The sequence below is a fragment of the Aulostomus chinensis genome, chromosome 15 (genome assembly GCF_037954235.1).
Source record: "Aulostomus chinensis isolate RoL2024-O1b breed Wild chromosome 15, RoL_Achi_v1.0, whole genome shotgun sequence".
In the NCBI taxonomy this organism is placed as follows: Eukaryota; Metazoa; Chordata; class Actinopteri; order Syngnathiformes; family Aulostomidae; genus Aulostomus; species Aulostomus chinensis.
The window spans coordinates 6,136,772-6,208,860 of NC_141334.1; the positions used below are offsets into that span (position 1 = coordinate 6,136,772).

Sequence of the window (72,089 nt, forward strand, 5' to 3'; positions counted from 1 at the left end):
ATTTAAATGATAATGTACATTGTTCTGTAAGAATGTACTAATATATTGTTATGGAGAGACTTTTATTGCCAGGCTTTCTACTCGTCTACTACAGTACCTCGTCTCCTTCTACTGCCCAGATTTTGCTATGCAGAAATCCTGTGGCCGGCCCTTTTTGTTTTATGACTTCGGTGAAGTTTCTATCCCATCACTTAAAGTTTTCAATGTGGCGAAATTTCGCAACTGTGTTCCCTCATGCTCACTGCAAATATATTTTTTGGGGTTTCCTCTTGACAGACTTATCAGTTGGCTGTTGTCTCTCGTTCTTCAGAAATGTTCTGGGATAAATTCCCGTGACACTGTTGCAGCCACAAATTGTTTTCTTTCTTTTGTCTCATGCCTTCAGTTGCTATAACTGGCACGTTTTTATTTACCAGTCTCCTTGGTCGCCTTCTGCCAATTGTCTTTGACCACATGTAGAAGGTATTTGGTGGGTAGATGGCTTATGCTATTTGCACTGTGCCATTCAGTTCTAGACCATGATTGGAGGTGTCCTGCTTCGAGGTGATGGATCAATACTGCTCTTGCAATCAACCGTAGAAACTGTACAATCTATTTCTTTTGTCAATAAAGCACAAATTGTGTAAGACGTCGTCCTCAAGTCTTTAATTTGTGGGATCAATGCGTTTGTATTTTACCAGGCGATAAATCAGAAATCCAGATCTGCGTCTTAAACCGGCGCCTTCTGGCACGAGGCTCTTCGTGATGTAGTTTTCCAGGTTAACTGCTGCTCACCGGACGAATCACTTTGCCGGCGGCACGTTCACTTCGATTTCATTTGCTCATATTTGACTCAGAGGTTGTTTCTTTTTATGTTGACAGTGATAAAAGCTCATTCATATCGTCATAACAACCTGGAGAAGTCATGGCAAAGAAAGTAGAAAGGAAATTTTCAGGCCTGGGAACAATTTTTTTTTTTTTTTAATTAACTGAATTGAGGAAAAGTCAAGACTTGCTTCAAATACACATTTATTTCCTCTAACACATTTGTGCTGTATTAAATCGTGTGCTGCTGCCTTTGATTTTGGGTAAATGTAACATCACTTTTGACAGAGGTTTCTCAGTTCATTTGTCATGGCTCAACAGATTGTGATCATGAGCTTTTTTCATCAAGTGGCACCAAATCGTGGAGAAACGCATGAGATGAGTGGTGAAAATGCGAGTGATCCGTGTTTATGCTTGAAGCAGTCGAGAGGGTGTTGAGATTTTTTGAGCAGGCAATGTAGTAGTATATTGGTTTTCTGCAAAGATCACGTATTCAACACTACATCGAGATTTTAATACTAAATAAATAAGTGCATTAAGTTTAGCTGCTGCAGACAACCTTCACTCCAGTGTCAGTACCGGGCCTTCTTAAAGGAAATGTCATATACTTCACCACAAGGAGGCAGTATGCACACATAAATAAGTGGACCAGAGTGTACTTTGTCCTCTAACAAATTGAACGATGTCTGAGTGGCACCACATACTGTGAGAGACACGGAAGCAGACGTGTTCTGGTGTGTGCAACTGACTCCACATCAACATGTTTCCTGGGGGAAATAAAAATCTACAATTGGTTTTCCTCTGCCTTTGCTCTCTGTGTGACACAAATACTATCAGCATAGAACGAGAAAATTCAGCACTTTCAACACATTTATACTTATTCTAGGTATATGTGGTGACAACCTCGTGTGCCGCAGTGCCACCGAGACCACTTGGATGGATTGCTAAAACAACAAAACGCATGCAAACATAGTGACATACGTGTTTCAAACGGTGGAGGTGGGAAAAGGCATTTCGGACTGTCTAGTTCTGATAAATATCCGCCACCGTCGTGACACCGCTGCCGAAGCTTGTTAGAAACCATCAAGCAACACAAAAGCGAGATCCTTCCATACAGTTACATTTACCGCTGCAAAACCATTAACTACTTTTAGTCAAAAGTGAAAATTAAATTCCGCATTGGCAATTTTGACAGCCAGCGAGCGATGGCTGGATTAAAAAGGGGAAATCATTATTTTGAAATTTAACATTTCAGCAATACTAAAGCAGCCTTGAGGTTCAAAACCCCCCACAAATATTCATGATTTATTCTTCATAATATGACGGAAAAAAAAGACCTAATTTTAAAACCCTCTGGAGAAGAAACTCAAGACTGAGCAGCAGACACAGTTTTTGGGGTTGAATGCAACAGATAATTATCTTTTCCTGTCCTGGTTTTACAGGCAATTGCATACGACAATTCAAGTCATTGCTCATTTTCATACTTTTTTTTTCACTTTAAAGATATAAATAAATTAAATAAACTATATACCAAATGAGAAATGGTGACAGAGAGAGAGAGAGAATGGGATGAGGAAGCTGTTTCCTACGGATCATAATCTAGTCTCAGATAACCCGATGATATCGTCTCTATTTGATAAGCGGACGTCAGTTGTATGAGCATGTTTAAATCTCAGTCTCTGTAAGATTTAGAAAGCTTTTGTCATTCAAATGTGAAAGGTCACAGTTCTTTTTTGTTTTGTTTTTTTCCCTTTTGCAACCCATCAAAGTTTGATTTTTCCAGACTGCCTGTTTATTCATCATAAGTCACGCAGGATAAAAGCGTCTGGCTGCTGAGCGTTATGTGCTGACAGGCTTTATGGATATAAAGTTATACCGGCTGAATCAGTCAGAAATACAGGAGCAAATTAAAATCTACCAGCCAGAAAATTGCACCGCTACTTTTCTTTTTTTTTTTTAGAAATGTGGAAATCTCAACAGTAAAAAAAACAAAAAACAAAAAAACAACCCCCCCGATTGACTTCAAAGTCAGTGCGACAGTATAACATATAACTGATGAGGTGTCCAACCATTAGAGGCCACTTCTTATATATCTCACTTGCATCATGAATTATATATCATCTTGTTTTTCCCGTTGAGAGGATGATGACGTCATACCTCGTCACACACCTCACATGAACAGATGCCACCAGAAGCCCAGCCTCTGCTTAGGGTGAGGAGCAGAAAAAAAAATGAACACACACACACACACACACACGCGCGCACACACACACATACACACACACACACAAAAACACACACAAAACCCTTGTCAAGGCAAGCTAAAGTACATCTCTTTCTTCTTAGCTTCATGTGAATAATCCACACAGCTGATCTACGTCTTTGACCAGACTTCTTGTGTGAAACCCTCCATCCTGACAGATATTGACTGGATTGGCGTCTTTCAATAATTTCTGTACTTTCAGCATCTCTGGGATTAGGATGGCCTGCTTTTTATAACCCAGGAGGTATCTGTTTTTCTTCTTCTTCTTTTTTTTCCCCTTTACAGATGCATCAATATATTGAGCCTCAGGACACCAGGAAGTTAATGGCTAAAACAGTGGGGTTGAAGGCAGAGCTTATTACAGAACCAAACTAATCAGATCATAAGGGCTGGGCTGTTAGCTGCATTTCTCAACAGGAGAGGTCAAGGTCAACGGGAGAGGTAAAGCTGATACAGTAAAGGTGGCGCTCTGCAGTCTAAGAGGAAACAACCTTTTGTTTCCTTGTGACACTGGATTGATCAACTCATTGTTCGAGAAATCAGCCTTTTGTTTTCTCAAGATCTCACAACAAATGAACACGTTCTTAGGAGAAATTAATTTACTAGAGATAATGCAATAATTGTTGTTCTGAATCATTAAAATAAATAATCACTCACAAGGCCGTTCTTGGCTTCCATACAATTTCGTGGCCATGACAGTATTTATTTTTTAATCTCTGAAAGAACTCTTAAAATCAGAACAGGAGAAAGATTCTATTTATTAGGAAGATATTTTTACGTGAGAAAAACTATCTTCCCTCACCAGTTCCCATTAAAATGCCCTTGACCCCTGACTGATCCCATTTAGCTTGTCAACAGCCTCAAGTCATTCCTCGCATGCACTGCCGCAAGCAGCAAAAGTGTGTGAGTGTGTGTGTGTGTGTGTGTGTGTGTGCGTGCGCGTACATGACGGAAATTTTCATAAGAATCCGAAGCCAAAATTCAAATTCTTCTTCTTTATTATAAACCTGTTGCTGTGGGACATTTGATTTCCTATCTGTGTGCTTCCAGTCCTTCAACAACAGCACACACAGTCCAGGCTTTATGTTTGCTTTACTGGGTTTTATCTCTCAGAGGTTTGTGTCTCTGTGTTGACAAAGCTTAACTGCCCGTATTCTTTATCTTCTGGTTGGCTGGCATTAACAGCAGAGCCTCTTGACTTTTCTCTCTGCTCAGACAAAAAATACAGGGACCATCATCTTTATGGTTTAGTAGAAGGGGGGGGGGGGGGGGATCGACAAGATGCCAGAGAGGCAGAGAAATGACCAGGGAGGACGGTGAGAAACCGCCGTTCACATCTAGCAGGGATCCCTGAGTAGAAAACATGTTTTTCTGCACAAAACACACGATATTCAGAGTGGAAAATTTTAAAAATGTAACATGTACAATATGTGGCAATGTCACTACGATTGCTTCAATATTGGAAATATGGCAGTATGGTGGCCTTGAGGGGCGTCTGGACAAAACTGATCCGCTTATTTATTTATTTATTTTTTCCCCTGTGTTGCTCCAGGGTAGACCTGTCTGATGGAGCTAGCAGGAATGTTAGCATGCTAGCCTGGTGCAGCTATTGTCAACACTGACAGTGAGGAGGGAGAAATCATTCATTTTGTGCCTGAACTGATGTGCATCATGTCAGTCCCCCCCCCCGGGATAAGATATGAAATGAGTTATGATGCTGAGAAAAGAACCAAAACTTTTTATGTTTGCTATACTTCCTGTTTGTAGGGGGCTCTTGTGTGTCTGTGGAGGTGGAAGAGTGCACAGCAGCCTGTTTCAGTGGGTGCCTGACAGGAAATAGTTTGGGAACCACTGCTTTATCTCAGACCATGGCAATGTCTTATATGCAATGGCATGACCGTACATACAAGATCATGCTAACGGTTGGTACAGGGCTTCCTTTATTACTCTTAAATTAGGCTTCCTTGCGTAGTCTGCAGTCTGCCCCACATTTTATGGGTAATTGAAGGTGTTGGGATCCATTCATAATCCACAGGTACTGAAGATGTGTGTGTGTGTGCGTGTGTGTGTGTGTGCGCGCGCGCATGTGTGTGTGTGTGTGTGTGTTGGGGGGGGGGGTATTAGCTCAGTAAGGGTCTGGAGTTCATTTCACACAACAACATTCTGAATTCTGTGTTCCAAGAACAAGAACACCCTTCTTGGAAACAGAGGGTTGAAGTGCACCTGTTACTTCCAGCGACAAGCTCAGTTTGACGTATTGATGTTGATCTATTCTGTCTGTATCAAGGTTGGATTTATGATCTGAGCTTTACTGGGGATCTCTAAAATAACCAACAGTAGGGACTGGAGATCGATAAATGGATGAATAAATTTAAACAAAGCGGCCTGATGGATACGCAAACAAGACACTCACACTCTGTTTTACTGCAGACTTCTATGTTGTGATATAGGGAGCATTGATCATCGGTGATGTGACTCCTGAGGAACTGATTTCTTCATCCAGACTTTGAGTTTGTCAGAGTTGCATCTTAAATCAGACTTTATCTAATGAATATATAACTGAACTCGCTATGCAGTCGGATCAATGTGCTGCCTCTGGCCTCTCCCTCCTAAACAGAGCCGGGAAATCTGTTTTATGCTGATGACCTTGTTCTACCGTCTCCTATTGAGCTGTGACTGCAGCAACTGCTGGGTATGGTAGAAAAGTACTGTCAGAGCTGGATACAAATGTGAAGGAAATAACTGTCGTGATTTCGTTCACCTTAATCAATCAAATTATAATCTTTCTGCTTCCTGGTTCGTGGTTTGATTTGATCAGTGCAGTCAGTTCCTGTTTTATTTTGGCTTCACTTCCCGTCTGTGTCTTCATGTGATTCAAACTTCCTGTCTTTGCCTGTCTGCCACCCTTTTTTCAGTGAAGCGCCTGTTGCTGCGTCCAAATCGCCAACTAGGTCTGATCGTAGGTCGCAGGCTGTCCGAAACCACAACTGGCACGAGTAGCGACCTCATTCGCAACCTAAATTCCAGCCTGAACACGTCCACATTGTAGGTCAGTTCAGATGCATCCTACGGAGCTACCTATGGCCCACAATGCACCGCGGACGTCTTCTTCGTCCCCTAAAAACTTGTGGACGCGCAAGCCAAGTTTGCGCCGCCAACAGTTGTCCACTGTTTGTTTTTGCATTTTAAATCCATTTCACGTACCATTTCTCCGTGCTAGAGCTTTTTTTTTCTTTCTCCTGCATCTGGTCCGCCGGCCTCCACATCCTACCGCCAAGTTGTGATGCCAGAACAGTCGGGGAAATAAAAAGGGGTGAGCATTTTATCGGATTCCTAACGATCCTGAAGGGCAATAGAACTGGATTACTGCCATGAAACATGTCAGGAGCCAGCGGAAGAAAATGAAGCGCTGGGAACCCACAGGCACCTCATATCAGGTACAGCATTGAAGGCCTCCTCCCCTCAGTATCTTACAGCACACCGTCTGTTCTGCGAACAAAACAGAGGGTTCACTTACACTTTCAGTGGCCTCCAAAGTGGAATATTAGAAACCAGAGTGCTGTCTGTACCCCCCAAGCTGTTGTGGGCCTTGAGAGATTCTCCAGAGTAGGATGAAGGGAAATTGATCAGGCAATTGTGGATGTGTGGATGCTTTAATTCTGGAATATTGTGATTTCATGTTTCCATTGTCAGGAAAGCACCCAGTGGACATAACAAGGGTCAGTAATGGTTGACTTATCGAGTTCTGCAATATATTGGTTGATATCTGTGGGTTTGAAGGGTGCAGTGAAGTCTTGATGGCCAGAGTTCGACTTCACTTTCAGCTCAGGCTTTTCTTGCCAACATCGCATGTAAATAAGCAGAGTCATGTGATGTCCAGAGCTCTATTGATTCCATACAATGGAATGACATCAAGGGTTCCATTTGTTCCCCTGCCTGGTCACCTCTATATCAAATAATGTGAGTCACGTGACCTGTCTCCTGTTGCTGGTTGCTTATAATTATTAGTCAGATCACATATGTGTGTGTGTGTGTGTGTGTGTGTGTTTTTAATTCAGGAAATAGAAAAATGACAAATGCATTAAGACAAGAATCAGGTTCTCTCTTATTTATTAAATGCAACCCTCTAGTCATCCTCCATTCAAGCGCTGAACCCAGGTTATGGTCATCTGTTTTAGGTCATCTTGAGACCACCTGCCCCCCCCCTCAGACACACTGGAAGTAAACTAAAGCAGTGCATTTATTTTTTTATTAAAACATAGTTATGGGGAATTATTGGGGACTCCCACAAAACACGTTATTCCACTGCTTTCAGGGGGGTCAAAACTCTGAGACGGGCTCCTTCATTAGGCCTCCTGTTGGAAGTCCTCCTCAAATGTCCTATCAGTCTACCTCGCTCTGCTCTTTCCCTCAGACGATCCTCCCTCTGCACTCACATCTGATCAGTCCTTTGCCTTTTTTAAAATTTGAATCCCTTCCTTACTCCAGGGGGTTATTCCATCCATCAAACCAAGACCCCCCCCCCCCCCCCCCCAAAAAAAACCCCTTCGTGCTTTTAACTTTTACCGTGTCTGCCTTCCTTTCAGACAGTTTGGATCTGAGCGTTTCATTTTTGGCTCATTTTGCAACTCTGTATCTTTTTCTTCCTCTTCTCTTCCCCGCTCATCTTTCTCTTCATGTCATGCATTTTGTCTCAATCTCACACTCTTCCTCTCCTCACTTTGCGGCTGCTACTTTGATCTTCCTCTCCTGGCCTCTGATAAGCAGCCTGTTTGGTGGCTGTTGGTGTGTGTGTGTGTGTGTGTGTGTATAATATATATATATATATATATATAATATATTCGTATTTTCTATGTATTTATTGGCTCTTGTGTATTTTAACTTTGCTCTGCATGATATTTCTCAACTTTGATGGAAACTCATCAAGAGTTTTCTGCCGGGGGGTGGGGGGGGGGGGTGTATAACACTAGTCCTATTTTTTTTGACAAAGGGGAGACAACAGCTGAGTGATTATTTAATGTTTTTTTTTAAGGGGGAGGAAATCTGACAAATTCTTCCTGAAGATTTATTTTTATATTACCAGGAAGTCACACTGAGATCAAATCTCTCTTTTACAAGAGGAACCTGTCCAAGGCAGATGTACATAAATCACAACAAGCTGACAACATAAAAGACACAATATCCCAAAATAAAACAGCTCACTACACAACTACATGGCCCCCACATCATATCTTTATGCTGTCCTTACATTCATCAGTGACATAAATGTGTGTAATATATTTTGGCAAGCCAGCTCCACCAATCATTTTGTGTTGAGGGGTTTCGAGAACTGACAGCAGATTTTAAGAGTAAATTATTTAGGGATGCTCACCTTTTTACTCAGGTGTTAAATCTCCACTGTGTGTGCGTGTGCGTGTGTGTGTTTGTGTGTGTGTGTGTGTGTGTGTGTGCGCGTGTGTGTGTTCTCACCTCCACTGAACCCTGACAAGGATGTACATCCAAGGGGAATTAATTAGGGAAGAAACAAACAAACGAAAACAACAGCAAAATTAAATCATGTATAAAAATGTAAAAGCAAAACCACCTGAGCATTCTCCTGACTTCCTGCTGCATCGGCAATCAGCACAGCTTTCAAATCAGTGTTCATCAAAATGAAGCTCGCCAAACAACCTGCTATTGCCTGAGATTCGCCTGGAACGGGAAGGCGTTAAACCAACGTTCACTCCTGGGTCAGCTGACCCCTCAGTAGATAGACGGCTCCAATCTGCCTCAGATTAAACACTTAAATTGTGACATCTGCATTCTAACATGATTGACACACTCATGAGTTTGTAATACTAATAACCACAGACATCACGGGCCTCCGTGCTGTTTTCTACGGGCCATTTGTTTACAATGTCTTCCCGCAGTCTGGATGTGATGAACCAGATAAAGGAACAAAAACAGAAAGGTAACTTGTCTGTCCATCAGCTCATCCTCATATTTAAGTTTTTAATGTCAAGAAAAAAACTGACACGCGCCTGTCACGTTTGAGACAAGTGTAATCATTGGCAAACGCACCACGCTCACTGGATTTCTTTTTTCAATTTTGCGCCAGTGTTTTACTGCTTCTGTCGATGGGCTTTAGATTCTACACTGTGCTGCGCGTCTATCTTCCCTGTGCACCCTTCTATTACTTTTGTGAGAGGCCTTCTGTATTTACAGTGTGTTACGTTTACAGGAAAGTCTGATTGCATGATGAAAAACAAAGCGAGCCTCAATCAAGCATTCGGTGACGCAGGCACACACATACTAACACACACATGCAGACAATGTTGCAGTGTCTGTTCTTTGTATCGCACGCTGAACCCTCCTCTTGCCCTTTTGCTTCACTTTGATGGGGGCACCGTCAGTGCACAATAGAACAGAAGGTACAGAGGATAAAGCTTTTCTGAGCCAGGAAAACACATTGAAAAGAGTCCGGGAGGCAGAGGAGAGAGGTGGGAAAGAGGCATTGATGTTCACTGTGCAAACTTGGGAAAGTTAAATTGTCACTCTTAAAAGTGGAAACAAAACCAACAGCTCTACAGTTGTATTCCTTATTGAAGCCCCCCCCCCAACAAACTATGAGATGAATTCAATCTGACGTTCAAAGCTTTCTTGTCAGTGGCGGTGAAGTGAGTTTGAGAAGTGGCCACAGTGTGGTGTAACATTTGTAGGTCTCGTGAAAAGTTGCGTACATCGTAATAATCCTGCAGATATCCAGCGACCTGAGCGATCGGGGCTCCTTCACTGCCATACGAAGCTAAATGCAGAATAGTTCATTATTCTAAGTGGAAAATGCAATGTTCCATCATAGCTGCAACAATGACGTGTTCAAGGGTTGGTTGATTGGTTGTGTGGGAACAATCACAGTTTGGATTAAAAATATGGCAGCATTCTACAACAAGGGTACATTTAAGATGGTGAATACTTGATGTTAGAATGCTGAATAAGCACTACTGTACTATAATTAACCATCCATTAGTGCTCTGTGAGCCTTATTATAAAGCGGGGAACACGTATCTTCACCCACTGGAACACAACCCCTAAAACTCCCTTATACTCCCTCTTTGTCCATCTGTCTTTGCTGTCACCTGTATTAGTAAATGATCACTAAACATTGACTGTCAACTAATGGTTAAGGAAGCATTAACTACCTGATAACGTACCCATATTGCGAAGTGTAACTAAATAAATAAATGAGGTAATGTGTTGTTTTTTGTTTTGTTTTTTAAATGCAGTTTTTCACCAACTTATCTGCCCCTAAATTGACCCATGCTACACCCCTGCACCAAGTTTTGGGGATTAGTAGCAGGAGAGGTAGGTTTTCCTTAATCCTGCTTACAGACACCTACAACACATAAAACCTTCCCGCCTTCTTACCTCCTCTCTTTTTAGTTTTCTGAGAAAATTTGGCACGATCAGCCACGCTCAAAGAAAGTGAGGATATAAAGGGCTGTTGGTTATGAAATATGCTTTTATTAAGTGTGTTGTCTGTACCAAATGTTATACAGCAGGATCTGGATGATGCTGAGACCTTTTCAGCTGATGGTGCTGAATGAAAAGTCATGGTAACAACCAGAGTCATTAGGATTCATCAAATGTCCGTACAGTATTTCAGGGCAATCCATCCGCCATTTGACAAGATATTGGACTCAAAACCGAAAATGTCAAGCTCATAGTGACGCTAAATGAAATGTCAGGGATCACGAAAAAGTCGCTAGGATAACACGGATGGCAGTATTTGGTGAGCGATTTCACAGAGTGATGGATGGAGTGGCTGACTTTGACAACCTTGGAGCCCTGCAACCTGCCTGAATAAAAAGAATCCAATGGCAACAAGTTATTTAATTAGGAGCTGCATTCATTACCTTTTTGCTACAGCTGTGCGCGTTCTTAAGGTCTCTTTTTGATGCGTTCTCCTCCGAAGCGTCTTTAATTGAAATGCAGCGAGTGATTTGGCACAAGAGGGACAAGTCTATTAGATAAGTCTCTGTCAGCCAGGCTGAGCCGTCCATGCTTTATCGCTCTACTTAAACCTAAACACTAAAACAACTGGCGGGCCCCACTCTGGTCAAGGAATCATTTCATCACCTGACGGCAGCCATATAGCAGCAGGAATTATGAGAGATGTGTCATGGCAGCCAGCAGCGAGGAGAGAAAAGTGGAGGAGACGGCTATAAGTGAGGGGTGGAAGAGATGGCGTAATTGTCATAATGGAAATGATGGCAATGGCGGAGTGGAGGGAGGGATGAGATTTCTGCTGCAGTAGATTTACAGAAATGCAGTTGGAATTCTAAAGTGAGGTTTCATTACGAGGCAGACCTGAAAGCTGCGCTAACTAAGTCACGGTTTTGGAGTGAAAGTGATAGAAAGGCGTCTTTTCAGTAACAACTGACACGTCAGTAGAAAATGGCGTGTTAACAGGTTAAGAAGATGTTGGTAATTAATCTGTCTCAGCATTTTTGCTTGTTTTCACTGATATTCATTCTCCTTTCAGCTGTGGTTTGGCCTCCATAGTTCATCTTGTTGTTTGGTGGTCGATGGGTAGGAAACAAAACTGAGCTGAGAAGAAGCTGTAAGCAAGAGCGATAGTGTCTGACCATGGGAGACACCGTCTACATTACACCCAGTCACCTGATCCATTGTTGGTACAGAGATGTTGATCCTTTCAACGCTCACACTGGGAATTGCACCCATTCAGTGGCTGTTAATGTGCCGTTCACGTCCGTCTTGGCTCATCATTTACGTTTTTGGCCTCACTTTTTACGTTTGCGGTCAACTCCGCTTCTCTTTGCCACCCCTGAGATTAACAGGATTTTTAATCTCTATAAAAGTACTTTTTACTTTACAAGAATCCTCATAAAAGAATGTATAGATAATAAATAGCAATATTGACACAAACATAACGGAGGGGAAGCTGCTGGGGATGTCCCATTGAGTGACTTTAAGTGGCTCTGTTCAGAGATCAGTTAAAAGCCTGAGCACGATTCATCAGGCTCCCTCCATTCCTCCCCACAGGGAAACATTTAGCCAAAGTCTGTGAGGTGTGAAGAGCTGAGGAGGAAGCAGAGATAAATAAATCCATAATCACCCAAAGCAGTTGTTAGCCGACTCGATTGAAGAAACGATAGTGTGGCTGATCGGTTCCCTCTACTGTAATGAACCTGCTTTGTTTTGTCTGTCCTTGGTTTCATTGAGGTTAGAAACAATAGTGAGGGATAAAATCCTCCATATAGCCAGGACCCGGTCTTTCAACCTTTTTTATTCATCCAAGTATATCACCTTTTTTTTTTTTCTCCCTATCGATCTGTAAATTTTTCAAACAAGCTGAGGTCGGGTCTCCGATTGCGCAGGTTAAATTTTGCGAGTTAAATCCATGACATAAACGTGTTCTAATTAGGAAACTGACGGCAGTCCTTTAATCGAGATGATATATTTGAAAAAATGAATACGATGGAGACGTCACTGAGTACGCTGATTGCGTTCGTCTGATTTAAACTGGATTTTTAAAAACACATGTAAGCACATTAATCTGACTGAAATTGTCTGAAGTCGATTGGCTGTGTTAACTGCAGATTTAACCATAATTTGTTCTTAACTTGGAGCTGAAGATTAATTGCCTCTGGAAAGATGTTTCTGTAATCTGCTACCAGTCTCAGACAGCCGGTGCGGGCTTTAAATCCAGTGTAATTTAGAATTATTATGGTCATTATATCAAAGTCACTAATCTCATATTTGGATCTTTTTCCCCTTTTAACCTTTGACAGTTTTTAACAAGTAATTATATGTTTTTTTTTTTGAGGACCTGGCAGAGGTTTTGCAATAACTAGGATTTATTTATTTATTTATTTTTTAAATATTGAGATTATTCCTTCTCTGAGTAATTACTTACTCCCTGACCCTGAAAGCAGCACGGCTCCAACATCACCATTATTAACCTGCCAGACTTTCTCATGTAATCCACCATTCCACAGTTCCCCAGGATGAATACTTTTAAGAACCATATACTTGCATTTCACATCATTAGGAATCTTCCCAAGACTTTGACATATGTAAATGGTGGAACAATTTCAACTTTTTTATTTTTACCAGACTCATTTTTTCGAATGCTTCCGTAATGTCGTCACCATTAGCCGCAGCAGTGGTCTAATCCGACTGATTATTAACTCAACACCCCTGTGGAGGAGCGTAAACGGCATTTCCTAAACGCAGCGGAATAATTTTGCCGTGTTTGTAGCTGTCACTTTGTTACAGGGACAATTTATAGAGGCGTACAACCCCAAGGCAGTATTTCTAAGCGTCATCCTGGGTTACGGATGTTATCTATCCGGTGAGTGACGATTAAAAAACATCTTCAGAGGGTTTGAATGAGACATGCTGCAAGGCTTGGGGTTGTGATGTCACACCGTGTTGATCCGCCATGTTGGAAGCTGTTGTATTTTGCTGCAGCCAGAATTTCATCCACGCTAGCAGTTAGGTGTGTTTTCTCGTACCTCTTATGCAGTCAGCAACCACTGCTGATGATGGGGGTTACTGGGATTCTGACCACATGACCAATCATCCATCCACTTGTCCAAAGTCAGTACTGCTGGTCCTGGAACAGAGAGGCTGATCTGAGATCTGCTATATTTCCCCTTCGATTTGTTTCTCCATTTTTAGTGTAGTACTAGCTCCCCGCACGGTCGTCGGTCATTGGTGAGAAGGGGTAGATAAACATGTCTTCTCTCATGCAATGGCGTGTGTTGGAGATATTTTATATTTTTAAGCGTTTGTCAACTCCCGGTGACCTCCATCAGGGTGCCAGCTGTTCCTGTGAGAAACTGGTGTCAGCTCAAGCGCTCACCATTCCTCCTGAGAGTTTTACCACCGCTGGTTTCCACTTAAAAACGGCAGCTGCTGCGGTGGTGTCACATGTGTCGACGGCATCGCTTTCGATTGGCGACCAACTGATGCTAATAAGATTTAACAGCAAGGTGGGGGGGTGGGGGGGTGGTGATGGATATTTTTAGAGTAGTGTGAAGGACACTTGTGTCACTCATATATTATTACCCCCACGGTCAACAGTGAACATTTTAAAGGTTCCCACCATTGTAAACGCCTAAAGAGGCAGGTCTTTTCCGGACAGATCACCCATAAGATTTGTTATCTTAGTCACTTAGTCTCTACATGTATTGTGCATAGAGGGAAGTGCCCTCTAGTGGCCATGCAAAGTCTGCCAAGATAGAAGGTGTAAATGGGGTGTGAGGGTGGGAAGGTGACACCAGATTGCAGCGGGAAGCTGTTGTTTGAGTCTCACAGGGCGTTGCCTCACCGTGGTCACGTAACTGAATCGACTCATTGTAAAACGGGTGATTTTCAAGAGCAGATTTCTTTTTAAAGGCTGTGTTGCCGGGAGAATGTTGGTTCCAAAATAACCTGCAACATGCTCACAATGGAAGTCTGCAGGAATTAAACGGCGTTGATACAAAAAGCACAAGATGACACACAAAATTTAAGACTGGCTTGCTATTCCCACCCAGTCCCATAAGCATGATGAGTATCAGAGGCAGCACGTCGAGTCTTGTGGTGTTGAACGGAGGCATTAATGTGTTGCTGCTTATTAGAGCAGCCACGTGTTCCAGCCTGAGGGATCAGGGCTCGCGTGCAGCGTGAGGTTTGTTTACACCATCAGCTATTTTTGTCAACGTTAAACAATTTAAATGCCAAGGGGAAATACATTTTACCTCCCTCGGTAGTTGAGGATAACTATGTAATGGATTGTAGCAAAGCCAAAGGTAAAAATCAGTTGCTGTTACTCTGAGTCTTGTTTACTGATTTCATCAGTCTTGACCTTTCAAGAAGTACTGAGATAGGAGTAGAAGGGATACATATATATCCTATCCCAATTATTTCTTCTCTTTCTATCCATCCATCCATTCATTTTTTCTACAGTTCAGGGGGTCGTGGGGGGGGGGGGTGCGCTGGAGCCTATCCCAGCTGATGTCGGGTGAGGGGCGGGGTTCACCCTGGATGGGTCACCAGTCTGTCTCAGGGCCATCAGGAGCAATTAGGGTTCAGGAGCAATTAGGGTTCAGTACCTTGCTTGTACAAGTAAAGTGAGGATTGAACCAGCGACCCTTCAGCTGCTAGACGGCCACTCTACCTCTGAGCCACGCCGCCCCCTGCTTCTATGTAGATGCTTGTTAAAAGGTCAAGAATGAGCAAACCAGTATACAAGCTAACATTTGGGCTGCCATACAAAAATACATCCTATCTGCAGCCCTTCATTACCTATCTAAATCTATGCGGTTTATTTTGTGCCACAGAGCAAAAATGTTAAATATCTTACACTTGTTTTCCAACCACCGAAATATGAAATATCACACAATCCAAAAATGGCATTAAGAATCATTCCTGTTCCACTCGGTCAGGCATCCTAATACACAGCAAAAGGTAGAAAACAAATGAGCAAAAAAATGTTTTTGGTGGTTGACTCCTTTTAAAAAAAACAAAAACAACTACAGAAACTGAGTGCAACTGACCATGTATGATGTAGCACAATTGTGTGTGTGTGTGTGTTTGTGTTTGTGAAAGAGTGAGAGAGAGAGGGAGAAACTTCATCTCTCTCGTCCTGATCCTTTGGTTCAGAAGGGCTGATATGAAGGGCTCAGGTGGTTTTGTTGGCACTTTGTGAACTCTGTACAGGTCAAAGGAGACGGCAGACTAGCAGTGCCTCAACTAAAACTCCAAAGCTTTTCATTAATAGGAACAAGCTGGAGCGCCGAATGATTAAGAAAGCTAATGAGACCAAAATACAAGCCAATTAACGGAAGAAAACTTTAAAATAACCACACTAGAAGTAACTTCACCCCCACCTACGCCGGAGTCGCGCGTGTCCGTGAAGCTGAAATTGTTTGTTTCTTTTGTGAGATTTGAGTTTTAGGATATGATCTTTATGTAAAAAAAAAATCGAAACGATTTAAAGTAGGGGCTGCACGGTGGAGCAGTGGTTAGCACTGTGGCCTCACAGCAAGAAGGTTCCGGGTTCGAGTCCCGGCTCGGCACGGGATCTTTCTGTGTGGAGTCTGCATGTTCTCCCTGTTCCTGTGTGGGTTCTCTCTGGTACTCCAGCTTCCTCCACAGTCCAAAGACATCAAGAGGGGACGAGGCTGATTGATACTCTAAATTGACCGTAGGTGTGAATGTGAGTGTGAATGGTTGTTCGTCTCTCTATGTTGGCCCTGTGATGGACTGGCGACCTGTCCAGGGTGAACCCCAACTCTCGCCCGTAGATGCTGGGATAGGCTCCAGCCCCCCCGCGACCCTTAATGTGTAGGAATAAGCGGAAGATGACGATAGATGGATGGATGGATTTAAAGTAGTTCAACATTATTAAAATATAATTTTGCACTGGATATAAAGTAATATAAATATTGTGAATATATATTTTCATCATTCTTGGGTTTAATGTTGAAATGGATGAGCAACATTGTTGATACTGCATTCATGATGCGTTAGGATCTAACAGCAATGTGATGTCTATTTTTTAAAAGTTTGCAACTAAACATTCTATAAAAATTGGACATGATCTCAGAATAACGTTACCGACTGACTGAATAATCTTGAATATTTAAGACACTATAATTTCAAAATTAAAATCATTACACATACATTTCACAATATTGGCAACATTTCATAACAAAAAGAAGTGCGTGTTATCCTTTCCTCATCGATTTATTGGACAAAATGTGAAAATACTGATGCAGAAGTATCGCTAACTATGATTCAGATGTTTCTGCATTATGAGCTGAATGTGCATCTGAGCAGAGAGGTTGTGAAAGAAAATGAACAGAAGGAGATGGAAGCCAAAGAACCACAGAGGTAAAGGTTGTGACTGACTGTCAGGAAGGTATGAAGATTTAACTGTGGAGAAAAATAAGAGAGAAATGGCTGGAAGGAAACTGGAGGAGGAAAAGAAGTCAAGAAAATGCAGTGTGAGAAGATGCTGTGTGTGTGTGTGTGTGTGTGTGTGTGTGTGTGTGTGTGTGTGTGTGTGTGTGTGTGTGTGTGTGTGTGTGTGAGGGAGAGAGAGATCCCTGTAGTATTTGAAGCACCAGGCAACTGCATGTATCTGTGTTCCAGTCTGCTGTTGTCAAACCCTGCTGGGGCTGTTGGCTGGGAGAAGTGCAGGATAGCAGCTGACTGTAAGCTGTGTGTGTCTCAGAGTGTGTTAAGTGTTCATGCCGTTGTTATAAATGCACCCGCGTCTCTAACCACTTACACAAGTGTCTGTCTGCAACTGCATCAGCAACTGTCTTCTAGAAATGACGTGCGTATGTAGGATGCATTTGAAGGTATATTCACACCTGGCTCGTTCTCCTCATTCCTGGAGTGTTCCCCCATAACTCTGATTCATATCGGCGCCAACAATCGCACTTGGAACAAAATTACGTAGTGCAATTCTTTTGCGGTGAAAATACAACTTATGCAATGCATTTCCAAAAACTGAGAGTCAATTGGCAGTGTCTCACAACAAACATCCAGTTTTGTTTGAAAAAAACGTGGCACCAAATGTCTTGAACCCACAGAGTGAATATCTAGTGAAATGCATCCATCAAAGCTCCGTCGCTTCTTGAGTCTGGATGCTCAGACATGCTCATGCTGAGCTGCCTGTTATGTTGAGGCAAGTTTATTCCCAGGAAAGGAAAGAAGAGGACAAGTTGTGTCCCCGAGGCCAAGTCAGACTTTGCGTGACATTTGTGTGCAACTGTGGACTGTTGTTGAATGTTGCCGTGTTAACACAATTGCAGCTGGCCGTTGCCCTCCTGGCCTCCTTTCATGGTTGGTTCACTGTCCTGGCTCCTCTCCTTCCCTCCATCAAACTCATTCTCTACTTTCTCCGTGAATCCCACCCCCCCCCCCCCCCCTCTTGCATTAACAGCTTCTTAGTGTTTCTCCTTGTTTTTCTCTCTTAAACTATGTCAACAAAACAAACACGTATAGGAATGGAAGAATCCTTAAGGAAGCAAACGTACACGGCATTCCTACCTGCACATGCAGTCTACAAAATAAGACACAGCTGGGAGAAAAAAAAAAGACTGATAATCACTGAGGAGGGCAGCAAAACATGTTTTTGTCTTTCATTATGATTAGAGTCGAGTCCACATTGGAGCTGTGAGCTGCAACTGTTTGTCGTGCAACTGAAAATTGGACTTAGAATACAATTTTTATTGCACCATTTTCTTTTCTCTGTTAAAAAGACACGAGGAGAGGTTTGTGTGCATTTGATAGCACTTTTGGGCAAAAAAGCACACAAAAAAAGCCCTGCTCGTCTTTCCAGCCCAGCGTGAAACAATGAAGAAAGCCTGGACTCTCCTCCATTCTTCAGACTGCCAAAGATGGGTGACACTGTGCAGTATCTGGCAGGTGATTGGCTCCTTTCCTCTGCAAACTCCTCATCTGAGTTTCCTCAACTGCCAGAGTCTGGCAAAGGAATCTCCTCACATTCGCCACAAACACCTGAGTTGATTTATTTGAGGTTGAGCTGAGAAAGTCACGGTCACTGTTCAGAGGAATGTAACGCGGGATGTGCAGCATTTCTACTTTGTCATGTGGCCCCATTTTTGTCCGTCTAATTCATTCATTCAGCTAGAAAATCGCTTCCCTCTCCATCTTTTATTCAACTGTTCAGTCCTATTCATATACTAATTAGACTCCTTCCCCTTTTTGCAACAATTCAGGCTTCATGTCTCATGTTGACTCTTTCAAGTGTCCTACGGGTCTCATTCTTACTTTTACTTATTCTCTAGTCAAACCAGCATTGCAGTCTTGCAACAAAGTTTTCTTATGCTACTCATTTTTCTGTATATTATTCAAATTTTCTCCAGCATAGTGTAAGTTTTTCAGCTTTCAGAGTTCACACAGCAATTTCTTCAGACGCTGTCTTCTCTAGTTCACGTAAGTATAAAAAAAAATGATGCGTGAGGCTCAGTGTATGTTTAACTTTTGTGTGAGATGGAGGAAGAGACAGGGTATCTATTTCCAACTATACATGATTTCATTAGCACTCACTTCAGTGGTTAGCACTGGTTCCATCTCCAACGCAATTATCATCTTTAATCCAGTGGTTGGCATTCAGCCGCTGACTCACTTCAGTAATGTGAGAGCTCTCACTGCTGCTTTAGTACTCAGGACGGTGTAGTTCACCGAGACTCATAAAGAGGACACACACTAGCCGGAGAGATAAAATGAAGAGAAAATTTCCAGCCACAGGAGGTTCAGAGTGTTGTTGCTATGGTGATGGGCTTAAGTGAGACTTTACACAAGCTTTAGGACTACATGCAGCCAAGATGAAACAATCAAATTAAAAGCAAACAAATATATATATATTACCCCAGCCTTCATATTACCATTAGCTGTTCAGCTTTCTTAGATGCAAAATATTTTAATTGTTTGCTTCTATTTCACTGGATCCCAGCATATTAAGTTCCACTTCTGTAAATAAATGCATGGGCGAGGTCTCTCACAGCTGGATGCTCTCGGTGTCTCCAGATGTTCAAGTCATTGTTGAGGGTTGTGGGGCTGAAGTCCGTGATCAAGCAAGCAAACTGAGGGCAGCAGACGAAACACGTCAAGCTGACTTTTCTTTGAAATCAGCCAGTGTCATACGGCGCAATCACTTCAGAACTGAAAGAAACCAGCAGGACCCTCGTGCACCCATCGACAGTCAGAACGGGTCCAGACAGAAGTGGTCTCCATTGAGGACCAGCAGCCAAAAAGCCCACTCCTCGTGTGGAAATAAGGTTGTTCTCTGGAGTGGAGCAGCACTCCTATAAATGGAGTTGGGGATTTGGTTGGAATAAGAGATCTTCTCGGTCGCAAATTCATTCCGTAGCATGACTTTCTCAAGCACACACAGTCGAAATCATTCAGAACCATGTTCAGGGACCTAAATAAAAAAAGTTGAAAAATGATACAAAGTTTAAAAGCATCACATTATAAAGTCTTGTCTTTAAGACCTTAAAGTTACAAGCTAAAAGTTCCTGCCGACCTGCAGGACTGGAGGACAGGTGAAGTAGATCGATGGGTTATGGATGACAATATGCTTCAACACAAGCACCCTTCAAGTCATCTTCAACTTTTTATTTTTTCCTTGAAGTTGTGTCCTTCCTCTGGGACACTTTACAACTTCAACCCTCTCTGATTTATTTCTTCTGAGGTTGAAGGTTATAGTCAGCTGAAGAGCAGCAACTGCAGGGATTCATGTACAGGTACACTCAAGGTCAAAATCAGGAAAATGGGTATCATTCATCATGGGACACTTGGTCTCTAATGAATCATCATTGCTCTTAACTGCATTCAAGCTCTTTTTCATCTTTATATCACACAAATGACCTCAGAGTATGTCTACGAACACTTTTTGAGATTCTGGTTCAAATTATCCTCATGATTGGATCAAAGTGGTGAAGTGAGTGAAAGGGTCTCAGCGGTTCCACTATAAAAACCCTACATGACAATGAGCCAAGTTGGGATGGTTCTGTTCTGCAGAAGATGCTGACTTTGCTTTCCAGCTCAGGAGCAGGAACTGTCACAGAGATCAGCAGCGGCTGTTTTCCGTGCAAAAGAGCAAGAAACTGAAAGTGAGCTGTCTGACACAAACGCCGCAGACAGATGTTAACATTGACAGTATTCTGATATTCCGTAGTCACGCTGTAAATCTGGAGCAAATGCAACGGTTAAAGGGTGATTATCTGTCAGAGTGTGTCGGCAGGCAGGGTTGGGGACTGAACGATGTTCTTTTTCAGCTGAAATACACGTTTTTTTCGCAGCCGGTCCATTTCTCTACATCGCCAATACCCTTCTCCAGACATATGAAACGGTAGAAAGTTCGCAAAATAGAGTGACATCAGCAGTACAGACACTGTGCATCAGTGTGAGGGATGAAAATAAAGACAGACAGTCAGACAGTAATTTGATGTCACCCGCGGTGTGTTCAAGCCCAACAGTCAGGGCGATCTCACGCTGGTTAAAGTAAAAAAAAAAGAAAAAGATACAGACAAAACTCACGGTGATACAAAAATCCAATACACCACAGCTGATAAAAAGCCAAATCCGTATGGCAATTGAAGCTAATGTTTGCAGCCTGAGCACAAGGCAGTGACAACAACATGGATGTGGATAGAATTATTAAATATCTAGTTGTATTTGTCAAAGAAACAGGACTTCTGGGGTTGATGTTTACTGCTTTTTTCCCAGCGCGGGTCGACTGGCTGCAGCTAAACAAAACCAACCCCACTCATCTGCAGTGTACAGTGAACAAATGGAACATGATTTGAGGACGTTTGAAATTTAGGAGAAAATCCTGCTGTATTCGAACACTGCGATAGTGATGACAGCAACATGAGTGATGAAGGTAGCTGCAGCATTACAGAAAACAATACTCCTTTATACCTTCATCGTACAAGGTGTCACTTTGCCAGGCGTAATGTACTTGTTTGTCACGTGTTCTGAATGTATAAAAAAATGAATAAATAAAAAAGTTATGATTTTCCATGGGGGAAAAGTCAAATAAGGTTTTTTTTGTTTTTTTATATAGGAAAAAGTAGAGTATGTCCAAGGAAATGTTCAATTTATAGAAATAAAATGCTGAGCAACTGATGAAGATCAGATTGCTGTTCCACTAATTAGCTCCGGATTGAAGCCAAACGGCGTGTGCCATCTGCGGTTCTGCCGCGTGAACACGGTACTGAATGTTTTCTGACCCTTTCCTTCACAGACTGAAGCATGCCCCCCCCCCCCCCCCCCCCCCACCACCTGCATGGGTTTTAGATTTATGACCGCCTCAATACTTACGTACCACGTGGTTCAGCTCTGCAACTGTGATGAATGGCAGCCTTTCAATGTCCTGGAGTTTGGTAAAAGGCAAGTAGAAATCATGAGTGGGAGAGGACAAATGGGGAAAAGTTTTTTTTTCATGTAGCAAGGTGAGGGCAAACAGGGCAAGTAATTGTTAAATCAGATGAAATCCTTCATGATAGTGAAGATGAGGAAAAAATACGATGGTAGAAGGGGGAATTGGATGAGATTAAAAAAAAATAAGGGGGCAGGAGGAAGAACACAAAAATAGAATACAAACCTTATTGATGTGAAAGGCAAAAAAAATGGTCAAAACTAAGTTGAAAATGGGAGAAATACAGATTTTTTTTTTTTTACCCGAGGGGAAGAAAAGAAAGAAGGCGAGGCAAAGAAGAGCAGTGAACAAATACTGTATTATCAACTAGCCAAGATTAGATTATTCTCTGTCCAGAGGCGTGGCGCCCTCAAGGATGCTGCACCCAGGGACTCCGATTTGAGCATCAGGGATGTAGGAATTTAAATGCAAATTCAGGAAACACAAGGCAATGTGTTTGTTGAACAAAAGCAATGCAAAGAGAGACAGGTGCACACAAAGACACACCATGGAGATTTAAACTGCACACCCCCCTCGGAGCATCCCTATCGACATGCTTTTTTTGGGGGGTGGGGGGAGGAAATTCATATTATCCTTGGACACAGTCTTTTTATAAAGAAAATCCTCTGTTGGAATAAGCTTTCCGGAAGCAATGTTTCCACCGCAGTTGTGACATGAGATTAATTTAATCTTGTGTGGCAGAAGCAGCATGGTGCTGATGTAAACAGCATTAAGACTCGCCTCGTCTTCCATTTGGGGGCTCCATGGCTGTCTGGGTAATTCCATCTTTGGGAGTGTGGGGTACATGCCGTGGACGACGGTACGTGCTTTCTCGGCTGAGGGCAGATAGCGACTGCATGTTGGGGGTAACTAATGATCCGTTTCAGTGGGTAAGACGTTCACAGAACTAACAGGATTAGAAAATGTTGCACACAGGTATGCAGGGAGAGTACCAATGACAGTCAAAGAATGCAATCGCAAAATTGGAAGACCATCTTTGTATCCTGAACAGTTTCCCAGGGAGCTTCACCCTCGATATAAAGACAGTGATTTGTAGTTTCAGCTGCTCATCGCCAAAATTAATATATTTATGCTAGTGAATCTTGAAATTCTGCACCCTGAATCTCTAAATCTCTCCCTCAGACGTTTCCAACTAGACTGAATATTTTGTAACTTTATTGCTTTTGTAATACTCTGAGGGAATTTCAGCTCAAATTCCCTCCTTGGTCACAGAATGAATTGAAAAGATTTTAGTGGTCAAAGGTAAAAAAAAAAAGAAAAAAGGCAAGGTCGATGTGACCTCACCTGAATGCGGTGTCTCTGGAGGGCCTTGAGGGAATATCTCCAAATTTTCCACGAATGTTCACCAGGAGTTCAGGACGAGCTACAATGATTTTGGTGCTCAAAGGTCACTGTCAGCTCACACGAACACAAGATATCGGAAACACCTTCAGGAAATTTTGTTCAAACACCAAATAGAACTAAAGGGTTAAGTGAAAAAAATTTACAGGTCAAAGGTCAAAATTGCTGTGACAGGCACGCATCATGGTGGGATTAAAACCACAATGTGGCATTTTAGGGGGCGACGTACCTGAAGCAAACAAAACCGACCAGAACAACCACAGCGTTACGGTGTTGAAGGAGGCAGTTTTCTGATCATTTTGTCATCCGGCAGCCTTAAACTGGCTACTTTCTATTTGTTCATGGTTGCAATGCCATGTATAAAATGATCATGTGTTATGTCGGGAATATCCTGCTAACAGATCATACAGCTTCCCTTGGCTTTATTGAGCCTCATAGTCAGTCAAGGCTTTTGTTTTTTTGTTTTTTTAAACGGAAACGACACTAAAAAGCCACTGTGCTGGATGCTCATGGTAACAAACAGCAAGCATCTGGTGAACATAGTGGGCCACTTTAGCTGCTGCAGGGCTGGCTATTTCCAGATAAACAGATGATGTGCAGGAGAATGAATAGCAGACTTGGATTCACTACTTCTGAATAATAATGTTGCTTTGTAATGTCCGGATGGGTAATTAAGCACATTTGCCAACACGAATATCCTTGCGAGCGGTGATGATGTTTTAAGAGGAAAGAAACGTGGAACAAAAAGATCTTATTTGTCCTGCGTGGTTCTGCAAACAGAGCTCAATTTAACATCAATGAGATTTTGACCATTTTCTTACACTTAATTAAGCTCCTGAGAAATCGCTTCCCTCTCTCTCTCTCCTCAGCCCGATCCTAATTTAAGATCTTAAATGTTTTTTTCCTCTGGCTGCACTGATCTTTATTTGTCTGAGATAATCAGCACATGAGATAACGGTAAGATCCAAAAGGAAAACTTGACGAGCTTACAAGACTACACAACATCAGCAATTTGTCTCAGTGATCAGAATCGAGTCTGTTTGTTCCGTCCGCGAGGAGACTGAGCACAAGAAAAGAACTGGTTTTCATCCGTTTCCGCCATTGTTCTTAAACCGGACAGGATATTTGGTCTTTTATTGATTGATTTATCCGTTTGCTTGTTATTTCTGCTAAAGATGTGGTGAGAGAGAAATTGTTCAGATCTTAATATTCACCTAATAAAATTAGGGAGAAGACAAAAGTGACACTTCAGACCTTTTTCTTGAATTAAGGCTCAAAAATTCAACTGAGAAACTAGCGAGGGAGTTAAGAGCGCTGTATGAAGTTCAAGTATATGTTAAAGTGCTTTTACAGGAAAAACAAATCCTCATTTGCATTCTAGATTTTTTTTTTCCTCTCACAAGAGAACATTTGATTCCCCAAACACAGGTGCCGCTAATAATGTTAGTAATGGCATCCAGGTTCACTGGCATCACTTAGTAACACACTTAAATGGAAGTGAATCATCATAAATGTTATTAGTTCCACTTGTGCTGTCTGCTCTAAAGAACAGGATCATAAATTAGTATTCATTTCAGACTCGCCGTTGATTATTTTCTCTGGAAGACAGTCGAGAGATTTAGAGGAATAGAAATTTTAATATACTCTCCCCCTTTGTGTGGTGTGGCTAGAGAAGGAAGGTTAGGGGTTGGGGTCGGTGTTTGGGTTCAACTGTCATATGAATGCAGTCAGTGGAATGTCCACATAAGGATAAGTGCGTGTGTGTGTGTGTGTGTGTGTGTGTGTGCGTGTGTTTGCCAACTGGTCATCCTATCTATTCCACACTGGGTGCATGTATTGATTGCTGGGGAAGGAGATTAGTCCCCAATCCTGTGTGAAGTGGGTTTTTTTTTTATTCGTATTATTTTTACATGGATGAGCGACTATTATTTTAGCTCAACTCTTTTTCTGTTCTGCTTCCCAGCTGTGCTGCATGCAGGTTAGTGAGTCTTCACTCATTCAGTCCTTTGTTAAATACAACAACCGTCGTTATTCCTCACTGGAGTCAACAACTGGAAACACGGCGTGACCAGCACCACGCCGCTATTGCAGTGACTATACCCGACATTATTGAAGCTTTGCTTTTGTGTTTTGCTAAATTTAAACAGTTTACTTCCTAATGCAAGTACTCCCAAAAAGTTAGCGGTCTATTGCACAACTGCAGTGTTTATGTAACTGCAAAATATAGCAACGGCTGGGTCAGTTAGCATTAGCTCTGCTCCTCACGCTTACCTCAGGTGCTGATAGCTGTGGCGCAATCAGCTTTCTTAAAAAAAAAAAAACAACACAAAGTGCCTTAAGGTAAAACCTAATAAAACAATATCAAAACACAATAAACAATACAAATGTAAAACTGCAAAGCTGTCTGAATGAAAACATCTTTAGCTGCTATTTAAGAGTGCAGGTCACAAGCAGTAAATAAAGCAGCTGTTATTCCATTTCAGCATGCAAACTAGTCATCTAGGAATACTGGTGCCGCTGGTGTTAATTTGAACAAAGTGACCATAGCCCGTGTTTGCATTGTCTCATTAGCACCGATGATCTTATCAATAAAACACCGTTGTGCATCTGTGATTTTCACGGCTGATGTGCGATTATCCAATTCTGATTTATAAATGACTTTACTGACGACGTAAGTCGAGGAAATCGCAGCTATTCTGGCAACCCAGTGAGCAACGTCTGCACGCAGCTACCAGATAGTTGCCTCATATTTCTCCTCTTTTCCCTTTGCTGAGGCTAAAGTCCACTTTGATCTTCATATGTTAAATATTGAATGTACGTCCATATTTCACTTGCTCGGGCTCCCAGAACAAGACAGAGGGTCAAGATAATAAACATTGCCGGGGAATTTCACTTCTCTAATTGCCCAGAGTTAATCTCTCTTTCCTGCACAGTGTCTTGACCTGTAGTAATGGACCTGCTGGAGTCCCACGGTAAATAAAAACAGCGAGAGATGGAAGGAAGAGCGAGAAAGGTAAGAGGAAGGGCGGAAGACGCAGAAAGCTTTTTCATCTTTTATTGTTAATAAGTGGATACGCTGCTGATTAGTTTGTTCCAAGTCGGTATATTAGCTGTAACGATGTAGATGGATGATAGTTTTACTGATCCTGCAAGCTTGATATTAAGTTTCATTCGAGGGAAATAAGTTTGGGGGGGGGGGGGGGGTTCTTTGTTTACTTCATGGTCTTTTTGTGAAGGTAGGCAAGTACGCACAAGCCAGTACACCTGAGGCTGCTCCCGGTTCTATTCCATTTGCTTGTGTAGTAAATGAAATGAATATTAACCATCAGAAATTCTGATCGATTTTTTTTATTAGTGGCAAAATATAACAATGACTCAGCTCAACTTGAATGTAAAGACTGCACAAAAAGGAATCAGGAAAAGGAGTACTTCGCCTTGGTAATTTGAGACTGTAAAACTGTGTTATCCTTCTTCTCATTGACTCCAAACCATGTGGGTACAGCATGAAAAGAACAATCTAACTTCCATCCAAAATGCATCATCAGCTGGACTCTGGGGCTGTTGTTCAAATCATTATGTGTTATTGCATTTCAGTTGGGATTACTTTCCTCAAATACAAAATGGAGAGCCAAAGACAGAGAGAGCAGCAGCAGAGATACGGCATCGGCAGCTTACGACAACACGGCTTAAGTTTGATACAACATGCAAAGGAGGAGTGAGGGTGGAGGAGGGTTTTGAGCTGAGCTCGACGACCAAACAAACCTGCACTAGACTATGAGCTATGACGTTGAGTAAGTCCAGTCGTGACAGTGTTGCAACCCCAACACTGCATGCTACAGCAGCCTGGGTGAGGCCTTCCAAGAACTGAGTTGGTGCAGGTTTTCTGCCTTTGGAGCAAGCAGTGAATACCTCACTCTTTCCTCTGTGTCGCTCATGCAGGCTCACTTGAAAGAATATGTACACCTTTCTAAAATGACTTCTTTTACTTCTTTTTATAGAGGCTTAGAAATGTCCTCAAACATTTGTTACCTAAACCGGAGTAAACAGCATCTAAAGGTTGATTAGACATGTGACAAATGTGGGGTAGAAAGTCTCAAGTTGACCACACTTGTCACTTCTTACACAAAACGTATTGATGAAAGATTATTTGATATCAATACTTTCCATTGTGATCCTTTGCAATAAACAGTGGGAGACAAAAAAAAAAAAGAAGGGGGAATAAAAGGGAATTTTTGAAGAAGCCTCAGGCCCTGACTGTGGATATTTGTCTAATTTCATCGCACCCTCGGGGTGAAGTGTTTTATTTAAACACCTCTAAGCGCTCATGATATTTGCATCATTAAAAATATGAAGCGGGACTTACGACACATGCAGTTGTCCCCTTCGAGCAATGAGGGAATGTGATCATTCCAATCTAAACTTTTTTTTCCCTTCCATATTTGTCTACCTTCTAGAGAGCACAACACGGCTCTTTGGAAGCGGAGCTTGGCGGTCTTTGAAGAGGTTGTAATTTCCTTCAAAGTACAGTAAGAGCCAGTAAATTAGACATCAAGACGGGGAGTGTTTTGCATCCATGTCAAGGCTGGCAGCGCTTGAATATACATGTAGACGGAGACGAACTGAAACTACAGTCATCTCGATTTAAAGATGTAAAAATGAAATGAATAATGTGTAATGTAATGTTCTCAGCAAAACCATGTGTTCGTGACATTTTCACACGCTCCAACAGGAATATTCATCAGTTTCACCATTAAATATCCTCATGTGGAGGTTTTATGTTTAAATTAAAAGAAAAGGAGGGGCCTCTGCGTTTCCGCCACGGTGAGCTCCACGCACTGCAAAATCACTGGGACATGAAGCTGAAGGGTGACTGACACAGATGAGGATCGCTGTAAATTTGAATGGCCATGATAGTAGTGGCAGGAATGAGTGATATCCCCTCTTCTCTCCTCTCACAGCGTTTAATGTATGCAGCCGGGCTGAATGACAAGATGTGAGCTCATCATTTTATATGGTTTGTCTTCCTTCACTGAGATGGGCTATTTAATAAGGAATGGGACTCGTGCAGCGAAACCTCTCTCCCTACTGACGCACAGGGAAGAAGGGAGAAGAAGAAAAAAAATCAGTGCCCTTGCTTGAGAAACAGCCAAACACGTCTTGGGAGAGTTTTCTCTCCTCATTTTCATTGATTATTGATCAAATCACATCAAAGTTTTTCAAATTCGAGTGGATAAAATGGGTCACTTCAGCTACAAGGGATGATAGAAAAAAAAACTGTAGGATTATCTCCATAAATATAAAGTGCAGAGATTAATTGTATGTTTAATTACATCATTATCACATTATCTCCTGCATTTTCTACCTGATTTCCCCCTGATCTTGCCATCAAACTATGAAGCTCTGAAGGGCTGATGGAGAGGGAAAACTACTCAATATCTATCAATACTTTCATTGATTTTTTTTAAAAAAATTGGGGGGGACTTTGTATTTCTTCTCTACAACATTTCAAAGAAAATATTAATCTACATTTATCAGTTCCTAGTTACTTTGAGTGGAAAGATTTTGCATAGAAAACGCTACGTTTTCAGATTTGAAGCCAGTCAACATCAAGATAAACCCGATCAGAGCAGACAGACTATCACACACACACACACACACACACACACACACACACACACACACACGACCTTTCAGAGACACAATGGTTCCCAAATAAGCATTCTGAGGCAGAATACACAAACATCCCGTAGAATGTTTACTTTTACCTGTGATACTTCAATAAACTCATTATCAAATACTTCATTACCTGGTTGGAAAAAAAAAAACCTCTTCCTTCTGGACTGCATGAAACAGCTAGGAGTCACGGAGGAGGCTTTAGCCTGTTTTCTTTATTAGCGACACGGCCTGCAGGGGGACAATAAGGTATTTCGAGTGTATTTGAAGTTGATGCTCGTAACCTCAACCAAGGCTGAGAGTTGGTGTGGTCCTTGCAGTACAACGTGTGCCCTCAGCTAGTGCAGAGTACTGTCTGAATATCTGAAAACCTCGTCTGCTGGCATAAAAAGATTTGACACCTGGTGTGTTAGTGTAACAGGGTTAAAAACTCAAGTGCATTTTTACCTGTGTTATATTTGCTCCATGGCTTTGATTTCAAAATGAAAACCTTTACAGGCCATTGCAAAAGTTTTCCAACCACTGATTTCTCCATGTCTCCTCCAAGCCTCCATGTCAAGTAGAGATAATCAAATCCAAAAAGTGAATTATCAGTTTCTGATGTTCATCTCGAGTCTCCTGTGATATTCAACTATCCTGTGTTTATACCAGCACGGGAAACCGCGCAATGCTGCAGTTCTAGCAGTTGTAACTTTAAATGTGCATCCTTGTGACTGCGGCTTTGATGAGGCCAGGCGTCTTTATGAGTGCAGCCAGCAGGCCTGAGGGGACTCCAGGCTCTCTGTCAGGGCTGTCCACAGCTTTATGGGGAGGTGTTAGATATGGAAGCCTGAGAGGCTCATCCAGAGGTGGTTATGAGCGTTGTATAGGAGCTCCTTCCTCCCCGAGGACGTAAAGTGAATGTGAGAATGTGAGAGGGAAGAGAAAAACAGAGAGAAAATGTATGTGTGTGTGTCTGAGTGCCACAATGGATGAGCCCCTGGCTGGGAGACAGAACAGTAGAAAGTAATGCTCTTTCCATCACCTGTGGGCTCAACCTCTGAGGACAAGTGTGTGTGTGTGTGTGTGTGTGTGTGTGTCTGCGTGCGCGCGTGTGTGTGTGTTCCTTCCTCAAAGTCTTGTATCCTGACAGATGTCTCTGTCTCGCCCGCTTGTGTGTGATGTCATTCTCCTGATACTGCTGATGAGTCTTTGTCTGACCTCTCTGAGGTTAGAAAAGGCATCAGAATGGAAGAAAGCTGAAAGTCGGTTAAGGTGGCAGATATGTGGAGCGGGAAGGAAATGTGATAGATGCGAGCAGCTTGTCAAAATCGTTGTCTCATGCTGACGGAGTGTGTACATCTTTCATGTGCAGCTGCAGGCGCTGATTTGCTGCTACAATGTTGAATATGCAACGGTATTTGTGACCCATTTCTAAGAAAGTATCACTTTAGTGTTTATGCTGAGAAGAACACCTACCTATGGGTATGAAATTATGATGTGAATCAAATCATGATCAAAAGTATCAGTGTCTGTTGAGTGTAATAAGAGTTGTAAAACAAAGATATGAGAAGACAGAGAGTGTCTTGGGAGAGCTGATTTATCGTACCGTGCGAAACGTTGAGCTGTCATGGTGGGGTGGGGGTGGGGGGAGTCCAAAGGGGTGCAGGAGGCTTTATTTGCTTTGAGGCTCAAGAAATTAGATTTGCATGTTTGTTAAAAATGTAGTGGTAGTACACAACTCAACCATCCATCTTTAGAGCTCATTCAAGACAGAGCAAGGTACCACAATGTCCATCTCCCCAGCAACTCCCTCTCCAAGGGGATCCCAGGGCATTCACACCAGAAGAAATATTCCTAATGTTCTGTTCTGTGTCCTGAGAACCTAAAGTGGGATGCAATCAGATGCCCCCATCGTCTCAGAGGACTCCTCGGGACATGATGGAGCAGTGGTTCTTGTCTGGGTTCGCTGTGGATGAATGAGTTCCTCACCTTATCCCTACAGGCAGGAGGAAATCAATTTCATCACCCTATATCTAAGATCTCATTCTTTCATTAACTAGCCAAAGCTTGCCACCACAGGTGAGGGCTGGAACATAAATAGACTGGTTTCTTCCTGCGCAGCCTCTTCTTTACAATGAATATTAATTAATGCTCTTAAAACTCAGATGTCTTGGCTGAGAACACTGTCAGGTTACAGTTGTCTGCATCCTCTGAGATGGTGTCGGCAGCTCTTAGCCTTAATGCTTGTCTGTTATACGACTGCTAAGAGCTGGCGTGTGTAGCAGAGGGCCAAGACCAAGGACGCCACAGGTTTAGAGATTAGTATTCTGTTTGGTTGTCATGTAAGTCATGATCCTAGAGCGTTTGTGTTTCATGAAGCACGTGGACAGTGAATACAACATTTCCTGACATTATGTGCAGTTACAGTTTTCAAAACGGTGGAATTTATCTGGACATGTGTTATTTCACCCTCGACACCAAAGTCGGGGAGCATATCACCAAAAAGTAGAGGTGTCCCTGCTTGTTGTAAAACATAAGGAAATGTGAACTTCCTCACTGTAACTACTGTAAGTTTGATATCGTTTCTCTAACACAACAGAGTTCACCAGCATCTGGTGGTTTACTGATTTATCAGTAGAGGCTTTTGCTGACTGCATGGAGCCCCACAAAGAGAGAGGATACTTTCAGAGTCCCGATGGTCCCCGGTCAGTAGGCACCTAAGGACTGAGCAGGACGGATGTCTGTCTGTAACCGACAGCTGCTAGCGCTGCCGTTCACCTCCAGCTGGATGGATTTACACAGCTTAAGCTGTAAGTTAGTTAAATGAATCCCTGAAGGAGCGGGAATGAGCTCGCCTGCAGCGGCGGCACTCAAAAGCATCCAATGAAGGGAACCTTCCATTCAGAGTCAAATGAGATAGAGATACTCTCTCCTGTCACATCTGGGGACAGGCATAATGCAGGGGAAGGACAGCACAGAGACACAGGGACCTGTATGCACAATTAAACAAAACATTTCAACAGCAGCATTTAAACGGCCATTAAAAGAGACTTATCTTCGATTGGAAATGTAACAGAAATAGATTAGCCTTGTCAGTTTCGGGGTTCCAGGGCGATGGGACTTGCATGCACAATTGAACAAAATGTTTCACTCTAACTGCTCCAATTAACTGCATGTTCTCTCATAAACAACAAAATAAAAAGCAGCAAAGCATTGCAAAGCCTCTGGACACGTCAGTGAGGGTGTGAGCGGAATTGTTCGACACAGGCATGGTGAGTAAAATCCAGTCAGAAACTGAATGTGATTGCTATTTATAGAAGTCAGTGTTCTGAGTTTCATAGAATTATATAGAAAAACATGAAACATATCTGAATTGGCTTCACGGTTGAACTAGAGATGTGTGTAATGCCATCAGTGGCACTGAGCAGGGTTTTTAACCAGTTACCCTGGCTGTATGTATTCCTACAGCTCTGCCAGCACAAACTGAACTGTTTCTATGGTGATTCTGTCATTGTAAATACCCAGAGCACTGCATTACTACACGACAAGTAAAGAAAAAATAGACCTGCTGTGAAAAAACACAGATATGTCATGTAGTGACTTTAATTTCTGGCGTGACAGATGTGGTCAGTGTATCTGCTCAACTGATTACTGCCAGCAGCGACTGTACGCTCACGTCACCCGTCGTGGACAGACCCCGTGTGTTTCAGGCTTTTAGGAAATCTTCCACATTAATAACTGCTTTTTTGTGAAGAGCATCTTTCTTTAAAAACGACATGATGTATCTTTTGTTCTGCAATATTAAACCCACATTTATTATAAACTGTGTCTTCTCACAGCAGAAAACAAGGTCAAATGAATTGTCCTGGCAGTTGTGAAGGGGTGGGGTTACCTGCTGACGCTGAACTCCAGCTCAGAAAGCAGTGGAGCCTTAGAAGTTGCAGAGTTTTGTTCTGAGGTTCCAACACTGTTTGCACTACAACATTTCATCTTTTAGAGAATAAACAATGGAAGACACTTTTGAATTGGATGTAAGTCAACTTTGGAGTAAACAATAAAAAAAAATTCTTATCTATAAAAGTGGAAAAGTTTTATTTGCACAACTGATGCATTCGGAGTTAAATTTGTGAGTTTGGGGGAGATATTCAAGTGAGTTTCAAACTGAAGTGTCCTCAGTTTGGTTTGGTTTTTTTCAAGTTTAGTTCCTGGTTCCTCACATTATAAAATCCCAAAATATGCATGAGTGGCAAGTGAATTGACCCACATTTTAGCAATGATAGAAATGCAAATGAAAGGCACACGTATGCTAACATCATTAGCAATCAGCTCAGCCTATTTTGAGAAATATGGCACCATAACGACACAGAACAGAACCTCAATATTTGACAACATTTGTTCCTAACTATTCATAATACTATGAAGTGAAATGGAGCATGGAAGCTGTCATCAGAAGACAGTGAAACCAGCTTTGACTGATGGCTGCAATAGCAGGCAGTGAAAATGTTGATATAACAACTGAAGGTTAATCATTCCTCCATCATCCTGAGACGACTAAATCGGCTGTCACTCGTCTTCACGTCACAACTTTAAACAGGAGTGTCACTTTATGGACATAATTTATATGGATAAAGAGGCTCCTTACAGTTGCCTCCTGGCTGGAATGAATCAAATAATCCAACACGTACACGCCACGCACAGTCTCACCTCTAATTTCACATTATCTTCCTGCAACGCTTTTGAATTATTCATACAATGCCCTCGCTGGAGGGAGAAAGAGGGAGAAAAGAGAAGAGGTGGAGAAATTAAAATGAAATGGGAGGGTAAAAGTGATGCAGAGAGGGAATGAGTGGTGGGAAAAAGATAATGGATAAAAACAAGTGATACATCAGAGCACAGAGGAGGCAACTGAGAGAAAAGAGGGAAGTCAGGGAAGAAAACAGTTGGAGGGTAAAGGGATAAATGAGTGATGGTGGGGAGAAGAAGAGAAGCTGTGGGAGGAAACAGGAAAACTATGCATGGCACAGGTCGATCAGTTGGGAGGGGATAAATAAAGCAGACGCGTCTGTCAGCTCATAAATTGTTCCAAATTAGTAGAGCTTTCATTTAGCATATGCCACTTAAAGTGAAAATGAAAGGATGGGGAGGAGGAGAACAGTGGGTGCAAAGACTTACTTTTTTTTCTCCGTTGTTGTTGCCCCGTCCCCCTGGTCCACACGACTCTCTCCACCAACTGTAAGCGAGCCCGAGGATTTGCGCCTCTAAACTAAGTCCTATCTGAATATTCATTGGTTGCATTTGCATAGCTGACAGATGGCAAAAACAGATGCTCGTTACGGCAAGTGTCAATTTTCAAAAATTTGCTTTCATGTCAAAACAAATAAAGCTGTACAGGAGGATGGAGCGACTCAAAGCCGCCTGGTAGAGCTGCTGAAGGTATGCTCATATGTGTGTGTGCAGGACAGTTGTCCCGGGAGAAAGTTTGAGTGTTTGTGTAGTTTCTATGGCTAGCATGTGAAGTTTTACATGTATAATTTTGCCCCATGATTATACAATCGAATTTTGATAACAATTCTACAAACAATGATTGCTGCTCCTGGAAGAGGTTTATTGATATCTGTGAAGGCTCGTTTCAACAAAATGATACGCAGTCATCAGTATCAGAAAAATCAGCTTGGCATGTTTACGCGTCTTTGCCTCTGGTTTCTGATGTGTGGACTTACACAGTTCTCAGGGTGTTCAGGCAGTTTGAAATACAGGCGACAAATAAAACGCGTTCCGACAAGTCAAAATTAAAATTACTGTTGTGCATGAGCTGGACAACTGAAGAATGCACTCAGCAGTCCGTACCACCACCAGGGTGAACTTTATTGCTCGGGCCTCATGAAAACTGCAAGCAGGGCCCTCGATACCTCACTCATGTGGTGTCCAGGAACAACAGGTTTTTTGTGGTCTATGTTAAAATTGGTTGCTTTGCAACATTAAAATTATTTAACCAAAGCTCCCAGGATTCACAGTGATCCATGACCAAAAGTTCCTCTGTAGCTCTCCTGACAGACGCCACCAACAATATGACCTCCTTAACAATACACAATGACCCAGGTCCAGGTTTAGAGATGTATCTGAGCCATACTCAGTTGTATCTGTTAACAGTTTGAGTCTTCAAAGACAGTGTTTGCCAACTCCTTCGGTATTTAATCAGCGTCAAAGCCCTTAAGAGCATACGCAGACGAGGCAAAGCAGAAACGTCAGTATATTTCAGTAAACCCCCCCCCCCGTTTACTTAACAAAAAGTTAATTCATGACCTTGTTTTTTTTGTAACCCAAGAGGTGAGAACAGTCTAAACGACACCAGTGAGAGGAGAATCCGTAGCCTTTAATACAGGGATCATCACTACTTAATGTAGTTCCTCATCTAATGAGACAATCTAAGAGGACTGTTTAAAAAATATGATGCGAACTACAAGGTGCTAATAAATCATGGACTCAGTTTCAATGCAGTTCCAGTGAGTTAAAAAAAACAACAACTCCTTTAACTGAGTGGCAGTGATGCATCTCCCTCCTCCTGCTGCCTGCAGGGCTAAACTGGACCCTGCTACGCGTACTTCACACTGTGAGTGACGACCATCAGATACTTGATTGTCTGACATTTAGGTGGATTTCAAAAAACTGCATATAGAAAAAGATGAATTGGCCAAAATGTTTTGTGGAATCCCAGCGATCTTGACCTTGGACCATATCTAATTTTTTCATCTGTAAGTCTAAGTGAATACTACCAAATTTGAAGGAATTCCTTTGAGGCGTTACCGAAACACAGAGTTAACGGGAATGGGTCGACTGGTTTCTGGGGACAAATCCAGAAAAGAGTCATTTCCTTTCAGTCTTACTGACTAGTTTGGCAAGTCGATGAAGCAAAAGTTACCATAGTGCTGATACATAATATAATGTGGGGCTTTCAGACAATGTGACAATGGCACCAGTGCGCTCTGAAACCCATTATTTCTCCTCCCAACAGTGCGCTGAACCCAGCAGTGAGCGCAGTGCAAATTGTCTGAAAACCCTCGGAAAGCGCAGGCTCAGCAGGCCTGAGAGTAAAACAAGCAATCACATCAGAGCGAGCGGGCCGGTGAGCCAGCAACTCTGTTCTCAGGTGCAGAGTGGGACAATGAGGAAGAGGAATGGACAAGAGAAAACCCGTGGAGCAGGAGAGGAAGTGGGACGAGAGGGAGGAGACAAGATGTGGGGAGTGAAAATTGGTGAGAAGATGATAGAAGTGGAAGTCGTGCAGACAGGAGACAATTGGACTCCGCAGAGAAATCACAGTCAACATCGGGGTAACGGGAATTAGTTTTGATCAGTGGCGGGATGGCATGCTTTGGCTGTTATGAAGTCAGGAACTAGTGTATAAATATAGAGCCCAACAGTGAGCAGGTCTAGAGGTGAATTTCCCATTCAATTCCTCCATTGATTTTTCAGCAAATTGCTCATATAGAGACTTGTGCTGTAGGAACCAGGATGTGCAGGGAATAGATGACCATAAAATATTTGAATCTGGACAAAAAGGTGAAAGGAAAAGGCAAAGGTACAAGACTGAGTCCATAATTCTTGGGAGTTAAAGAACTACTCACCCCAGAAGGCTTTGCAAATGATATTTTCATTGTTTCTGAACCGAACATTTTGCTTTTGCTAGCTTTTTTTTCATTGATGTCAACATATGATATCCAAATGTTGGACACGTCTCATTCGTAATGTAATTCATGTTTCTGCGGTCACGTTCTCCTCAAACAATGGCAGGAACTTGTGAAAACCCAAAATGGTCGACAGTGATTGGTTTCAGCGGGCTCCCATGCTAACAGGCTCGGAGAAATTGCTGATACGCCTTAGTATGTCGGGTTGTGTTGGAATTCACTGCGAGACTGAAAGAAAATCAATCTTTTGTTCAAATCAAGGTTAACGCAACAAATCAATGAAAGTAAGAGTTGTTTGTGGATTTTTGAGCATCCAGCTGGATGAAGAGAAACTCAAGTTTATTGTCCATTATGATCCACATCCTAAGTGGACGTTTTTGGACAGTTCTTGTCGTCGGTGGCCATGAGGCGCAATTAATCTCAAGTCAAATATAAGTGCCTGCTGTTCTCTGCGTTCTGGAGTTTATAAGAAGTGATGCAGCAGTGATCAAACTTCTTTGTGAGGTAAAGGATCTTATTTGTGAGTACTTTATGTCAGAAAAATACAGTTTTTGGGAGAAGAATTGCTTTAATCAAATGCATTTGCTCTCCCATCAGGATCGACTGTCAGGATGAGTATCAACTCAAACAGCAACACAAACAGTATTTTTTTAAAATCCTTTCAGAGGGTGTGGCATTAGTCCCACAATTTTGCAGGAATAATGTACACTTATTGTGCTTAAAATGCTCAGAAGCACACAGGAGTATTTGTGAATGATGATTAAAAAATAGCACTAAGGTTACAGCCGCAGTCCCCTCATGTCTTTGAGCTTGTCTTATCAGCAACGGTCTGCTGGTTTGAGACTGTTGTGTGAATCGTGCATTGGTTATGTGCAATTACTTATTAGGCATTCAGAAAGGCAGTAAAGCAATAAACTGGCTGTGCGCTAATCCAGGATTAACTGTAATATTAGATCAAGGAGGGGGATTTTATTCTGGTGTGAGATTCATAAATGAAACCGGACAGTGAGGGCTGGATGTGTGAAGCCTGGTTACTTTGTGGGTTTTGCATGGAAACTCAGGATGCTTTGATCAGTGTTGCACTTGCTGCTCATACAGATTAAGTGGCTTTTAAATTACAGATGGTAAACAAAAACACAACATTGATCCTGACAAATGTGTGACCAAATTAGTGAGGAATCCAGAAAAATGGTGTTCTGAATCAGAAATGAGAGGAGGAGAGAAATGAACAGGTTTGAGATCGAGAGAGACGGAGGAAGTATGTTCTTTCCCTCTCTGACACCGTTTGGTGATTTATCCCGTTCTTTCCTCTCTCCCAACCAAACAACATGCTCACAGCCTCCTGCGCAAGATCATCATCACATAATTGGTTTTAAATCAAGAGGAAGAGCCTGCTGCCCAGCGGGGGCTGGGATCAATCATGGGAATCAGTGACAAAACACTGAGATAATGCCTCCAAAATCACATTTCTCAGCCAGGAGGGGGGCCTGAGGAGACGACCCACATGAGCTGAGGACGATGAAGAGTGTTTTCTCTGTCACACAGTTTAATTGGTTTATGTGTGATTTACTGAAGTGGATATTTATTGCCTTCCCAGGTGCACTGTAAAGCTTTATATATGCAAAAGGAAAGTCGGTTCTGGTAGCAGGAACATTTTTGTCATCATATAGTGGAGTGATGTTACGGAACGTGACACTAAGTTAATGCAAGTCTGCTAGTGCTCGGAAAATTGTTGTAGAGTAACTCTACCAACCTTCATAGTTATCCACCGTTAACAACCCACTATTGGCTTTTGTACCCAGCAAGAACACATCCAAGGTCCTAGCCTACACTTCTGCATTGTACTGTGCATAATAAGGAGAAGAGGTTTGACTTTAGCAGAAATAAAAGGTGTTGTTAAGCAATAAAATAACTTGTAAAAATAAATCATGTCTCAGTCCCATCAGGATCGTGTTGAGTTTAGTCACGGGCTTCTCGTTTGCTGTCTTCATGGACTCTAGTTTTCTTCTTGAGCTTCTGTGTCTTTGTGGGTTTTTTTGTTCCCAGTTTGTGTTTTAATCAGCCATTTCCTGTTTTTCTCGGCTATAACTCCCCTCTTGTGTCTTTGTGTGCTTTCTACTTGCTATCTTTCCCACCTTTTTTAAGTGGTTCACCTGTGTCTCGTCTGTTCATCAATCTTCGTCAGTCACAGGCCTGTTCCTTGCACCCCGCGTTTCCTTCCACCTGTGTCTTCTTGCGTCATGGACTGAGTTTATATTTTAGCTTGCGGTTGTCCTCCCACAGTCCTCACCTGCATGTTTGTGTTCTCCTAGTGTCTTTTAAGGTCTGAGGGTCATTTCTGTTTATTTTGATTATTGAAGTTCTTTAATTCCAAATCTCCCACCTCCTCCTCTGCGTTTTGGTCCACCTTCCTCAAAAGTAAACTGAAAGGCAGTTCAGTTTGAGACCATGTCAGGGGCTGCGTTGCTGTGGCTGTTGCATCGTACAGCCTGTTTGTGCGACACACTCAACACAAACTCAAGGACAGGGATTGCTATCAAGCTTCTGCAGCTTGTCAGGTGATGGAGGCCATTGGTCCTTTTCTCTGTGTTGCAGGAGAGATGCCAGAATGCTACATGCTGCCTGGTAAATCATAATAAACACCATAAAGTACCTCTTCCTGTTGGCACCTTCCAGTCTCATCACCAGCTTTTACGATAGTCGTTCACATTAGGTTGTGTTTCTTTGACAGTTGTCTCTGGTTCAGTGGCCCAAACCCCTGCAGCTAACATGAACTATCCCAATTCAAACCAATAAGAGCCTGCATCTTTATTGCCGCACCTGATTTGATCTGAATTCAACCTTAAAGCTGGCGTTAAATCAACAAGTTAAAGGTCTGTCAGGCAGCAGCCACCTTCCCAGCAAAGACCAGCACCTGCACGTTCACTCTTTTTAGCCTCAACTCAACTGGAACCTACCATCTGTTGAGGTAAGTATGGGTCAGGTTTTACAGGTACAAAGACAACACAACAAACAAAACAGCCAATTAGGATTGTAGATTACCGCTGAGTTTTAAATGTAGCTATGATCTGCACCAGCATCACGAGCACAGAAAAACAGCAGCTACTGCAACAGTAAATCTATTCCACTTTATTTCAGATCAGAAGAACCCTCAAAGGAAATAAGTATATAAAATATGATACAGATTGCAGTAATAGCAGAGTATTTAGATCCTGATTCAATAAAGTAATGCGACAGCTGAGTGGAAGAAAACATGTTATTTTCTTAGACGTCAAACACAAATCGCTCTACCGTTAATGAGCTCAATGAATAATTAATTCATGTCCTGTCAAGATCACAACTCCACAGCAAAGTCACTCCACTTCTGTCTTCACTTCTTTGTTTATTTGAGGTCAAGTTCACTAAACACTTTGCAAATGTGGGTTTGCAACTACAAATAGTTGTTGTAGTTTCCCCCTGTCAAAGATAAATTATTCATGACTGCCCAACACCTCATCATCATACTGATGGGACGGAAAAAGACATCAGAGTGTCCACGATGACCAGTTGTGCCATAAGGTGACATTAAATTTGTCCCTTAAATGGGTCAAAATCCAACTTCAGGTCTTTAGATCACCAAACCACAGTGAAAAAAACCCCTCAGTGAGGCATCCAAGTATATAATTTCATTTGTCCTTGTTCTGTCAGTGGACCCAGCAGAGAGTTCTACTGGTCACCATGTCCTGTCCTAAATACCTGGCTAGCAGGGAGGACCGCAGGCCCAGATCCAATGGGAGCCTCTGAGTGTCGAAGAAAAGGTCCCAGCTCGCTATTGGCAATGAAACACACCATCACGTGCACATGGACAACAACTTGAGAACACACAGGTGTGGAAGTGGAACCTGCAAGCAAACAGGAATGCATCATGGACACAGAAACACTTCTCACATGTGCACACACACCCGCTGGACTCTCGTGTAGCGGGACTCTGTGTCCATCTAGATCATTAGCCATTGCCTGTCAGAGCGATTCGAGGATGTGGAGGTGACATGTTGTCCCACGCTCAGTCAGATGTGCAGCAACACAATCCAAACAGAGACAATTCTCAACGCTGTTATCAAGGGCACCTCAGAATCCAACATAATTTTAGTTTAGAAGACAGTTAAAGTTGAATGACAAGCAGTCATGGAAGGCTGTTTTGGCGAAGAGTACAGCAGTGATCTTGTAGAGGAATCTTTTGAGAAGCCAGTGGGGGGAAAAATTGCGCACAAAAATCAATGTTGCTTTCAACTCATTAAGTGTAGATGAAGGTCATATATTGTCTTCACTTCTGGTTTATTTCAGTTTGGGCGTTTTCTGAACCCTCTTTCATGGTGAAAGTTCTGCTCTCGTGTGTTGTTGAACTTACTCCCAGTTGTTGTCTCTTTTTTTTTTTTTTACAGGTGTGTTTCTCTTTCTCTCTGCCCAAAAATTTGAGGCGTGCATGTTGGGTTTGGTTGGAGTCACTTTGAGTTTGGGGTCTGGATCTGCACTCACTGCGCACCAAAGTGTACCGAATACATCACATCCAGTTTTCAGTACTCAAATTCAACGTGCACGCCTCAGATTCTGAACTGAACTCAACCCTTCACATTGCGCTTGTTGCTTTAAGATTGAATAACAAATCGAATTTGAGGGTGAGTTTTTAATTATTAGTCTACAGACTCATGCTATCATCAAACTGACATTCCCCACAGCCCCTGGGGGTGGTGGGGATTTTATTATTGTCATGTTTTATTTTAACCCTCCTCACTTGTGCTCCAGGTTGTTTGTGGTTGTCACAGGATGCGGTCACATACTGCAAATCAATCGTATGGCTCAGCTGTAGCTGTAAGGACTCTGAATAATGTAAACAGCAAAACTTTTCAGAGTTCATTTGGACGATAGATAAATAATCACGCTATTGGAGATGGTTAAGCCTCTTTTCAAAAATATCTATTTGAAAGGGCTGAGCCTTTTGGCTAAATATCGATCAGAAGAAAAAATTCAATATTTTAACAACTTTGGATTTAGTAATTTAATCACCACAATGAAACATTTCAAGTCATGCTCTGAGGGTTTGATTTTGATAATATCTTTTCATAGTAGATGGGCTGTTACAGTGAGGTTTGTCACTGGAGGCGAAGAGGTGCAGCACTAGCAAAGCCCAAAAAAATCAAGGCCTGGTATTTCAGGTTTTGACCTTGATCATAATTGCACTGGTGTGTGTGTGTGTGTGTGTGTGTGTGTGTGAGAGAAAGAGAGAGAGAGAGAGAGAGAGAGAGAAAACACGGACTCCCTTCGTTCTGTTTGAGCTGACCATTCACTGAAGCCAACAAGAAAGCAAAGCCTCTAAGCTTGTATTTATGGATCTCTACATACAGTTATTTAATGTGGATACTATAAGGAATGCTCATGTGACATTTGGGTGTGTGAAATGAGTAAAAGTCCCATGAAAAGACTCTGTAGTCTCTCATCACAACTAAAATATGAAGCCTTAGTTTGCAAGTAATGAAGAACAAGAGTGAGTCTCCTTGTTCCTTAAATCAAAAATACTTTCATCATAAGAAAGTGCTGTATTTGTTCATTTTTGTCACCAACTCATTTGCAGAACTAAGACCTGCGACATCAAAACCAAAACTCCAGCAGACTCAGACAAACAATGAGTTGGCACGCTCCTGGTGCAGGGCAGTATAGGAAATGAGAAGAAACTGCATGGGGGAAATGCAGCTACTGGTAGAGGAAATTTGGCAAGTTGTACTTGAGGCTTCATGCTGCTGCCTCTGCTCTGGAGATAAGTTGGCCCGTGTGAAAGAAAGGACAGCCAAATCCCCTCACCCAGAACAAATATGTCCAGCAAACTGCCCCACACTGCTAAAAGTGTCCATGTCAGGCTTGTAACTGAAGAAAAAGCAATAATTCAACTTCCTAAGAAGACTGTTTGAATATGTACACAGTAGACACACAGTATTGCATTTAATTTTCTGAGATGTGATTCTGAATGAAACTGGAATTGAGAGACTTTCATCAGTAGGTTATGTATCATAAGAGCAGATTCTTGGCTTTTCTGTGCAGCAGCTGTTGCTATTATGGAGTCATCCCAGGCATGAAGGATTTTTTCCGAACTCCTTTGTGCACAGCATTTTATCTCCTCTAAACCTGATAGAACCTTTCACTGAGGACGAGAGTGCCACATTCTGGCCAGCGACTCAGACATATCACACGGTTAGAAATGTTTGAAAAGAGGAGCCGCACTGTTGTGTGAATGATTCTTTGGTGATGGCGTCCTGCTAAGGATGGCCATGGGTACGGCTCTCGTGTAGACTTCTCCACAAAGGTTCCACTCCCACAACGCTCTAACACAAAGATAGGATGGTAGAACTAGCGCTGAAGCACTGATTGGATGAGACCCCCAGAGCAAAGAGGTGATTCCCTCGAGAAAACGCACAACAGGATTCTGTCATACGACACCAGGAGATGCTTCATCAGGAGATGCATGAAATTTGATTTCTCTCCGGAGAAACAGGCAGAACACAAAATGGGATCTCAGTCATGGGACCACAGCAATCCCGAAGAACTGACCCTCCAGCTCGCTGTGCAAGAAGTGGCTCTTGCACCGCTGAGAGAGAGAGCCCCACAGAGTTTGGGACTCAATTTCTTTTCTTTGTGGGAGGGACCTCTGCAAGATATCAGTTCTATGTAGACTGCAGAACTCTGATGGAGAGCAGGTGGCTGTGTGATCACAGTAGGAGGCTCTTGGCTATTTCCAGCAGCCGGGCCCTGACTATGACAAGACTGCTTGTCAACAGTTATATGGAGGAACAGAAATTCGTACATTTCCCTCACCGCAGTTGAGATTCCTAGCCTGAGGGAGATGTGTACGTGTGCACAGATGTGTGACATCACTCTCCTGCAGGAAATCCCTTATGACAGTACAGGTTTTCTCTAACTTGCCAGGTCTGACTGCAGAAGTGTCAAACTGGATCTACGAGTGTCGGCCAAACTCCCTCAACGATCCTCCCAGATATCCATGTGAACACAATAAAACTCACCTGTAAAGAGGTCCAGCTACGTGTCTGACACACACCTGGTGAGTCCAGCAGCAGCCTCTACCTCAGACAGCGTGTTGTGAAGGCGTCCACTCATTGTCGGAGATCCTCGGCAGGCAAGTTACCACAGGACTGGTTGTAGAGCTGGACATCCACTAATTCACAAACTAATTTCTTGGCAATTAACATATCCTTTCATTCCCTTCTACTCTGATTTGTACAACTGATTTCATCTCACGTCTTAAGTTAAATTGGTAGGTTCTCATACAGCTGAACAACAATCACAAGACTTTAATTTTCTCTAAAGTTATGATGTGAATGATATTATAATGTTAGATGCACCGCAGGTAGGATTTTCACAGAAATTGTCAAATTGAGCTTAGCTGTCAACAGTGCAAACTGGTGGATTATGAGCCTGTTGTTTCTATCACTTCTGATGTCGTAATTAAAACGTTCATGAAAACAGGCGTAATGAAGCATGTGACTGAGGGTGCAAGAGCAACACCTTCAAGGGTTTGTAATGTAACGAACTCTGCGTGCAAACACACACACATACTGGTACCATGCGCATACACACTTCATTAGTCACAGGCGATACACAGTCAACTGAAACTTGAAGAAACTCGGCAGGAGACACATGAATACACATCCTGAGAACTTTACTTATTCTGGTGTTCGTCAAGTCTAATTAAAGATTGAGTCACTCACCAAAGGGTTTGATGACACACAAGGGTGTTTAATGAATATCCAGAACCAGCTCCAGGCCTGGCAGTGGTACAGGATGGGACACTCTGCATGAGCAAAGGAGAGAGGGAAAAGTATTTTGAGGACATTTATTAAATGGAGCTGGGAGGGGTCTGGCAGATGAATGTGACTTAAGACACTCAGAGATTTCTGTAGGTGCGAGTAGAGGTTTTCCAGTAGTCAGAAATATTAACATCCCCCTACAGGCTACATTTACCAGTGATGATTTTTAATGTTTCAGGTTGGTAGGCAACCAGGAAGAATTAATTCATTTATGTTTTACATTTATTTTTTGGGGGGGAAAAAGTAGCAAAGAGATTCAGGACTGAAAGAAAAAAGGAACGGGCACAGTTTGAGTTAAATAAAAGAAAAAGAAGGGACGAACAGAAGAGAATGAAATCCCTCCTGACCAGGGGTACAGTCGAGGAAACTGTGCACTGAGGCAAATGAATTGTTCTGCAGGAAGCATTTTCACTTGTGTGTACACACCACAAGCTGCAGACTTTTTGTGTATATGTGTGTGCTGGACTGGGCTGTGCTGTGGTTGCGTGTAGCTGGGGATGAAGGCGTGACCTCCCAGCAACTCGCTCTAATCACCAACTACAAAACAAGTCGTTTTTGCATTTTAACTGAAGGTAGCATGAAGAGAAAGGCTATTTCCTGAATTGCCTGGATGCTGCTTGTTGAGGTTACACTAAGGCAATAATTGCACATTCTAAAAAGGAATCGAAAGAATAAATCAGTGGTAAAAACCTTTCCTTCTAGAAGACAAACTTGAATCGTTGTGTCAGAGATGCAGGAGGCTGCACCACACCCTAACAGGTTGTCAGTTTCTAAGATTGATGGCCAATAATGATTCATAGCAGTTCCTGGACAGTTCACACACCCCGCCTACTGCACCTTCACTTCCTATTCAATGACAGCATGTTTTGCCAAGTGGCCGGTTATCCAACGAGGGTGACCTCAGGGCAAATCCACTTGTTTTTCCTGGTTTACAATTAGACGATTTAAATTTCTGTGAGTTTCTGTGAAAAAAACCCCACAAAGAATCTTCACAGATCTGCCTCCATTCTTGAGTTTCATGTACTTGGTGATGAATGTTGAAGATTTTACATCTCCTCAGTATGAAATTCCCCCACCTGATTTAATATTCATGAAAATTAATCTTGGATCAACACAAAGGCAGTTTATCGCTTTACTGATTTACTGAATGCCAAATAAGCCCTGTAATTGCACATAACCAATGCTGAACTCTCACGACAATCACAAACCGAGAGAGAAGCTTGCTGATTAAAGATGAACGAGGTCAAACTACTGTGCACATCTTTTCTGCTTTAATGAGTCGACCGATTTCTAGTTTTATTGTCCTTTGTCATCATTTGATAAGCCACTGAGAGACCTCTCACCACGTTCTCATCTTGGGGTTGAGGAGTAACAAGCTGTCAATGTCAAAAATACTTGACTTTTTACAAAGTCACTTCTACACTTTCTTGTGCGAGACTGTCAGTCACAACGGTGAGTCAACAGTGTGTGTTTGTGTGTGTGTGTATAATGGATGAGCAAATGTTCGATTGCAGTGTGGATTACCGTTAAACTGACAAAGACTGTATTCTCTCACAAATACGACCCTCTGCCCGTCCTCCATTATCTAAACAACCTGATCAACTTCTTACAGTGGATTCAGGACAACTTTAATATTCATACGCTACCATCAGCTGGTTTTCTCTCCGGCAGTATTGGCTGGCGAACATTTAGTGAGTGTATCCTCTGTAAACCGAGAGATTTATAGCATTGTAACCTTACAGATTAACGACACGTGTTCCCTTCAGCTGTCCTCCTCTTAAAAGAGTATGCTGGTATATGTGTGTGTAACAGTAACATTTCCAGTGTGTCAAAGTTCAGTACACAAGTCTATCAAGTGTTCTGTAAGCAGCAAAACCAACACAAACACATCAACCCCTTCAAAACAGGCACATTTTGCACTGCACAAGTAAAATTTAATACAATGAAAATTCAATATAAACTCATAAAATCACCCCATATTTTACAGCAACCCATAAAAGGTGGAACACGTTGCTTTAAATATATTGAGAACTGACTAGAAACTGCAGTCAAAGAGCCAAAGTCTGGAACATTTCAAAAATAAGACTGCAGTAGAAGTGAATATGTAACTTTCATGTTTACTGCGATTCCGGCTGCTTTGGTACTGTAAAGTCTTCAGAGGCCACATATTCAACAGGTGAGTGTTGTCTCTCTCCCTCTTCACACTTCCATGCTGTTATTGTTTATATAATTCATCCCAATTTCCAATTCTGATGCGCTGCGCTGCTGCAGGTTCACTTGTTATCGTGTCAGTGCTGGAATAGAAAATGGTCACTGAGATTAAGGGAGGGGTTATTTTTTAATTCAAACTGTGCTACTTGTTGCTTGTGTTAAAGTGTGATCAAATTTTGCACTCTCAAGATCTGACTGTGAACTGCTTGCCAGCCGTGTTTTCTTCACGAAATATAATCCAAATATATTTTAAATTTATGTTTTAATTTTTTGCAGTTGCTTGCCCGGGTTTGGTTTTCATTTTGAGATATCACTCGTATCCTGTTTGTGTTTTAGTGCACCTCACTGTTACCACACAATTTAAAAGGCGAAGGCTTTAATGTTTTGAGTTTGATTTTCACTTGGACGGATGTAAACACACACACACACACACACACACACACACACACACACACACACACACACACACACACAGGCGTGCATATTCATGCGCAGAATTTTGCACGTGTGTGTCATACTGCAGCTGACTGCCTCATCCATTCACACACATCTTTTACCCTCAAGTTAACTTCTGCGGTTCCATACATCGTTCTGGAAAAGTTAATGCTTACCACTCACTGGGGAACCTCCTCTTATATGGGGCTGCTATAAAGGATCAATTACCGTGAGTTAGCAACTTCAGGTATTAAAGAATCCCTTTCATTAAATGGAATGGTTTCACTGCTTCCATGTAAGTCTGACATCAAGCTCTCAGCTTCCCCTCGGTCTTATGTTTCTGAGAGATGTAGTTAACCACTGGGCTCTTCAAGAGCAAAGTGCTCATTTTCTTATTTTTCTCTGTGAAACTGACACACGCTGAAGAGGTGCTTCACACTGCTGCCAAGATGGTTTCCTTCAACAAAGCATTATGTTAGATTTAATGCGCCATAAAACCTCAGTAGGCACGGGAAAATTATTAACGTTATTATTTCAGTGTTTTGTAGAACTGTAATTTCACAAATCAATAATCAGTACTGAAATGAAGGTGAAAACACGACTTTTGTGCTCGTGCTTATGTTGCAGCATAAATAATGCAGTTGCTCTCGTTTTCCATTTGTGGCGATCACACGATGAAGCTAAATCCGGCAGCATTCTGTGTGCAACTGATATTGCAAAATCTTTCTTCTGATGGTATCAGCAGCAGCATTCTGTCAGCACCCTCTGCAGTTTCACTTCAGTGTGGGTGTTAATTTGAATTTAGAGGGCAGCGAGGTCAGTTTGTTGAAAATTTGTATTGTTCCTTGTTGATATCCGATTGCAATTCGACACAACCTCCATCCATCCATTGTTTCCTTCGTGCTTTGAGGCGACAGTGCTAACCACTGCACCACCGTGCAGCCATAATTCTACACAACCTTCAGATTGAAACACCAAAAAGTGCTGGATGGGTTGGAGGAACTTCTGAAATGACAAATTTTACACAGCCTTGTTAAGTCTGGGGAAAGATCACGTTTGGGGTTAAAATGATTACAAACAGGAAGCCAACATTTGCCAACAGTGATTCAACAGCAGGGCAGCACGGTGGTGCAGTGGTCAGCACTGTTGCCTCAAAGCAAGAAGGTTCTGGGTTCGAGCCCCGGTTCCATCACAGGATCTTTCTGGGTGAGTCTCCATGTTCTCCCTGTGCCTGCGTGGGTTCTCTCTGGTACTCCAGCTTCCTCCCACAGTTCAAAGACATCAAGAGGGGACGAGGCTGATTGATACTCTAAATTGACCGTAGGTGTGACTGTGAGTGTGAATGGTTGTCTGTCTGTATGCGTTGGCCATGTGGCCCCCCCGCAACCCTTAACAATAAGCAGAATAAGCAGTAGAAAATGGATGGATGGATTGAACAGTAGGCTTCTGCTTCATAGCATCCACTGCTCCCTCCATACAGGGATTTAATTTCCCTATTATTGATGTCATGTGACTTCCTTTGACTTTCCTATGCCCATCAGGTCAATGGGTCACTTATTTTTTACTTATTTTTGCAACTTGTACTTACAACTTTTCAGCTTGTTCTTCTGGGGAGGGATAGAAAATAATCAGGAGCATTTCTCCTGAAGCACATTTATAGCTAAGGATACTATGATGAAAGTGTAAAAATTTAATATATGTAATGGTTTTTCCTCTTTAAATTTGTACTCAACACATCATATTATCTCAATAAACCGAATGTAAATGTGATGAAAAAAGCAATTTACTATTTTTGCCTGTAAAAGAGTATACTTGCCCATCCTTGGACGCTTGGAATCAGACAGACAGCAACAAACTGAATTCATCCTCAGCTGTTTAGGTGCAGAAATGAGTGGCTGAGATGAAAAAGAATAAAACACCTCTGTAGGCAAGAAGATCAGAATGAAGTACAGTGATTTCTCATGTTCCCTGAACCTCACATTCTGAATATGATCAAAACAGGATTCCTGTGTGAGCTTATCAACATGCTGGGGAGGATTTAACTGCTCAAAACAGCAGCTGAAAAATTCAGGTAAAGGGCAAACTGTATAGTATCTGATACACAGAACTACATGATGTCAAGACTAGTTCCAATGAAGTGATAAAAAAAGGGAATTTTATCCTTCAAGTATACACAAATAGTCTTGAGGTCACAGAGATGCTTTTTCCCCATTGCGTCACTTTTTTGTGATCTTGAAGTCTGACAGAGCCAGCCACGTATATTTAGCTCAAAGATAAAGGCAGCTGATTACTAATTACAGCAATCGCGTTCAAAAATGTAAAATTTGAAACGAAAAGTGCATCATCAGGAGTTATCCATGTCGTCTTTTCACGCACATATGCAGTGATCCGCAAACACACCATCACATGTCTGGTTTATCTGTCGGGAACAAGCATGGGCAACCAGCGGGCACTGGAAACTCAAATCAAAGTGTGGATTGTATCACATGATGCGCTTGACATTTACAAACGGACCCTTTTTTGACAGTTTTTTTGCCTTACCTTTAAGCTAGGTATACGCGGCTGGCTCTCTCTGCATTCTGGAGTTAGAAAGAAGTGATCCAGTGGAGAAAAAAATCACCAATTTTGTGTACTTGAAGAGCAAAATACACTGTTGGGACGAAGTGCTGTTTCAATTATACTTTCTCGTCTTTTTTTGCAATACTGAATGTAACAAGCTACTCCCAAACTGAATTGTTCCTGTATCCTTTCTGCAAGAACAGAAGAAACCTTGTTCAGGGTTCCCCTCATTCACAAAACACAGACTGACAAGATAAACACTGTAATGCCCAATCGTCCTGCTTGGATGGACACCCGGCCTCAAAACGGCAACCATGTCTTCCTAAACACCGAGTGTTAATGGTGAGTGGGTGTATTGGTGTCGATACACACTTTTTTCCCTACAATTCTAAATGTTCTACACTACAAAGAAACAATAAAATTCAATATTAGTTCAAGTCTCCGTTTACTTGATTTCATCCAACAATCAGGAGAGTCTCACTTTTTGTCTCTGTGTACTTGTGTGGGTGTAATTGTGTCGCGTTCGTGAGACTTTTCTAGCGATAGTGTACAGTATATATAGTGCATGTAGGTGTGTTTTATTCATACAAAGGACTTTTGTTGTATTTGAACAACACACCTCCTGCTGTGTATCAGACCATTAAATAACAAGTCACCAGAGGAAGTGAGGATCGACCCATTGATCCTTCAGATGTACTCGATGTTTGAATTTATGTGTGGATTGAGTATCATCGCAGATGAATTAAGCCTAGTTACCGGGTAATTTCAAACGAGATCTTTATTCAAAAGCAACGCTCTGGTTGAGGATTATTCCAAATCCACGTTCATATCCCCGTTTGAGAAGTGGGACACCCGCATCGAGGCACTTGAAGCTGTGTGTGTTCATTTCGTCTGTCAAAATCAGATTGCTGTAGTTTCCTGACATGAGACATTAAATCTGCCGTGCTTTTACTGCAGTTTCTACAGAGCGAGATTAGACCATAGTGATGACGAGACTACCCTTACAACAAACGGAATGCTACTTTTCGTCACTCTGACCTGAAAAAAAGTCACAAAAGTTTGAAGGATGAGGCTGGATGAACAAAATGAGCCTGGCTGGAGGAACTGAAGGGTAAAGTAGCTGAGTGCTCCACATAAATATGTCTGTGCTCTTAGTTATCAGACTCACAATGAAAAAAGGAGATGAATCAGTCGATGCAGGGCAGTCAGTGATTCTGTCTTTTCTTATTCGAGTGATATTGGGAATTAGGTCCATTGGAAAGCAAAGAACTCAAGTCTATCGCAGGTCAAGTAAGCATAAAGGCAATATTTTGTGATCACCAGCGGGTGTCTGATCTGTTTGCAGGACATCTCAAAAACTGATGGATGGACTTTGATGAAATTTGGTGGATAATAACAAAGAGCAAGTGAGGAATTTCTTGAATGTACTGTATGTGAAAAGGTTTCCAGAAAGCTTTAGCTTCTGGAAATCCTCTTGATCTTAGCAGTTCTGACCTGTTTGCAATATATTGGTCGATATCTCTGAAAATTTGTGCAGCAGAATTTCATGAAATTGCTGAAGTGATGCATTGTAATTACAGGGATCAGTATTAAGCTCCTGGAGAAGGTACGGATCATGTTCTGGATCGCTAATCGGGAGGACCTATTTTCCAAACAGCATCTTATCAATGTACACTCTCTCTGCTTTGCTGCAGTGAAACTGCAACCATACAATCAACGGTATCAAACTTTAAATCTGGATTTCTTTCTTTTTTTTTTTTGGAAATACTTCTCTGCATCTTAGTGCTCAAAGTACTTCACCTGTATTAAAGCTGCTTATAAAACTATTATTGAAAAAATAGCGGTCAAACGATGTACAAAAAACAAACACAATTTCGCTTTTGTGAAGTCCATTCTCAAACATTAAGCCCAAATTTTTAGTTTTGTAAAAGAAAAATTTGCCTATGGAGACCAGAGCATCCATCTGTTCAACACTACTTCTTTGAGTTACACAGTTGGGAACTTGTAGAATAAACAAAAAGTATTGAGACTGGATTAGTTGACATCCAGTCAGCAACAACGCCGTTGTTCATGCTATTATAATCTCCTCTCAGTTGATTGTTCCCCGTGGTGAGTCTGACCCAGATGCTGCAGGCGTCTCATTGTGTCTTAATGATCCACGGAACTTCATTTGATCCTTGAACAGGGAAAAATTGAATAATTCATTGTAATAATTGAGGGAAATGGGTCTTCATTTTATTTTTAATTGCTGAGCCTTTGGAGACTACAAAGGCACTTAGTTAAGGTTTATTAGCGCATAAATCTTAATCATACATGTATCTTAATGGCAGCATATTATTTATATTTGATAAGCAGTGTTTTAATCTCCAGAGTTGCTGGCCAGTGTTGGATGTGACATTTAAATCAAATGCTCACTGCTCTATCTGCTGTTTAGTCAGGATTATTAAAGTTTAATTATCAGTGCAGCCAAGAGTTTCTTTTCATGTGATTGCATAAATAGCCAGATATGAGATAATATTTCTTACTGGGGTTGGTTGAGGAAGCGTGCGGGGGTGTCTGTGTGGGAGGGGCGGGGGTTGCAAGCGTTTCAAGTGTGACAGCTTTCTTACCTGGTAGTGCCAAACTCTTCGACTCTCATATCTCTTTTAATAGAGTTTTGTCAAAGACATACTGTTAGACGTTTGCATGTATAATTTCTTTAATTTAAATGCCAAATTTTGACAAGCTAAGATACCACATTCAACATAATTCCACTGAGAAAATAAAACCCCAAACCTTGGCCCCTGTGTGCTTTGTGAGTCCAAATGATTAATGGCTACACAAATGATCAGATCAGCCCAATATTTGGAAAGAACCTTTCCACCGGGTCTAAAAACAGTGAATAAACCTGAAGGTATTTTGATTCCTCTCATATGAACTTTAATCTAAAACTTCGCTTGAGAAAAGGTTTGAATGTGCAAACAGCTGGTGTCTCTAGTATAATTTGGTGTTGCCAAAGTTACTTTTATAGTGGTTCAACGTGATTGACATCATAAATCGAACTCAGGCTCATGTGCAACAGCAGGCCTGTGGGGGCTTTTAGTGTTACACCAGGCACACAGTAGATGTTTGGAGCAGGGAGTTACAAACAGCTGTCAGGATTTGCTTCCTCTCTGTAAGACACAACTGAGGGTTAAAAACTCCTAGGTAAGAACAAACGTTTGTTTTGGAGCATTTCATGAATTAGGCCTGTTCTGTCCAGCTAGCGATCCGTTTTTATCAGGATTACTACAAATGGTTTCTCTCAGTCTTGATTTAAAAGCGCAAAGGTGCAGCCCTGTGCTCTGTAATTAATTCTTTTTATGATTTTCAATCTGCAGCCCTTAAGGATTGTTATATATCAGCTTGCTTGACAGAAATAACTTGAGTTGATCAAATTGAGCTGACTTGGTCCCAGCTTGCACATAAGAGTCATGAACGCAAACTGTATGTGATGACTGACTCTCTCTCTCTCTCTCTTTCTATCTCTGGTGGCTCCCTTCTTTGATAGAAATGCCTGCTTTAAGCTCAGCGGTGCAGACAGTGAGATTCCCAAGTTTCACAGGTAAAGGTGGCCCCTGGGGGAACCCTGCTGTGCCTTTGGATGGACTGAATGCATCCCTCAGCTATTTCTCCTTTCTTTCTCAGTAGGATATCTACCAGCTCATTCATCTTGGCGAGAGAGGAGGGCACCGGTAGAGATGGAAGGCAGACAGATACTTTGTCAAACAGTCAACCTGTATCACATACAATGAAGACATACAGAAGATCATTTTTATTCTTGAAGGGCATGCAAAGGAAGGACAGAGGTAACAATGGAAAAATAATTAATCTCGGTACCAATAGCTCTATTAATAGGTGACCACAAAGTCCGCCATTCCATCATTTCCCGTAAATCCTAGGTCTTAGGATTCAACCTGAGGTGTGTCATCTCTTTCCACCTCCTCTTTTGTAGACAGATGGTCAACAAAACCAATTAACCTCTCTTTTCCTCTCAGTCTCTAACCTGCACTTCTACACCCAGTCTCAGCCCTGGGGGAGGAGGCTGGCACAACCTGAAGAGTCTGGCAACCAACTAGACTGTGAGGAGGAAACACAGAGCTGAAAGTCTGCAAGATTCAAGTTTAAAATGTCCTCCAGTGTTGCTGCTAACCTTGAACAAGATCAACCCAAATATAAACACAACCTTAAACAGCTAAATCCTGCTGAGTAGAAGAGCAAGATAAAAAAAACAAACCCTGATTAAATAGTTTTTAATGGTAGGAGATAAATAGATGGATGGACGAAAGAAGTGCTCAAACTGAGACTGAAACAAGCAAAACAGATCATACATGCAGTAATATTATGAAAATTGTCTCATGCACATCTGCTGACACATTTCATTGTCGGCTAAACCACCAAGGCCAAACATGACTATAAATAGCAATGAATTGCACGGAGAAATATGATCTTTTTGCATCTTTATTGAGAGAAATGCTCTAATCTTTGAATATTCTAGGATTCTAGCACACACAGTGGAAACACCCCTATTAATATGGACTGATTTCCCTTTATTCAATATTGTGACTCATAATTCTGCCACTGATTCCAGACACCATTGAAATAATAAGTAATCATGCAATGAGTTTTTAAACGTATGGAAAACACTTAGAGATCTTGGACACTTACTTGACTTGTCTAAAAATCTGTGCACATATTAAACTTTCATGATATAAATGTAATTAATTTTGGACAGTCAGAGGCAACGATATTACATTATTAGATGAATCAGATGATGCCATAGAAGTCCAAGATGAAAAAAAAAAAAAACTCAAATAAATAAGAATTCTGTGTCTGAAATGGTTACCTTGCAAATTTGATTCCTTACACAGAATGTTGAAGATAAAAATCTTAATCACATATTCCCCCTCCTTCAGTGAAAATCTGAATCTTTTTGAAGATGCAAATATTCTTCATTTCAGAAGTGAACTGGTGGATTCAGGCTGTCTCCTACTTCAGTACAAAATCCCTTCTCAGGGTTTGTGCAATGGAGGCTTCAAATTTCCACATCACACTTGTATGAATTTTTTTCCTCTTCATTGTGATGTCACAAATCCTGCTGAGATGTAGATGCAAGCCATTAACTTTTTCCTTCCTCCAAAGATGAATGTGTAAACAGGATTTAGAGGCAGACTCTGCATATACATCATTCTACGCAGCCAATCTCAAACATCCGACTGAGGAACAAGAAAAACACATATTTGACTGGAGGGGGACTTAAAAATGAAGACGCCTGTGTGTAAACCGAGGATGTGGCATCCATCCTATTTTTGTTGCATGTATTTCTAGACCACCCAGTGCTGGAGAGAGAAAAAGAACATTAGAATTCCGCCTTTTTCAGCTGAGAATAGCTGATGTGAAAACTCATACAGTGACAGTTTTTCTTTGTAATTTCTGCCCAACAAATATTGTTGGAGAAAATTACTGATCTGCCATTCCAGATTAATAGTCATAGATATTTATAGACATTCATGCTCTCGCTAACATCCCACTCATCTAGTGAAATATGTGTCATCTGAGTCAGTACAGCACTTTGCTCTGACATTGACGATTCACACATAATTGTGTATATCCTAGTCACTCTCCTTTACTTTGGTTAAATATCAAACAACAAAATCAGCTCCATTTTCACTTTGGGCGGAGTTTTAATTGCCACAAATTAGCATGCTAATATGATGAACCTGAATGTGGCATGTCGTACATGAGCTGAGTGTCTACCCGTCTCTCCACCTACATGTTAATGACATGTGTTATGTCCTGTACACTATTTTGAAATGTGGGTCTTGTTTTCTTTGAGTATCACACTGTTAAGGAGGTGAGGGAGGCAAAAGGTGTATTTAGGTTTGACCTGAGATTAATTTACCACAGTCTGAAGGGCTTTGCATCATATCTGCTCCTTTTGTCCCCGGATCAACAGGTGGAACACATTGCCCCTGTGCATTGGCTCTGACGCATCACGAGACATTTACACAATACTGGATCGACACAGCAATAAATATAGAACAAAACAGATGGAGCCTGATGACATCTGAGATTTGAAAAAGGCATTGACACTCTTCCCTATTTGACCTTGAAGGCACGTTGCAGGAAACCATGGGCTCTCATGGCTCTCCTCTTCCTCTGTCTCTGTCTGTTCTAAGATGAAGGGGCAACCATGAGTGATGGTGACTGGCACAGGTGCAAAGTTGAGAGAGGAGATGACAGCATCAGCTTAATGTGTTTCTGTATCTATCGCACCCACACACACCAGGGCTTTGACACAGACACCAGAATGCTGGTACACCAGCACACGGTGTGAATGAGATTAGGATGAGAGGATACTAATAGAACCTGTCAGCGGCTAAAAGAGCCCAACGGGTGAAAAATATCGATGACAAAGGAAGTCGCCAGACAGTGTGTAGAGCAAAACAACATCAGGGAATCCGTCAAGTCATCTAAATAAAACACTACAATACAGGTTTGCCCACTCCTGGGGCTGAAGTTGTTCTATCACAGTGAGGTCCGCGGAACCCTAGTTTGGAGTCCAACCACAATCTCTTTAAGATGGAGAACATTTGATATCATGGCGTAATAATGTGGTTCAGTTAGGAGATGATCTTGGGTGAGGGAAATGAAAAGGAATCTCTTCTTCTGTTTTTTTGTAGGTTGTCTGTCCATCCATCGCATTTTGTGTTGATGCGCTATCTCTGGAATACCTTTAGGAATTTCCTTCAAATTTAACTCAAAAGTCCACCGGGACTCTGGGACGCAATGAAAAAAGATTCTTGGTCAAACATCTCTGTCATATCTCATCGGCATAGGAATACCTTGAGTGAATTTCTTCAAAAATAGTAGAAGCAGGGAGAAGCACAGTAGCACAAGGAAGGCCTGCAAAACGATACGGGGGTCAAAGGTTGCTGCGACAGGCACACGGCGGGAGGCATAAAAGCATGACCAGATGTTTGTTTTTTTGTTGAAATGTAATAATATGAATACTGTGATTTCCTGAAAGATGTTGATATGTTACTTTGCTGCGACTTTCTCATGAGATCCCAGTGTTTCACCCTTTTATTATTACACAAATTCACATATTTATTCAGTGAGGCCCTGAAACTTCAGCGCTCCATCTCAGCACAACACTTTGAAAGCGCAGTATCACTGTACATACATACACTGACATAGACTCAAAGCACTTTACATACAATAAACAGTTTTCAAACCATTCAAGGGAAAGTAATGTTTAATAATTGGTATCCCCGGGGATATTAAATTAAATCAGCTCTCATGAGAAAGAAAAGCTATCTTTAATACCAGATTAATGAAAATATATTATAGCCTACAGTGCAAACATTCTCTCATCTCTTTGACAACCATACCATCACTTCAAATTTGCCTGTAAATCAGGGATAGATCAGTGGGATCAGTTTGGATTACTATCCCAGGACCAAAGTGGAACCAGGATCCGGACGGTCTGTTCAGCAGAGCTGGGTCCCGTCGTCTATATAGCTCACACAGACATGTGTTGTTGTCAACAATCTTAATTTCTTTTCGATTATAAAGGTGCAGACTCACCGTAACATATCAGCTTTCACAGTTTTCAGACTTTGCAGCTTTTATGACTCTTCTGTATGCTACATCACGGTAGATAAACTCATAAATAAACCTATAAAATCCCACTTAAGGTGCGCTGCATCTCCCGGTGCTTCACACTGCACTCTTACACTCATGACATCTATAACTCTGTTTTTCATCCACAAAGTTTTATTGAAATGGATATTTGGACATAAACCCATTCAGAGATAATATTTGTGATGATGAGAAAGTAATTTTGTGTGAAATGCAGCACAAAAGCGGTCCATTTCACCCTCTGTGACAGATTAGTGTTTATATTTGTCTCCTGGAGGTGTGAGAGGAGCTGTGAGAAGCTTACAGGCATTGTCAGTGCTCTTCTGATGTGTTTGGCAAAACGACACATTTCTTTATAGCTAATCAGCAACTGCTGCAACAGCTAGTTGTTGTCAGTCTACACACACACACACACACACACACACACACACACACACACACACACACACTAAAACAAGTGCACCCACACACACATTTAATAACAAACCAAAACACAAAGGAAGACATGCCAAATGACTAAACACATCAATTCCGTCACATGACAACAAACAACTCTCTCTCTCTCTCTCTCTCTCTCTCTCTCCCTCTCACACACACACACACACACACACACACACACACACACACACACACACAAAGACATACAAACCCATCATCATCACACATTGTGTCACAGTTGCTGTGCAGGCACAGACAGAGGAATCTTTTGTTAGGAGTTGCACACAATGTGCAATGTCTGCTTCTCCATTCTTTTTCCATTACGAGGCAATATGCTTGCTCAACCTTGGCAGCAGCCAACAGCGTTTCTCTGGCAGACCTGTATCTGAGAGAGGGACTGCCTATCTCCTGTCTCCTCTCTGGCTTCCTGGAATAGCTTGATTGATCTGGCTCTGTGTCTGTGTCTGCTGGTGTGTCTGTACATGCATGTCTGCATCACACAGACTACAGCAACACATCTAACATTCGACGCATCTGCCAGAGAAGTTTTACCTTGCGTCTGAATACTCTGGGTCACGGGCCGCAACCAACTGCTGACAGTCGCTCTTATTGTGGATAATTGGCTCAACAGAGTGAAAGAGTGAAACAGAATTGTTTTTTCTTTAATTTCTGGTTCCAAGCTGACCATTAAACAGGTAAATCGTTGTCCGTATAGGTGAGCGTGGATTCCACCCCATTTCATTTCATCAAGCAAATGACACATAAAAGAGGAGTGTTCCATTTCCTCACTGAACTGAGGATGAAATGAATCAATACATTGAGTGTCCAGTAAACAATGTAAAATATGTACCAACAACTTTCTCAAACCTGGCACCAAATGGATCCTGAGCTGCTGTTTATCGGGTAAGATGTGCAACATCGTTATTATATGCAAATATATTTTCATAACATAATAGATTAAAAAACACAAATGAAGAATTTTAAGTAAGGAGTAAGAAAGCTTAAAATGTTGAATGGCAGGGTTTTTTTTGGTCACCGCCGTCAGCAAGTGCTAACCGGAGCAGGTGTGTAAAATTTGTTAGAATCCAGAGGGATTATGGATATTGTAGTTTGACTGTGTTAGGTTTCACATCATGGCAGATTCAAACTGCCAAAGAATTTGTCTACTTGATCTTAGACATCAAGATATTTCCACAAATTCTGATTCCTTCATATGTGAAAACACTTATTTTGACTGCAATGGTGTACCGCCATACCGTCATATTATACGCGTGTTGGTTCTTGTGACATCTAAGTGCTGATTAGTGAATGCAAACCTACATTAGGATGCTGCATGCATGGATATACACGCTTGTTTTATAGTTCCTGGAGGATTTTCAGTCTCACATTGACAGCTGTCATATAAGATTAAAGCAAACAGACTTGAAAAATATTAAAATTGGAAAGATAAGATAAACAAGGAATGAGCAGAGGAATAAAATGCAGCAATTATAGAGAACTCTGCCCGGATTCAGACACCTGCAACCTACCTGAAGTTGTACGATTCCACAGATGAGACTTAATACAGCTCATGAATACCTTTTTTCCTGTTCTCTCATTTTGTTTCTTCCTCTATCTCTTCTCCTCACACACTTATGTGGCTTGCTCATTAGTTCTCGAGTCTTATCACTCTCTCTGAATCTCTTTCTTTCTCTCTCTCTCTCTCTCTCTCTCAGGTGCGCGCGCGCACACACACACACACACACAAGAAAGTCTCAGATGTTTTATTCTCTTGTAGTCATCGTCGCTTTGGACAAAAGCGTCTGCTAAATGAAATTGTAGAATTGTAGAATTGTAGAATCTACCCCTCTTTGCTAGAACACACATATCCTTTACCTTCTCTATCCTTTATCACTTCTCCCTTCACACCTGCCATTTTTCTTGACTTCTCCCTCTTACTTCCTTTCCCATCTCAGTCTCCGTCTGTTGCTCCAGCACTGTGAGGGGCTGAAGTGACTGAGACTCAGCTACGCCGGTCATCTCAACAACTTTTTGTCTTCAAGTGCCCTTTGAAGAGCTGAAGCTGTCCATCCAGTCTCTCTCTCTCGCGCTCACTCTCTCTTTGGGGCCAATTTACTCCTCACTGCTGAACTCACCACAACATTGTGAGCAGCAGCTGGGGACAGGTTGGGGTGAGATGATCATTATCATCCAAGCTGCAAAACTAGAGCCGGACACATATTTCACCTGCTGTTACAGACTTAACATCCGCTGTTTTCATAGTCCCGAGTTTCAATGAGTCACCCACCGCACACGTTCTTTCTTTTTTTTTTTTTTCTGCACTGAAGCTTCCTTTACTGCTTATATGTTAATTAAGCAAACTCAAAGACACTTTTGTCAATCTTCAAGTCATGCACAGGAGTGTTGGCGGTGCCTAGATTCTTTTTTCTGACAAACAAAAATCAAGGTCATTTTCAAGTAATTTCTGCTGACAACTTTCAACTTTCAACATCTTTGTCTGCAGCGATGCTACATGTAGCAATGTTTTGACCTTTTTCTGCTTGATTTGCCACACAATTATTTTTTTGGTGTCATGCATTGTATCCTGTATATTCATTTTCACAAATATACAATTTCTAGTGTGTTTTTTTAGAGTCCCTTTTTAAAGCATCTCACTGACTGCTGTTATGCATGTAAAGCACTTCAACATGTTCACCTGCTCACTTTAATTTTAAAAGTTCAGCAAAACCAATCAAACACACAGACTTGGTTTTAATTCTTGATCAGTACACACATGCACCCATATTCTTGCCCACATACCTGTTTAGCATGTGTATGCAAACCTAAATGCACCGACATGTGATCGTCATGCATGAATATTTCCCATGCATGATCCCATGCAGGTGCATCCATGCAGGATTACAACAGCTGTTCCCAATGCAATTATCTGTGTTTTGCTTTATTCGTGCATGCTTGTGGGAATGTGCAGTAGCATGACAGACACAAAGACAGTCAGAGAAAGAGGAATACACAGAAAAGAGTGCAGAAAGGTGAGCTCTAAAAATGGTTTGTGCACGAGGTGAAGGTGGATAATAACTGTTCTTATCTCTGCCCTGCTGTTGTCGTAAGCCCCCCCAGACATCAAAAGAGCAACAGCACAAGGCAATGAGCTGCTGGGGGCTCCCTGTGATGGAGGGAAATTTACGGCCGTTGTCACTGGGATCATGTTTCTACAGGTCACAGCACTATGTGACCTTCACCATCTTCAGCGCAAGGAATTTTCAGCGCAAAGCTCCAATAGCCTGACACAGACTCAGCCACACATGATCCGATACAAACAGGCTCACACACACATCTCACAAACACTGCATGCTCTGTTTTGGTGATATGGTGCTATCAGCCATCAGCAGCTACAGTGCTCGTGACAGTTTTAAACAGCCCTGCACATCATATTTTCTGCTAATATAACTCTCGACTTTTGTTTCATTTTAACTTTGTAAATTATTTTACGCATGGAATTAAATGCTGGTTAAATATGTTAGCATATTAAAAGCTCTTTCTAAATCCAGAAAACCATAACAGAATCAAGCCATTTTCAGAAGAAATATAACTGTCCCGTAAAGGCATAAAGCATATCTTGAATTTGTATTTTAGTTGATACCACAGTAATCAAGCTGGCAGGTAACATTTTATTTCATTAGACTGGTTTCAGACCTTTAAAATGCTACCAACAACCAACATTTCACAAATCAAAGTACAGTAAATGACAGTGATACTTCACCTTAAAAGTGCAAATAGGTGTCTTGAGCTCATAAAGATGTTTTTTTCCACCGCTTCACCGCCTCTTTGTGTCCCCAGAACGCAGAGAGTGACAGCCACATATATTAAGCTTGAAGCTAATGGCGTCCCAGAGCTACAGGCTAAAAACATCATTCCATTTAACCCACATCTTTTTTATTCCGGTTTACACTCAGGAATCCGCAACACTTTTATTTGAGCTAAAAACTCTGACACACATGCAGACAAGTGTGAGCAAGTTGGTTCATCTGGATGTGCTGTGTGGTTGCACAACTGCGCACAAGTGTTGGTGATTACTGAGCATGAGCGTAGCGCGTAAAGATCAAAACACAGCTGCTCTCCACTTTTCAGTGCTTTTCTAAATAACCTACACTGACTTTTTATGAATCCTAATGTGAAACTACTAGCCTACAAAGAAGAAATGTCCAACTTCCCCTTTGAAAGCTTTAAGCTTTTCCAATAGATACAACTGACTCTTCTTCCCTCCCTCTCCTTCTCATTTCCTTTATTTTCTCCCTTTCTAGTGATGAAAGTGCACCTTCTGACTGCCCACAAAACATCTTATTTGTTGTCCCTGGTCCACAATATGAGCTGTCTTTGTTTGAAAGTGATCTTTCCATCAGGGTTGCACAAAAGACTCTTTTACAATGTAGTATAGAGACAGAGATTTAAGGGAAAAAAGGAAGAGCCAAAGAGAAAGAGACAGAGGTGAAGAAAGAGTTGGAAAAGGAAAGACGGAGTTTTTTTTTTTTTTTTTTAAAAGCTAGACACAAGATTGGGGGCCTTGTGGCACTTCTGGCACAAAATGCTTTCTATTATCTTTTGGTGCCGGTGAACAAAGGGGCAGGGAGAACAGGTTTGCTCTGGACCCCGGGGTGATTTAGCACAGAGCTTGAATCACAGGCTGCAGATCAATGACCCCTCAAGGGAATAGGAGACTGCAACATCTCTTTTCTCTGTGTGAGGCAATTTTACATGAATGACTTTACTTCAGGTGTGTTCAGCATATGGCACAGACAGACAATTTTCTTTTGAGTGCTACAAGAATCAGGGGCTTCATTTTCAGTATTTCAAGGGCTCTTGACAGGTCCTCTGAAAATCTTCCATCGTATTAAATTGAAAAACACCTAAATAGAGTTTAAGGATCTGATGATCAATCTGTTTATGCTGAGTTCATGTCAATTTTCTTTTTTTTTCTAGAGGCTTTGAACTGAGGGTGGGCACTGTTTCATACTTGAGTGGATGTGAGCAGACTCCCGGACCTCAGAATCCTGAGAACCCCTTGTTTCATCCTTAGGTCATCCCACCATAGCTCCTTCCTGCTCCAGACGCTTGGCGATGCAGCCATCACCAATTGTGGACAGGAGAGTCAGTGTCCAAAACTGAAGAAGCTTAAAGTATCTGCAGTAAAATGGGTTGTCAGATCAACAGGCAGATCAGCGCTGTTCTGGACTGCCATGGTGAAGAGGGTCAATTTACTGCCCAATCCAGCCTGCATGCGTTTTGGGTAATAACAGGAAAAAAAAAAAAATCAAATCCGTTCCTTCTTCAAGATGGATGAGGAACTCTGACATCTGAGGGGAGCTTGAAGTGCAACCATCACTCATTTGAATTGAAATGACTCAGTTGAAGGAGTTCAGGCGACTGATTGTTGGATTCAGGAAGAGCTCGAGGAAATAAAATTTGGTGATTTTGCTTCGACAAACTGAGACGCAGACCAGGATGGCAGCACTGGAAGATGGATAGAGAGATGGGACGAGTTGCCCAGGGAAACGCTTTGACGTCTGTCAGTGACTTTTTTAAAAACAATTTCAGACAGCATACTTTTATCAGAGCCTTCACTCATTCTATTCTTTGCTGTTATTCATTATTATATTTTTTTGTCAAAGTTGGTTTCGAAAAGTGTCCAGCAAATATTAATGTGGGACCTCACGATGTATAGAGACATTATTCTGGTCAGAGGATTAGAGACATGCTGGATGTCTGGGATCCGATGATCTGACCTGTATAGAACAGGAAAGCTGAGATTCTATACAAGACAACAACATCTCTCTTAAATGAATGACCTGACTGTATAGACACTTCAATTCAGCCGCCATCCAAAGACAGCACATAATTTGTGCTTCAGTGCCAAGGCATGTAAAATCTAGCCACCATCTAATTTTCATCATCTTTTTGTTTTTTAAGTTAAAGGAAAGTAGAAAATGAATGCGTAGTTGTGCTGATACATGTATTCTCATCCAATCAGTCCTCTTTATTTATAGTTCACATTTCAAAAACGAGATCAACAAATTGTGTGTCACCCTGGTGTTCATTTATGTATATGAACAAAGCAATGGAAGTGTTTCACTTAAGGCTTTGCTTGGCGGTAGTCATGAACCATGCTAAAAGACAGAATAATTTAAGAACACAAGGCGGCTTCGTCTAATCTGTTCAGCTCAGTCATAACTTCACCCGTAACACGGAACTGATGTCTTAGTGTCGTTGAATTTAATTTGGTGATGCTAATCTGACTACACAATGATGGCACTAAAGTTGCCCGTAAGAAAATTATATTTCCAGTCGAGTACAAACGTAGTAAAGTTCCTCTCTCGCCATTAACATAGGGCATCTTTCAAATCCCCTCTAATGAGTTTTCCTTTCCTGGCTCTTTGAATCAGCTCAACTAATCAATGATGGGAGACTTAATACACTACAATGGTCTATGGATTAGTGAGGGTATTTAAACATTGGCTTTAATTAGAGCTGTGCCTTTAAAGCTCCGAGTGTTGGGATACATATGACTGCAGCTGGTCATTCCAGATGAGTGGTGAAGGGCGGGAAAGGCCGAGGAGGCAAAGTGAAGGGGAGAAAAGAAGTCCTGTGGAGATGAATCAAAGTCACCTTGTGGAGGTCTGACCGCTCATTAGACCAGAAGACTGGAACACGCCGCCTTTTGACCTCTCATCTCCAAGATACATTTGTCCTGTTGGCCCAGAAAATAATGAACCAGGTAGTTCAAAGCCACGTTTAAGCCCCCTTTGAAACTTTGCCGTTCTCAGCTGTAAACGGGAATAAAATGTGAAAATCATAAAGAAAACGGTCCTTGTCAAAGTCAACATTTGTGCTCAAATAAGTATATTTTCTTGACAAGTGGCCTCCTGTAATTGCATTTCTGAAAAAGTAGCGCACAAGTAGTTTGGATCCGTCGTGACAGCAGGACAAGAGGCATCCCTTTTTAATTATGATGAAAGTGTCACATTTCTCTAAATTATGATAAAACTACAAGGTTGCAAATTAGAGAATGACTTCTGAAATTTGGACAAGAAGTATTTTGTTTTATTAAAAAAAAACTGACTGAAAAAATTTAAGACGTTAACACAAGTGGCAGTAAATATGTAGATATTACACTCACATGAGGGCACTGTAGTGACACTGGCGACCACAACATGCCTGCTTTAGGCACTTGATGTGAGATCCAGTCAGAAGAAAAGGTGTGGGCAGCGGTTAATTTGTGCCGGATCCTGCCGGAACAAGATCCGGCACCTCTGAATTTTGGCCTCCCTGTGTTCCGGTACTTATTTGGGCAGATCCGGTACCTCTTGTATTAAAAGAAAATATGAAAACGTTTTAAAAATGTTTAAAATACAACAATAATGTGCATAGATAAATTTACAGACCAAATTCTTAGAATTTCATGTTATTTATTAAGATTCAACGTCATTTGAAGGAGTCGGAGATCTGTTGACGCACTGACGCCAACAAACCACGCCCCTGACACAAACAAATAACCTTTGGAAATTCGCCGCCTCTGAGGAGCGAGCAGAGAGGAAATAAACAGTTACTTTTTCAACGCCAACATGTCAAAAAGACAGTTAAATTTGCTGTTTTTTTCAAAAAGAAGGAAGAGTGGCATGACGTGTAAAACGAGTCAGAAAAGCCTCCACAAGCGGCGACGAGGGCAGCTGCAGCGGCCATGTTGACGATCAACATCGGCTGCAGCAGGAGGCCAGCGCCGCCACAGCGAGCCTGGTTCACCTCCAGCTAGCCTAGCCGGGTCTAACGTGATGTGGGGTGTCTTGGACAACTAAATGAGGTGAGCATACCGTCTAATAATAGGCCGCCGTGCCAATCTTTAAATACCGTAATAATAATAATAACGGAAGATTCGTGTGATTTATTGTGAGCTCTTTTTGTTTGTTTTACAAGTTAGACCTGTTGAGAAAATAATTGCTGACTGTAGACTCTAAGTCCCACCTGTGGTGATGTGGGCGTTCACCTGTGCTGCGCAGAGGAGGCTGAATAACTGAATTATCCTCATAACATTGATACCATGGACATTATTTGAAATGGAGGCTTGTAAGTCCCACATCATGGCAAGTGGGCATTTGTATGTTGTTTTCTGTATAAGTTCCGGGACCTGTGCCCCTCTCTCACCTCTGAGCTGTCCTATGTACTTGGCGTTCTGGCACCTTATGATTTACAAATTAAGCAATGGTTTTTCCATGTTTTTCTGTGCGTTCCGGGACCTGAGTCCATCTCGTCAATCGCTGGGGTGTCATATGTACTTTGCATTCCGGTACCTTTGTGATTTACAAATTAAGCACTGGGTGTGGGGCTTCATAAAGTGGGAAAAACATAAAAGACTAATTTAGTTCTGTTGTCAGAAGGGGATACTTTAGATTTATTCTCCGTATTAACTGTGCCGTTTAGGATGCTTGTCACTAACACCAGCATCTCATTTCCTGAATCTCTCAGCAGCAGAAAGCAGTCACTGAGCAAAGAACAAGAAGCAAAATGAAACAGTATTACCTTCTTTTGTTATTCATTCTTGGATTCTAACAGTGATAAGCTAAGCTAAATTAAAGTACAAAACAACATCCGGTCCTGGCTGTAGTTCTCAAGCCCCGATCTCCGTGACCCCTGCCTCTCTCTGGCATCAACAATCTACACACCTGTCAGCAATCAGGCCGGTGCAAAGAGCCGCCTAAGCATCACTCCCTGCCAGGTTGTTGCTGTAAATGGTTGCTTGTTTGCTGCTGACTTGTGTTTAACCTGCGTTTTTTTTTTTTTTTTTTGCCTTTCGCCTACCTTGGACTTAATTGTGAACTATTTTTTGCTGTTTTGCTTTTGTGCCTCATTCAGCCCGACCAGCCAGACTCACCCTGCCTGCTGCGCCTCACCACCTGGATCCCTCCTCCCCTTTGCCAGCCACCTCTGAGCACAAACACCAGTAAATAAACTTTTTTTCAATAGTTTTGAGCATTTGAGTTCCTCGTCTGAACTGTGACAAGACCGTTATGTTGCAGCATGGATTTTATGTCTTCACCATGAAAGTATCCTAGTCCTCAGGAATTGTGAGCAGAGGTACCAAGGTGTTCTTAAGAGGTTCAGGTAGTTTTTAGGATCATCTTGTTCATTTCTACAAGATCTGGTTGGCTAAAATGCAATTTAACAGAATAATCCAAGTAGTTGTATCCTTCTTTAATTTGGTCATACATGAAAATGTATTAGTTTCGATACAAGTAAAATAGATACAGAGGCATCAGCCACTATATTTTAATATTCTAATAAAGAGATTTTACACTTGTTGGTAAATGAGACCTTTGTTTTACAGATATGCAGTCAAGTATTAAGGCCAGAAATGACTTTGAATTCATCTTAAAAGGAGATGCTTGTGGTGTTACATCACCCTGACTTCAGGGCCGCGCTAAAACACGGCGGGGAACTGCTCCCTTCAAAGTAGCCCGTACAGGACCACAGGTAGTCCCCAACAGCGATGTATCGATCCCATCAACAGCCTAGACCTTCCCCTGCCTGTCGGCCTTTATTTAAATGACCTCTATAAAGCATCTACATCTAATCTTAATTAGATATTGAAGTCCATTAATTAAAACATTATCTCTGGCCAAACACAGCTGGCCAGTCTGACGGATTAATCAATGAGGATGAAAGGATGCTGTCTGCTGAAAGACGTCAGGCGAAGACTCCAGAACACTCTCTAGGCTCGAGCGTGTCAAATTGAACTGTTAAGAGGATTTCAGTTGCATGTCCTGCATTTCTTATTTCTTACTCAGCACAAAAAAATCAATCCCTTTGAAAACCCTTTTTTTTGGGGGTCTTTTTTAATTGTTAAATGTCATCGGACAAATATGATAACAGGGAAATGGCGCAGATAATTGCCCCATGTGTTGTGAATTTAACGCATCACTTGTCACCGGATACTATTTTTTTTGTTTATTCGCTCATAATTGCTACGTATTGCATATCCTTGAGGCTTTCAATCTCTATGACATTTTGCGCAACAGGTGACAACATGACAACTCATACACGTGTATGAGTTGTCATGTTGTTGTTGGTCAGGCATTTACTGAACATGAACAGCTAGAAATTAGACTGTCAACATACGTTGCTATTTCCTGTAAATTTCAAACCTTGTTTACATCCATGATATTTTTGGTTTAGAATTAAAAAATTTAACAGGTACAGCTAGCAATTGATGGGAGAATTCAACTCATACAGAAGCCGAGTACGCTGAATTGTTTGACTTGCAAATTATTGTCATCTTCAAGGCTGCACGGTGGTGCAGTGGTCAGCACTGTCGCCTCACAGCAAGAAGGTTCTGGGTTCCAGTCCCAGCTCCAGCACAGGATCTTTCTGTGTGGAGTCTCCATGTTCTCCCTGTTCCAGCGTGGGTTCTCTCTGGTACTCCAGCTTCCTCCCACAGTCCAAAGACATCAAGAGGGGACTAGGCTGATTGATACTGTAAAGCTTGGTTTATGCTTCTGCATAAGTAGACCCTACGTAGTCCCTATGCCATCATTGAGCATTCGAAGTTCTGCGTCGAGGGAACGCGTTGCTCTGCAATTCACCGCCAAGTCGCTAGGGGGGTGTGGCTGTGCCTTTGTACAGTTTCAGGGGGCTCTTGTCGGATTCCAAAACAAAACTATTTACAACAGAAAGTCCAGTGATTTTCTTTGAACGACTGTATGCTTTCATCAATCAAACTGTAAACTTTGGACATGACAAACATGACTTCTTGTGGCCATTTTCTTCTGGAGACGCACATATTTGTCGCGGAGGTTCTTCCACCTCTTCATGCATTCGGCGACCTCCTCTGAGCGGACCAATCACAGTCCTTGACGTTCACATCACGACGCGTCGCATAGTCAGGATTTTTTGGAGGTGCACGTCAGGCTACGGCGTAGGGTCCGCGTAGGGGTCTGGTTCGACGGCGTAGGTACGGTGTCGCAGCGACGCAGAAGCATAAACCAGGCTTAAATTGACCGTAGGTGTGGCTGTGAGTGTGAATGGTTGTTTGTCTTTGTGTGTCGGCCCTGCCATGGACTGGTGACCCGTCCAGGGTGAACCCCACTTCTCACCTGAAGGCTGCTGGGATAGGCTCCAACCCCCCCGCAACCTTTAACAGGATAAGCGGTAGAATAGATGGATGGATGGATGTAATCTTCAATTATACTGAACACATGAACGAAATCTACATTAACAGAGACCAATGCTTCAGACGCTGCAGTAAATAATTCAGTCCAATCACTGGAATAAAGTTGAAGACGAAGTTGAAGAAGTCATAGCTAACACAATAATCCAATTAGATCTTCCAGCTGATTTGACCTCAGTTTCCACTGTGTGATTGCAATTGTTTTCTTTTGATGACAGCAAAGATGTCAGGGGAAAGTCCACCACTGGAACGTCACCCCCCACCAATGAGCAACTATTCAGCTCCGACTGAACCACAGTTTCCATCTGGATTTTATCCTTTGATGCAATCAATGTCCAACCTGGACACATTCAACAAGTGAAGTCACAGAGAAACCGATTAAATGGCATTGTCCTTTCATCTTGGACTCCCTGCAACAACTGAAATAATCAGTCATTAGATTGGACAGTTCACCTGTTAGAGAGCATCCAGTACTCTGACTTAGCAGTTCGTTAGGAAACCTCAGTCCGCGACAATAGTCCCCTCGTCACTGGGAGAGCTGCTGGTTTATTTGAATGGACATTTTAGAGGGTTGTAATTTATGGTGATGTTGAGCTGTGCTGGTTTATCATACTTGTCACATTAGTCTGACTTGATCTTTTGCGCTAACGTGTCTCGATCATGTAGTTGGGATCATTTATCAATCAGTCTCAGCCTGGCTTTGGCATTTCTGCACACATTCCCTGCGTCCCACTGCGGAATTTCCCCTAGAAGTCTGATAGTAAACCGTGAAGGAGGTATCAACATGTTTCTGCACAGATAAGGAGAAAATGTCAACTGCTTCATATAATAGAGGTACCAGTGTGTTCCTACAAGAGTATAAATGCTCCTCGCTGCCTGTTGTGTGCCCTTCAGCGAGTTTAAATATCACTCTATGGCCTTTCTTTTAAGTGAAAAGCTGCACGTCTGACCTCTTGAAGACAAATATTGTATTTTTGAGGGACCACTTACTAATTTGATGCAAAAGGTTAAGCGTAAGAGAGTCTGGCCATACTGCCACCTACTATTCTGTCAAATTCATTCTTCCTCGGTTTTGTTTTTTGCACTAGAATGATAAGGGACCTCTTCATTGTCCGTATTAAGCTGTAACCACAGCTCGGGTTCTTATACAACTACGCATGGAAACCCACTGAGTGTCTTGTTGGCCACAAACAGTTTGTAACAATCACTAGTAATCTCGCCCTGCTGGGTTTGACGCAATGAAAATTATATTACATTACATATCCTCATACCTAAACAAACTTCTTTTCTTTTTCCCAGGATAAAAAAAATCCCCCCAAAAACCATTGCCTTTCTGCGAAGCACCTGCCAGCAGATTAGAAGATCAGGTCAATGCACAGGAGTTCTAGTACATCACAAACCTCAGTGGTAAGGCGAATGCAAAATAATGTGTTGTTGAAAGATACTTATGATTCTGTGTCATGTCTTATGTCACAAATTGGAAAACAACAATGTTTTGCATTCTTTCATCTCAGCTTTAGGTGGCTTCTATAAAAGCCACCGTGTCCTCTGTGTCTGGAGTTTGGCAGTGCATGTTGTGAGTCATCTTGATGCGCTGCCAGCCTTGAAATCAGGTAAACAGCATCTGTAAAGCCAGCAGAGGTATTGAAGAAGCGTACAGTGATTGCAGCTCACAATTCTCAGGCTTTTTTTTTTTTTTTGATAGACACGGTTCACAAGTTCGCTGTATGTCTTACATTACCTTTGTGTTGTTAATGCAACTTTACTTCAGCTTTGAGGGTGCAAAGCAACTTGGTCTTGCACGCAACGGAGTCTACGCAACCATTCAACATTCTTGTCAGATGATTTGGGCTTTTAGTTGTGCAAGCACAGTCGCACAACGATGATGAGCTGTTTTATCGCCGCAGTGAAAGCTCTTCTGATTCCATTCTGTGTTCACTTTTTGGCCGTTTGATGTCCTTTTTCATAACCACCCTACTGCAATATAGGTGCAAATTGTTTTGCCTCGTCCTCAGTCTATCTATCCGTATGGCCCGATGGGGATGGGAAATCTTTCTGAAAGCTCTCATCTTTAACGTGACAGTCCCTGTGTGTCTCCAGGGTGCTGCTCAGGTGCTGATCTTCTCCTTTCATTTCCCTGAGATGTTCCAGCTTTCAGGAAAATTACCACCCATCCTGCCGACAGCACTTTGACTCCATGACGAGTGCTAATGCTCTGCTTCCTGATGGCGTCTGTGTTTTAGTATTGAAATCTATGGATGGAAGACAGCAGTGAAGATGACTTTCTGAACAGATATCGTAGTTTTTATTTTATAATTCTTGGCTCGAGCTGTGCATTTGGTCTCCCATCCACTGCAAGATAAAGCAATGTGTTTGTACATTCGAGAGAGATAAAGCCTAGACTTCTTTAGTTATTTTTTTTAAATTTTGTGCTCACAGTATCATCCCTCAAGCCTTGAAATTTAAAATAGAGAAATTACTTAAAAGTTGTTTGTCTTTTTTGATGCGCTGACTTTCTTCATCTTCTTCGAGGGAGGACTACTGGCTCTCTGCAATGGTGGGCATATGGGCTTTCTCTAGAGAAAAATAAACTCTGTTTTTTTAGCTCAACGTAGTAATCAACAGTACTCCCTTACTTACAAATAGATATTTTCATTGATGACATTTCCCACTGCTCAATGCAGGGTAATGGCTCCGAGCAGCTTTATGTAAAAGTAAGAATGGAAGATCCAGGTTGGGGAAATTGTTGTTTCTGCCAGCAGCAGATATTGTCACAGGTGAAGTTTTGTCTGCCCACTCCTCACATGAAAGAGGCACTTTAGCATGTCAGAAAGATGGGGAGGAAATGTGACTACATGAAAACTTTTTATTTATTTAAAGGGACTGTATGCTGCCAGTGTGTGTTCCAGCGTGAGAAGGCGAAGGTGGTGAGGGAAGGGTTCATCGCTGTGGTGCTGTTGCTGGATATCAGTGTCAGAGGGGCCGATGATTAACTCTT

The 72,089-nt window shown here is 41.9% G+C and overlaps 1 long non-coding RNA gene across 1 annotated transcript; it reads left to right on the plus strand.

Moving 5' to 3' along the window:
* The first annotated feature begins 24,890 nt into the window (after window positions 1-24,890).
* On the plus strand, window positions 24,891-27,513 carry LOC147248447 (uncharacterized). Its single transcript, XR_015119516.1, has 3 exons — window positions 24,891-25,359; window positions 26,315-26,394; window positions 26,976-27,513. It is a non-coding gene; the product is annotated as an uncharacterized LOC147248447 (long non-coding RNA).
* The last annotated feature ends 44,576 nt before the right edge of the window (window positions 27,514-72,089 follow it).